Raw genomic sequence first — 53,524 nt, 5'->3', positions numbered from 1 at the left:
CATAGCAAGAAAAGAAAAGAAAAAACACTAGAACTAAGGCAGTTGTAGCACCTGTTTTTTTTACAAAAAATAAAAATAAAAATTGTAGCAATTGAGATGACAATTCTAATTAATCATGATCATCTAGGATAGGAAGCTACTCCTACAGTACGTTTCCTGGATTAGACAACCACTGGCCAGGTAGAGAAACGTTTACTATCGAGTACATGTGGCAATTCACAAGTTGGCAGTCAGAGCAGGCATTGGCTAGCTTCTTAGCTGAAGTTCATCCCTTTGGGGATTTGTAATATTTTGTATTATATTTATTTTAATATATTTATCATAGAACAATTGTTCTACGGTGTTGGGTCAAAAAAAAAACAAGTTGGCAGTCTTGCAGATTTTTCACTTGACATCGAGACTGCGTTTTCATGTGGCTATCAGCAAGCAGCCAGCAGTGGCCATAGGCGAGTCATGTTGGCGTTAGCAACGATCATCACATCTGTTTTTATGTGGCTATCAGCAAGCAGCAAGCAGCAAGCAGTGGCCCTGGAATTCCTAGCTACATTTACTGTTTTGATGGACACTATAGACGACTCGTACCTGGGGTCGCCTTTATACAGTCTACAAATTGCGCCAAGCCAAACACCTAACCCCAACACCAACACTAAACACCAGACAGACCAGCCTACTGGCGCACCGCAACGATGAGCAAGGTACTCATCGCCATGTCTTTTGTGCTGATGTTCTCGGCAGCTCCGCCGCAAGCATCGGCTGCGGTCCATGGAGCCGCCGGAGGGATCCTGAAGATCCCTTCCAATGACTCCTTGGCTCACTGCATCACGGGGTGCGGGGACATCGACTTCACCTATCCCTTTGGTATAGGGCCCCGCTGCTTCCGTCAAGGCTTTGATCTCACCTGCAACCACTCCACCAAGCATCCCAAGCTCTTCTTAGGTAGCAGCACTGTCCAGATCACTCGCATGTACTCCAGCTACGGCATAGTTATCACCCCTATATTCTTCAACCGTACAACGAGTCCAGGTACAAATACCTACGACATGTCATGGGAGGCCCCTGGAAAAGGTATTACTATCGCTAGTTATAATACTCTGTTCGTAATTGGTTGTGATTTTGACGTCACCATGTTCGAGTATGGTACGGGAGACATGGTTGGTTCTTGTATGAGTAGATGCGCCGGCGAAAAGGTACCAACTGGAGGGCCTTGTAATGGAAGAGGCTGCTGCCTCATCCCGTTAACAAGGGACCTGCCCGGTTTTCGGGCAAAACTTGTCAGCACTAATACTACTGCAACGCAATCAGATTGGTTGCACCCTGGCATCATGGCTTTCGTGTCACCTGATTATCATTACAGAGATGATGATAGTGACAACACTAATACAACCACTCTATTCTCAAGTTGGACAAATGCAAGCAATATTTATGGCGCAGCTCTTAGTGTTAACATCATGGACCAACCAAGCTGTCAAAGTGCACAAATGAAGAATGCAAGCTATGCCTGTAGCAACGGTAGCAGTTGCCAGAATTCCTCATCTGGTGGTTACGGGTGTTACTGCTCTTCTTATGAAGAAGGCAACCCTTACATTTTAGATGGATGCATGGAAGGTGCTTCCATCCCTACTTTTTCTCCATAATGATTTAAAACTCCCTTCTATTTAGCCTTCATCCTCTTGGTCTTACTATTTGTGTCTATCTACTGTGAAGCAGATTATAACCCCAAGCCCAAAGAACACTGCCCCACATCATGTGGACGCATTACTGTTCCCTTCCCATTTGGGCTCGAAGAAGGGTGCTTTGCCAACAAAAAATTTCATCTGAATTGTACATCTGGTAATCTCACAGTTTCTTTCTCAGAAAATGTACAATATCATGTGACTCATGTATCCGTGGAAGATGGGACTCTGACAGTTAGCAACATGGTGGACGGAAATCATGCGAAAGAGCGGATAGAAATCCAGACTGACAATGGATATGTAGAAGAGACACCTGTGGAAGCTCAATTTGATTTCTCTATGGAGTTCGATCACTTTGTTATAAAGTGGGCGGTTGCCAATTTAACTTGCCAAGCGGCTAAAAAGGAGGATACTATGTATGCATGCCGCAGTTCCCACAGCAAGTGCCTAAACGTCACCCACGGGGAAATATTTATGGGCTATCGTTGCAACTGTTCGTCAGGCTTTCAAGGAAATCCGTACGTCAAGGATGGCTGCGAAGGTCTGACCCTCCTCATCACCCATCATTGTGCACTAATGTTCTTTTTTCGGGGGGCACTAGTGTTCTTCTCATACCTACAAATGTTCAAAAAATCTATCGATATATCTAAAAATTATGTACTAAAAGCACAATATGGAAGAAAATTAGCGAGACTATTAAAAATTCCCGCAAAAAGTAGAACATTAATATGCTGATCACAACAGTTAGATCCACATGTGAGATATAGTGGGTCATGTGACCCTCCCTCCCGGGTCGCTCCTACAGGCGACCGGGAGGAGAAACCTACCGCCACTGCCAGGGAACCCTTCTCCCTCTCCCCACACCCTCGCTAGCGGCTGAGAGTGCGGACTGGACAAGCCCAGTCTGCACAGGCGGTGGCGGGGTCTTCTTTATCCCCTCACACAGGTCAGATCTAATGGGACGGGCGCTGCGCTGGGTGACGGGCGTGGCGACACTTGTCCTGGCGCCGGTGAAACCTGGTGGTGGTGCTCGCTCTGGGATGGTCCGATCTTGAGCGCGGCGGCGGTCTGGTCAGCGTCCTTGGCCTTCGCTTCCATGGCCAGCAGGATGTGCACTTCGTCTGGCAGCCTAGCTTTACGATGGCTGGTGGCGGCAGCCGTGCATCTAGCTGTTGACGTATAATGTGCTGCCTAGTCTCTTCCATCAGATCGGTCTTTTGATTGCATTGGCTAGAGCATGCACTTCTACATGGTATCTGAGCCAAGAGGTCTCGAGTTCAAGACCCGGCTGGTGCAATTAAATTGAGCCCACTTTCGGTCCATGTTTAGGCCTGAGGGAGCCACAAGTGAGGGGGAGTGTTGACGTATAATGTGCTGCCTAGTCTCTTCCATCAGATCGGTCTTTTGGTTGCATTGGCTAGACCATGCACTTCTACACTAGCAACCGTCCAGATCACATCGCGACATGGTTTTTAGCCGTCCTGCGGCGCGTGGAGGGGGCGGTGAGGAATGCTGGATGCCCTCTACCGGCCGTTCTGACTGCTGCGTTCGTTTTCACGGTGTGGTTCGCACGGATCTAGCATGCGCGCAGGGTCAGGATGGCGCGATTGCCCGTTAAAACCAGGTCGACATCGGTCATGGTGGACGATGGCGGTGACTTTGGTTTCGTCACCTTGTCATAGGCCTCGTCGGTTTCAGCCATCGCCACCTCCGAGTGAAACTCTAGATCGGGGATTCCCGAGTAGGACGATGGCGAGGCCTTCGAGGCCGTCCTCCCTCATGGGGGCATCATCTTGGAGCTGGTGCTGGCTAGCGGGACAAGAGGAGGAGTGGTGTTCCTTCTTTCGCGGCTATGACGACGGGTCTCGACGGCCTGGCGCTGCGGAGCTTCTTCAAAGGTCGCGTGTTGACGGACATGGGTAGGTGGTGGCACTCTCCGGCGTTGCGTTGGCGTCAATAGCAGTATGGCCTGGCAAGATGAATGCGTTGGTCCCTCCTGAAGGTGGGATGGTGGAAGGTGGCGGCATCTAATTCTAGAGCGTGTGCATGCGATGCATGTTGAGTGTCTACTAGACCGGTTGATGCTCTTGGATTGCCGGCGGGCGGCTTAGTGAGGCCACCGGATTAGATGGTTTGTGTTGACACGTGATCAGGTCACATCATCAAGCTTGTAGGTGTACTAATTAAGATTGCAAGGATGGTTGCTTTTGGTTGATGAATGTACTTCTTTGTCCGGGTTCTCGTGAATGTATGCATGGATCGAGCCAGAGACCGAGGGTCATCCTCCTTTTCAAAAGAAAAAACTGTTAGATCCACATGAAAAAGATCACACCCGTTATATTTTCATAATCTTATCTAAACATATTGCATCCTATATTAATAATTTACATAAACAGATCGTAACCATTAGATCTATATTCCGTTAAATATGCATAGTACTACACCTAATCAACTCTGTTAGATCTTCATAGTACTACACCTAGTCATACCTACACAAATGACATAAGCTGGATCTTCATGGCTGTATCTAATCATATCTTAATAGTAGATCTCCGTATCTAAAAAAATCATAGCCAATAGATCATCATAACTACACTTATATAGATCCTGCACAATTGGTTTTACACTCACGTGTTATTTATTAATTGAACTATAAATGAAAAGTTCATGTTACGCCTGCTTTAAATCATGGTAGTCCTTACCACATTCACCAATGCTAATCGAACACAATTGATATATATTCGATTGGAGCCCTATAAAAAAATATAGCCAATGGAAATATTCATCTATGTACATAGTTAGTACTATCAAAAGCATACACAATATTTCAAGGGTGTTATGTAAACGAAAATAGTTGGGTGTATCATAGGCACCAATAATATGCATTTACGGGGAGTACATAAATGCCCATTGATTACCAGAACCGACGGCTTGAAGATGTAATTTTTATATATATAAAAGATGAATCTCAACTTTAGTCGATGTCCTTGCGGCTCAACGACTGATTGGATAAATATGTTATTAACAAGAATCAACAACATTAGATTTTTTGTAAATAATTTTCCAGCCCTTGTTTCTTCTATTAGCAACATAATCATATATTTATCTACAAAATAAAGGTCAAAGATATACCTCTAGAATTTTATCAATGTATAAAATGAAATGTATTATGCAATAAAGGATGTAAATATGAGTAAAAAATCTACATGAGAAAAAAATAAATAATTAACAGGTTCGGCAAACTAACGATGAGGCCCTTGCGAGTTTATGAAAACATCACGCAAACCTAAAGCAGTATCAATCGATGCATACTTCGAGATCATACCAGACGAATCTAGCATTTTTAGCAAGTAGTAATACATTCTCTACCGGTCTAACCAATGAAAGTTTTCTACAGACATCGATGAATGTGCACAATCAAACTACTGCAATGGGACATGTCAAAATTTTCCTGGAAGCTACAACTGCACGGGTTGCCCTCATGGAAAAGAGTTTAATCTCATAAAAAGGCAGTGTGTTACATCAACAAAGGAACACAATCTTCGTTTGGGTAAATCCTACTCCCTCCGTTTACAGATGTATATAGATGTGTTTTCGTGTGTCAGTTCACTCATTTTTGTTCGTATATAGCCCACACTGAAGAATCAAAACTGTTAGAAGGGAGAGAGGGATTGGTGGAATCGTTCGTTGTATTGCTTGAGCCTCATGGGCATATATATAGGAGTACAATGACCAACTTGGAGTACAAGACAAGACAGGACAAATCCTAGTCTATCTTATGTTTTCTAACGAATCAATATACACAACATCCCCCCGCAGTCACAACGGTAGCGACGCAGACGGTGAGACTGTAGAAGAATCCGAAGGTAAGCCGGCGGACACCCCCATCAAGCAAGGCGGTAGCCCTTTGTACCGTTTGTCAAAGTAGCCGAGAGCGTAGGGTGGTGTAGTCGTGGTTGAGGTAGCCGTGCGAAGAATGCCATGGTCGATGTTGAGTCGGGGTAGCCGGTGTCGAGGAAGTCGCCACAGGCGCAAAGAGGCGCCGAGTTAGCATGGGCGCAGTGGTGTCGAAGTAGGGGTGCGCCGGAAAGAAGACGTTGACGACGCGTCGCGGCAGGGTTTGCCAAGCCCGGGGACACGTCGTAAACGAAGGCACGCACCGGTGTTGCCAGCACCGGGCATGCGTAGACGGACGAAGACGAAGTTGATGAAGCGCCGCACCAGGTTTGCCAGACTCGGGGACACGTCGTGGATGAAGACACTCATCGGTGTTGCTAGGACCGCGCATGCGTAGACAAGGGACCTGCACGAGCTGTACGCCATGTCGAGGAGTCGGAGGACCAGCAGAGAAGAAGACTCAATGACGGTTGCGGCGCCAATCGATGCGGGGACGATGTCGCAATCAGTGGTCGGAGTAGACGAAGTGGTCGGGATAGATGACGGCGACGCTGACGTCGTGCTGGTGCTGGACGAAGACGAAGGGGGTAGACGGGTGGCGGCGGTGGCTACGGGGGTGGACGGGCGGCGGCGGTGGCTACGGGTCAGGGTGGACACGGTCCGGAACGGCGGCTCGGTCAGGGACCGGACCGGCCCGGACCGGACTGAGCAGCACAGCGGTCCTCTTTTCCTGGACCGGACCGGCAGAGGTAAAGCTCGGGCCGGACCGACAGGACCGGCCGCGGCGGCGAGGTGGTGACTACGGCGGCGGCAAGAGACGACTCCGGCGAGCTTCTGGACACGATGGAGACAACTGCATGATCGAGTACGGCGACGGTTCACACATGGGAACAGCAGGACGCGGTGGCGCCGGCCGGGGCGCGCATGTTTATTCTTTCGCAGTTTTTCCGTTACATGCAAGCAATTTAGTGCATGCATGAGCACACGATTTTGCGCGTATGGGACCGCCGTAATTAGAGGATCAATTTTTACGTGGAGTCAGTCGTGGGATGACGCCGTAATTAACGGATCGAACCTCGTTTGTCTAGTTATTTCTATTTTCTGTTCGATGGAAAGAAAGGAAAGGAAAACGGCCCACGATTTTCTGTGTGCGGGCGGGGCAGCCACGATCACCCCCGCGTGCAACCAGTGTTGTCCTGGGCTTGTGCCGCTGCTAAAAATACTGAAGATTCTGAAAATACTGACGAAACTGAAAATACTGCAGATTCTGAAAACACTGACGAAACTGAAAATACCGAAGATTCTGACGAAACTGAACCACGACGAGTTTAACACTCACTGCCGTGCTCCTGTACTGCTTCGTAGCGCGCGTGCGTTTGCAACTCGATCGTCTGCTGGTTCCCTTATTACTCCTGTGCTGAATATGCATGTGCAGCGTGTGTCCTTCTACAGCTCGCCATGGCCACCGTGCTCCGACGCAACCGAACATCACGGGGAGAGGCACAAGGAGACCATAGCGTGCGCACGCAGGAGGAAGGCCGCACCCTCTTTACGGTTGCATGTGGCCAGGGACACGAGAACGGCGACGAATTTGATGCGTGCGTTGTCTTTGTTGCGATCTTGACTAATTCATTGCGCGGGGAGGACGATGCTGATGCCGTGGTTCTCGGAGACATGGTGGTTCACCTGAGGGTCGCCGGTGGCTGCGACGACGACTAACGCAGCGGCGGCGACTGTGTTTTCTTCTCGGCCTGCTCGGCTGGCTCGGTCAAAATCCGGACCGGACCGGAAGTTTTTTGGGCCGTTATTCAGGGACCGGACTGCCCCTTTTCTTCAGCGGGCCAGGACCGATCGGTCCGGTCCTTAGCGGGTAACGAGCGGCCGAAAAGCTCGCTCGCTACGTCCACCCTGAGCTATGAGGGTAGCAGCGGCCGTGACCGAAGAAGAGCGACGGCGGCGGCGGCTAAGTTAGGAGTGCGGCGGCGGTGCTCGAAGTAGGCGAGGAGAACCCAACAACGCGACAAAGACCGGCGCGGACGGTGGCGTTCCCACGCCAAGGGAGGCGGCGTGGCGCATACCATGGGAAGTCGACGCACGGGGACGGTGGTGGACCGCGGGCCGCAGCACCACGGCCTGAAGGGGCGGCGCGACGGCAGCAGGCGAGTCGAGGCGACGACGGGAAGACCGCGGGGCGGCGGCAGGGACCTCGTATCGCAGCGCTACGGCCCAAAGGGGCGACGCAGCGACCATGCGCGGGTCGGTGCAACCGCGGGGACCACCTTGGGGCGGCGGCGGGGACCGCATATCGCGGCACTACGGCCCAAAGGGGCGACGCAGCGGCGACGCACGAGTCGATGTAGTAGCAACGAGAATGACGGGGCGGCGGCGCTGCGGCCCGACGGGGCCGACGCAGCGGCAGCCCATTGCTCGATCGGTGGAGGAGCACACTGAACTCGGAGATGATCTTCACGGGACCTGCGGAGGCGCGAGCAACCGACGGGCCAGGTCGGTCGCGAGGCGTAGATGAGGCGGATCACGGCAGCGAGAAGGTGATCAAGCCAATCGCGCGCGAGGTCGGGGACGCCGCTCGGTGAAGGCGGGGTGGCGGCGGAGTCCGAGATGAAGCCGGCGATGCCTAACGGCGTGGGACATCGTGCGACCAGCACACGGGCTACCAAAGCAGCGCCGGCGCTCGGGCAGCAAGGCCTGAGCGACCAACGTAGCCGCGGCGCCCGAGCTAAGACAGTCGACGGGCCTGACGCCGCCGGGGACGAGGCCGACGAGGTAGACCGCAGGGCCGCCATGTAGACACGGCGGTGGCGGGTGGCGTGGATTGATGGGCGGGCCGGCGCGTGTACGGTGGCTATGATGGGCGGCCGCATGGCACGAGGCCGTCGGGTTCGGGAGATGCAGGTGTCCTGGTCGGAGAGGGCGGTGATGGCTGGTGTAGATCGACGAGCGGGTCGGCGCGCGGACGACGGCCATGAGGGACCGCGTGTCACGCGAGGCTGCCGTGTCGATGAAGAAGCCTGTCGGTTGCGCCGGTGTCGGAATAGAGGCGCACGGGGGTCAACGGCGGCGGCGGGCGACTCAAACCGATCAAGCATAGATCGGAAGACCAAAAAGAATACGCCGATCAAAGCGACCGACGAGAGAGAAAAAATCCGAAGCAAGGGCTCAGGAAAAAGACTCCCTAGAGCAGCCGGTCAACACCACCGGCGGATGAACCCTAGGTACGGGCAGCGCAGCCCCCGCGGCAGTCATGGAGGCCGATCTCCCGGGGGTGGCGCGCGGGTGGAAGCGTCGGGCGGCGGCTAGGGTTTGGATCTGTTAGGCTGATAAAATGTTAGAAGGGAGAGAGGGATTGAGCCTCATGGGAATATATTTAGGAGTATAATGACGAGCTTGGAGTACAAGAAAAGGCAGGACAAATCTTAGTCTATCTTATATTTCCTAACGAATCAATATACTCAACAAAAACCATCTTATAATAGTGAATGGAGGGAGTAGCTAGAAAAATATCCTCATTACAATTAAAATTAACCAATTATAGAGTGACTCACAGAGCGATGACTAAATGTAGGTATCGCAATTGGAACTGGATGTGGCCTAGGCTCCATACTTATTGCACTTTGTGTATCCATATTCATCAACAAGTGGAAGAACGGCATCCAGAAGAGAATCCGGCGAGCACACTTCAAGAAAAATCAAGGCCTACTCTTGGAGCAGCTGATCTCAGATGAAAGCGCCACAAACAAAACAAAGATATTCTCCTTGGAGGAACTAGAGAAGGCCACCAACAACTTTGATGCCACTCGTGTTCTTGGTCGTGGAGGACATGGTACAGTTTATAAAGGGATTCTATCTGACCAACAGGTGGTGGCTATTAAAAAATCCAAAATTGTGGAGCAGACTGAGATAGACCAATTTATCAATGAGGTCGCTATTTTATCTCAAATCATTCATCGCAATGTGGTAAAGCTATTTGGTTGTTGCCTCGAATCTGAGGTGCCTTTGCTGGTGTACGAGTTCATAGCCAATGGTACATTGCATGACCTTCTTCACATTGATGTTACTGCCAAATGCTTGCTGTCATGGGATGATCGCATCAGGATTGCAGTAGAAGCAGCAGGGGCACTTGCCTATCTGCACTCGGCTGCTGCAATACCAATTTTCCATAGAGACGTGAAATCTTCTAACATACTATTGGATAGCAGCTTCGCTTCAAAGGTTTCTGACTTTGGTGCTTCAAGGTCTCTTTCCCTGGATGAGACTCATGTGGTGACTATTGTCCAAGGAACATTTGGTTACCTAGATCCAGAGTATTACCATACCGGGCAGCTAACTGAAAAGAGTGATGTGTACAGTTTTGGAGTAATACTTGTGGAACTTTTGACAAGAAAAAAGCCAATTTTTATCAATGATCTAGGTGCAAAACAAAACTTGTCCCATTATTTCGTGGAAGGATTGCAAGAGGGAGCTATCATGGAAATAATGGATCCTCAGGTTGTCAAAGAGGCAAACCCAGAAGAGGTTCATGATATTTGCTCACTTGCGGAAGCATGCTTGAGACTCAAAGGAAGAGACAGACCTACCATGAAAGAAGCAGATATGAGGTTGCAATTCATGAGAACTAAGAGGCTAAGAAAATGCAAAATTCTCCCAGCTAGTGATGAAGAGATTGAGCCTTTGTTATGCATAAAGGTTGGTAATTCAGATGTTGTCAATGATGGTAATTCAACATCAAAAGGCATCTCTTGTTGCTACAGTCTAGAACAAGAACTTTCATCATCGGTCACTTTACCACGCTAAGTATATATGTGCCATACTACAATCGCGTCCATCCTTGTATTCATTTGAACTACCATTTATTTTCTGTGGAGTCATATTATGTTGCATAGTTCACTTTAGACGAGAGGATATCATGTAGTCTCGCTTCTGTATATTTGCAATATTTATTTGTGGCTCATGTCAATGGTGTACAATTACATTACACTTATTTGTGACGATTATGCTTGTAATGAATAACTTAAGGTACATCATTGTACTTGAGTTGCGGTGGTGGAGAAAATTTTATATTTGTAGTGTTTTCAATAAATTTCATCTTCCATTGCCGTTGGCTTGCTTGGTTGAGGCTCCAATAAGATCCGACTGTTGCCCAATTTAGAAGTAGTTCGTTGTGTTTCTTATATTAACATTTCAAATGACTTAGAAGTCGGAACATGGGGTGGCCTTGGATGTCTCTTATCATTTACAAGTGTCCGCTTAGACGACACAGTTCTCGGTCTTTGTTGTCACATCGCAAGATCTGGGCTCCACTGCCTAGAGCGAGAGGGCAATGCGTGGTTTCTTGTCGTTAGGTATGGCGTCTTCTGTAATCTTGTTGGGGTTTGAGTTGGTAGCTTTTGATGCTCTCTCAAATGTCGGTTCAGTCGTTTCAAGGAATAAAAAAGTATTACTTCCATATGTTGAAGCTACACAAATTCAGTGCAGCTGCTGAACAAATGGCCATATATACCAGGATGCAAACAGCCTTTGCTAATGAAGATATGGTGGCATTCTCCATGGAAAATTCTACATGATTTCAATGGTTATTGTCAATTTTCTGTGTTGTTGCTGATCGACATTCTCCTATTCACCAGCCAGTGCCAACGAATTAATGTTCATGCCTCTGGAAAAGTCTGCATCTAGGTTTGGGATCTAATCATTTATTTTCATGTCGTCAAGAAGGGGGCAAAGTTTCTGGGAGATGAGAGTGAAGGGGCATAAATACCAATTGTTGGAAACAAGTGGCAAAGATGCGTACAAACCTGTCGCGTGCTGCGAAGATGATCCAGACTGAATGTCCGACTGAAACGATGACGGACGACGACATTTGAAGTTCATCCCTCTGAATCCACGTCCAGAACCACAGATATAGCATCTCTCGTCCCTTCGACATATATTATAGCAACAAATCAGTCGACCTCCAAATAATTCAGTGAGGCAATAGAAAAAGAATGATGAACCATGTAAATATCCTGTGATTTTGCGCCAATGTTTGACCGAGTCACTGCCGCATTTTCCACACCAGGATGCAACAACGGGGAGGATAGTCATCAATATTGTTGGGATCAACCCTAGACTAACTCTCTCGCTAGAACGGAGGAAGAAGAAGCAACAAATGCCACGGCTGCTTGTACAGCCCTGTTTTTACCTCAGCTCAAACTGCCGCACAACTCCAACAAACAGACTACAGGACTTATACCAGGGGCTGGCGCAGCTCACCCCGGCCCCCTGCATGCACACGATCTGCATGCCCGGCCACGCGCGCCCACAACGCGATCAACACGCACGCTGCGTCCCGCTCGCAACAGATCGCTAACAGCCTACCTAGCTAGCTCACGTGGCTGTACCACCACGCCACACACACATGCGCACAAACACGTAACACACACACTGTTAACGTGTGATGTATGTATGTATGTATTTGTACTCCTTGTATTTAGGATCTGAGCCACGCCCTGGCCTGCGTGCCACTTCTGTCGGGCCGGCTCCTCCTTGTATATCTTGTAACCAGTATGGATGGAATCAATATAGAGAGCATTCTATCATTCTGCATGGTATCACACTCTAGGCGCCCAAGGCCGACCACTGCACCTCCACCACCACCTCCCCGGCCACCAGCTCGGCCACCTCGCCGGGGTCCTCTCCTCGTCCGCCACCAGCGCCGGCACCACTGCCGCCGCCAGCACCTCGCCCCCCCCCCCTTCATCTTTGGGACCTCTTCCACGTCCCACAGCGGCTCCTCTCCATCCACCGGTTCCCAAATCGCCCCCTTGTTCTCCTCTCCGGCACCGCCGCTCCCCTTCGCTGCCGCCCCTTCCCAACACCCGATCTTCCGCGACAGCATCCAGAACCACATCAAGTTCCTTCGCAACCGCGACGACCACAACTACCACAAGTGGAAATCATTCTTCCTGCTCATCCTGATCTGCTACGGCGTCGCCCAGTTCGTCGAACATCCCCTCCCTGCCCATCCAACTGCACTCCAGCGCAAGCTCGACGCCCACCTTGTGCCTTGGATCTACTCCACCCTCGCCGACAACCTTGTCGACCACGTCGTCGGGGCCACCACCACCTTCGATCTCTGGAACCGCATCCACGACTATTTCCTGGCGAATCGTGCGGCTCGGTATATGATGCTGAATCGACAATACCGCAACCTCAAACAAGGGGATCTCTCTGTTGCCGAATATGCTCGCCGCATGAAACTTCTCACCGATGGCTTGGCCGGCATCGACCACGCCGTCAATGAGGTGGAACTCACCACCCAGTTCCTTCACGGCATTGACAAACGGCTCGACACCATCTGCGTCGTCTTGGGGGACACCGTGCCTCTGCCGCCATTCAAAACGGTCTTCTCGTGCCTGAAGCTTGCTGAGGAGAACCTCGATCAGCGTGTGGACGAGCCCGTTCCAGTTCTCGCCGTCACCAGAAGCAGCGGCCCCTCCGGCTCTTCCGCCTGCCCCGGCGGCTCCTCCAGCGCTCGTCAGGGTGACCGCGTCGACCGCGGCACCGATCGCGGCAATGGCTCCACGCAGGGTTGCGGATCTGGCCACCGCCAGGACGGTGATAGCGGCGGCCGCGGGCGCGGCCGTGGTCGAGGATCTGACTTTGCAGTCAGGGCGGATGTGACAACCATCGTCCGATGTCGTACAACCCCTACATGGGGATGGCATGGCTTTGCCCAACGCGCAGCCCGGCTTGGTACCCCCGAACTCCGCCGGTGTGCTCAGCCCTCGGCCCGGCTCGCACGCCCAGGCGTACCCGATGCAGCTCTCTGGCTTCACCGCGCCCCCTCGTCCACAACAGCCGTCGTCGGACCACCTCGCCATGCTCCAGGCCGCCTACAGTGCTTCCGGCTTCGCCCAACAGTGGCTCCGCTCCCTTCGAGTGGTATCTCTGTAGGAGATATGCCCTAGAGGCAATAATAAATGATATTATTTATCTCCGAGTTCATAATTATGTTTATGTTCCATGCTATAACTGCTATGGTTCTCGAGTCTGCAATAACCACGAGGCTCGGAGGAAGACTCATATGCACGTGTGGAATAATAAACGGTAAAATGTATTCCTAGTCTGGCCTCTAAGACTAGCTCAAGTGTTGCATGATGGTTATGTTTTCCTGATCATGGGCATGTCTACGTCAGCAACCTTGAGGGCACAATGTTAAGAGAACATTTGTGTTGAATCGACCCGGATTGATGTTATGCTATGAGATTCATTCGTCACAAGTTTATTGGTACATAACACAGAGATGGTTAACGTTTGCATGATTCCTTAGACCATGAGAGTATCGAGTTTCTTCATGCTTGCTTCATGAACTTTGGGGTTTGTTAAACGTCATCCGTAAATGGGTGGCTATTACGGCGGCTTACGGGTTCATGGAAAAGTGTGTCAAGTAACTTGATAGCTCAAGATTGGGATTTGCTCCTCCGACGATGGAGAGATATCTCTGGGCCCTCTCGGTGTTACGGTATCCATCATCGTCTGGCCAGACACTTTGTGATTTGATCACGGGGATGCCGGAACACGATAACGAGAAAAGAGAACAATACCGGTAACGAGGTAACTAGCATAGTGGACAAGTTGTTGATCCACGGGAATGCCAACATGTCTCACCTCGGGTATTTGTAACATATCGCGAAGCAACAGGAATAGCACACGGCAACTGGAGGTTCACTCGAATATTTATTCGTGTGGGTATAGGGGTCAATATGGGTGTCCACGGCTCCGATGTTGATCATTGATCGGAAGGGGTTCCGGGTCATGTCTATACTTCACCGAACCTATAGGGTCACACGCTTAAGGGTCATCTATCTGCTGAATACTAGACAGGGAGTCTGAGAGAAAATCACCGAAAAAGTTTCGGACACCGAAAAGTTTCGGACAGCGGAATCGTACCGCAGAGAGAGGTCATCGGATAAGTTTCGATGATACCGAAAAGTTGTTTCGGGATACACCATTAAGTCAAATTGGTTTCGGCACATGCCTGATAATTCTTGGAGGATGCCAGAATCATTCTGGAAGCTTTTTGGAATTTTCTGAGATAAAAACCGGAAATGTTCCGGAGCTGCCGCAGCCACTTCAGATGCGTTTCGCAGATGAAAATCACTAAAACCGGAATTGTTTCGGAACGTGTTGAAAATCATTTTAGTGGGTACTGGAAATGTTCTTAGCCCACATAAATATTTTCAGTTCGATCAGACGCTGAAAAATGTCGTCGTGAATAGTGAAAATCAGCTTTATGGTTACTTTATGGAAAGCCACCTTTTGGGGCTTTGCTCCAAAAGATCTTGGGGATGACATGGATGGATAGGAGCCATTTTTTGGGCCCCTCATGGGGGTGTGGCCGGCCACATGGGGTATCCCCCCTTGGGGACCCTCTTGTTCCTTGGTTTCACTCCTAGGTCCTTGTGGAAGGACTTCATTCATGTACATTTTGGGTTTTTTTGTGAAACTACCCTACCCCCTTGGGATTTCCTATAAATAGAGGTGGAGGGGCAGCCCTCCACACTCATCCCTTGCTCTCATACACATGCCATGCATTATCTGGCTTCTTCTCTCCCTCCCACGAAAAGAGTTTCGTAGAGCCGTAAGGTTGTCTGGGTTCCGGCAGGAACTAGTTCCGGACGGCGAAGCCCTGCCGGATAGATGACACCGTATGTGTGCAACTCTGTAGAGAGATCGTAGTTTCGGTCTTAGTTCGTGAGTGCCTCCCGAAGGGCTGTCCGTGTGACCGTCCGAGTTTCGAAGGTCCTCCCGAAGGGCTGTCCGAGTGACCGTTCGAGTTTCGAAGGTCCTCCCGAAGGGCTGTCCGCGACACCGTCCGGGGGGCTGTTCGACCGCCTCCTGGAGGGCTGTCTGAGGAGCAGATGAGGGTATACATCCTCGCGGTTGGGAGGTTGCAAATCCTAGCTGCGGGGATCTGCACCGCCGATCGTCATCGACTCTACTTCCCGCTGCGCTACGAGTCGGTTACGAAAAAGATCAAACCATGTATGCAGTTTCCATAGTGGTCCTGGGCTGGTGCGTAGGTCGGAAAATTTTTGTTTTCTGCTGCGTTCCCCTACAGTGGCATCAAGAGCCGTGCTATGCGTAGATGCAGGTTTCGATCTAGAATACATGGAGATGTATGGGTATTGCATAATATAATTAGGTAGTAGATGAGATCTAGTGCTGAAAATTATTTATGCGGGTGACAGATGACATCTGTTACCCGACGTTCTTGTTGCTTCCCTAGAATTTGCGTTTGCTCAATCTCGAGACAGCATGGTGGAATTTGACAAAGTTCTGGCAATCCGGGATCCTGATTGATCATGGAAGTGCTATCAGTTCTTTGGGTTCTGCCGTAGTCAAAAGAAAGATGAAATTCGCAGATGAAAGGGCATTGCAGATATGATCTGCACGGGGGTCATGCGTATGACGAAGTTTAGTATGGGGCTCGAGATTTAATTATCTCAGGTTTCATACACCCCGAGATGTTAATCTAGCAACTTGAATAATCATACTTGATGATAAAACGTTGGTAGCTGCGGTTTAAGTCAAAACCTTAGAAGCCACGTAAAATAAATTTTTGCATAAACCGATTAGAGGCGTCTAACTTGGTTTTGCAGGATGTGCATGTGATGTGGTATAGCAGTGCTCATACTAATTCGATTATGTATGAGATGACTATATGATGTAATTTGATTAACATGACCTGCGTGTCATGATTCGGCATGATGGCTGGAGCCATATGATTGCATTTTAATGACCTGCGTGTCAACCTTGTTGTAATGCATTATTTTGTTAGCTATAGAGATAGCGATATTATCTGGTGCATCGACAAGGTGGTGGCAATCTTCGTGAAGGTGACCACCGACGCGAATGCCGAAGACGAAGAAATGAAATACTTCTCCGTCAGAAAGGGCTATACCATATCATGCTATTATGAATTGCCTAAGATGTTTATCCCTTATGATGCACCCTTCTTGATTGCGCGGTAGTCGCTTTTATTAGGGTGATCTCTCACTTAAAATATCAAGTAGTTAGTGTTCTCCCAAGTGTAGCACCGTCACGGCACCTATCTTTTCGGGGTGCGCCATGGATGCATGGGTACGAACGATTAGAGAAGTGTGAGGCGGGTGAGGTCAGACCTCACAGCAAGATCACTTGGTTGTCTTGACGTTCATGGCAGGATCGTCCTGAGCTCGGAACACACGCATCGAAAGATGAGCAAGAGTCACATAGAGATATGATCGGCAAGTTGGCCTACCGATTAAAATTCCCGTTATGAGATGATGATTCTATGGCGATGAATTGAAGTCTGGATCTTGTATCACTCAAAATTAATTGTGAGAGATATTGATTTGAGTGGGAGCGCACTGTTGAATTAACATGTTTAATTCTCAGTGCAATTAATTATGAACACTGTCTAAGTGTTTCTTGCATAATAGTTGTAGAATAATGGCTCGCATTTCCACCTTCTCTATTAAAATTGAATAGCTGTTAAATATCTGGTTAAAACTTTACGATTGGTAACGTAATATGAGGATTGTCCTCAAAAGTGCCGAGAAGGACTTTGTCCTATCGCATGCTTTCCGTATCCTCCCGCTAATGCTATGGATCATGTGACTCTCGTCCTTCGATCCAAAAGCTAGAATTCTGTTACGGTCAAGTGGAATATGTTTGCTTCCATGAAACCCAAACTTCGAAAGTTGGGATAGTTATATGATATTCATGGAACTGAAAATTATTTTCAGATACAAACAAAGCAATGTTTGTTTGCAAGTATTAGTAAAAGTGTTTACTATGCATTTGACTGTTGGGAAAGGGATCCAGAAGAACGCCTGTCATATAATGAAAGGTGAATAAAACAACAACTTAAAGAGAAAGGAAGTGTCCAAAGGGTGTTAGTACGACTTACACGCTTAGGATGTCCGGGGCTAATGCCACTCTTAAGTTGGGTGCTTCTTCTGAGAGTAGGAGAAATACTAAAAGTTAAACTGTTAGAAGTATAAAGGCAAAAGGAAAGAAGACTGGAATATCCAGCTCATGTATGAATGTCATATAAGTTTGATGTATAGAAGGCTGGTCAAAGATATAGTTCTTGCGAATTATGGTTAAACATGTTAATCACTAATTCTTGGGTATTGTGAGTTCATCACAAAATTGCCTGCTCGATTGCATTCTGTTGCAACTCGATGTAAGAACTACTATGGCCTGAAAGACTAGCTAGAAATGAGGTTAAGGTATACACAGGGAACATAGTAAATGTTACTATACCTTCCATCGGTGTATTGCCGTCTGTATTTATTTTCATAATTCATTTAGGGTTTTACAAACTCTATCCCATTGCATAAGGTATCTTGCAAGAAGGTTGTTCATAAGAGAACTTTTTATGTTCGATGTTATGAATAACACAAGGGCCATACTTTCATTATGAATGAGATGTATGTTATGAATATTGATAATAATACAATACCTCTGGGTTTACTTTCATAATTTATTTTAGAGTTTCATACACTCTAGCCCATTGCACAATGTTTGTTGCAAAAGAGTTGTTCATAAAAACAACAATTGTTGTTAAGTATTATGAATAACATAAGGGCCATACTTCCATCATCGATGGGACATATGTTATGAATATTGAGGGTAATATGATACATCCATAACACTGATGCTAAATGTCGCAAGACTAAAAGAATACCACACAAGTGTGGCACTACATTTGGTCACATTGGAGAAATCCGCATGGAAAATTCCATTATGATGGATTTTGAAGTCTTTTTGATTTTGAATCATCTGACACTTGCAACTTTCCTCCGAAAAGTGAAGTGACTAAAATACCGTTCACAGGCCATAAGGAATGAACAACAAACTTATTAGTGATCATACATTTGATGTGTGTAGTCCGATAAGTGTTGTTAGTGGTGGATTTTATTTATCTTCAGAAATGACTCAAGTAGATATATGGATATTTACTTGATGAGACGTAAGTCTGGATCTTTTGAAATCATTCGAAAGGTTCTCAAAAATGAAGTAGAAGTTATTGTAACAAGAAAATTATGTTTCTGCAATTTGATTGCACAAAGGAATATTTGAGTTACATGTTTAGCGAATGTCTGATGAGTTGTGAAAGGGGTTTCATAAACTTGCACCTCCCGGAACACCACTGCAAGTGGAAATTCTATGGAGATGTAATCAAACCATTTATGACATGGTAAGGTCAAAGATGACATAAATAAATTTGCCTTTATCCTTTTAAAGTGATGCTTTAGAGACTGCGGCTTTTACACTGAAAAGAGGTACATCGGGTCTGTTGAAATGAAGCCATGGCATGGTACGCCCAACCATGTTATATCTTTTCTTAAACATTTGGAATATGGGGTTTGTGTAAAAGGTTACAAACCTATTCCAAATCAGACAAGTGCTACTTTGTAGGTTATACCAAAATGTTGGGTATTCCTCCCTCACTATACCGAGGCAAATAGTTTTGCCGCGAAACGGTGTGCTTTTAAAGAGAATGGTTCTTTCAAAAAGGTGAGTGGGAGAATAGTGCAACTCGACGAGATAAACAGTATCTACGTCATCGGAAAGGAACGAGACCTTGGAAGTAATTCCAGAGTTTCCTATCGCGACTGATACAGAAGTCTCTACAATAAAATGTATGAACTTCGGTCGAACTTGCAGCTGAACCACGTAGGCAAGGCTCATGCAAACCTCTCAGGTGCGCAAACGAGATATTGTTGTTAGACAACATTATACCTACGATACACAAGGAAGCGTTGATGGGCCCTGACTCCGGAATTGGCTAAATGCCAATACAACCCGAGTTAGTTTCCATATAAGTGATTCAAGATTAAAACCTTGATACACCTTTCGGAAGACTTAGAGTCTAAAGAATATTTATGGAACTTAAAACTGATACGGACAAAATGTTTTATCCATAAAGCTCGACTTGTTGAAATAACAAGTTCAAGAGTTGACTACGATGAGGTTGTTTTCATCGTAGCGATGCTTAAAGTCGGTTCGGGTTGAACTAGCAATTAATACATATTTCAATCATGAGATATGAAACATGGATGATAAAAGGATTTCCATCTGATGGAAATGAAAGCTAGGACTTGTATATGATACAGTCCAAAGTAATTTGTCGATCCAGAGGATGCTAGTAGGTATGCAAACTTCAGAGTTCCAGCAATGGACAGAAGAGAGCAAAATGGAGTTGGAATCTTCGTGTTTTGATGCAATGGTCAAAGGGATTTTGACTTCATCAATGGGTAACGAAGATGCTTGTAATTCAAGAAAGTAAGTGGGAGCGTAATAATATTTCTAAAAACCTTATGTGCTTGGCACATTGGTAATTGGAAATAAATTTCTTGACACGAATTAGGACTTCATTTGAAAATAGTTTTTCGATGAAGTGCTTAGGCTAAATAGCCTCAATATTAGGCATGATGATCTTTGGAGATAGATTTACCTTATGGGGCTAAGCAATGAATACATATTGACAAGATGCTAAAACCTTTTAGCATTTAAAACGCCAAGGAGTGATTCTTGCCAAAGTCACATGGAAAGAGTTTTTGCAAGACTCGGTGTCCCAAAACACTGATGGGTAAAATACATGATGTAGATTCCACACACTTTTGTGTTTGGATTAATCATGTATTCCATGGTATGTAAAACAACCAGATATGTCCGATACTCCCAAGGTGTTGCGAGTATGGATTCCAAAGTGATCAAATTACTGATCATGGGACAACAGTGAAAGATGTCACAGATTACTAGAGTAAGTACTGATGACATGGTTTTCTCGCAAGCAGAGATCATGAAGAGTTCGTTGTAAAATGTTACATCGATACAGTCTTCATCTTTTCTCCATGCGATTTTCGATTTAAATTAAGGGTTTTGTGTAACACACAATGTGTGGCACAGTTAGTTGGAATTTGTTCAAACTAGTTACTGTGGAGAATTCTATAACAAGGGCTAAGTATGTTGACGCTTTAGAAGCGACAAAGAAGATGTTGAATCATATAGTTCATTCATGAACTTAGTATAGTTCCAAGATGGCTTTTGACAATGGGACACTACTGCAGGTAGTTGCTCCATAACTCAGTCTGAGGAATCCAGGTTCGACCTGTGATTCACATACATACAAAGCCAAGTCCACACAAAATATGAATTTTGTGAAAACGTGAAAACGCGAGGACATGCAAAGATACACATGGAACTGAAGTCATCAGATCCGTTGGACATCAGGCTATACCACAAGCGAAGCACAGTTACACCGGTGTGCCACAGGTGTGAAGTGCATTAGCATAAGCTAGATTATTGACTCTAGTGCAAGTGGGAGTCTGTAGGAGATATGCCCTAGAGGCAATAATAAATGATATTATTTATCTCCGAGTTCATAATTATGTTCATGTTCCATGCTATAACTGCTATGGTTCTCGAGTCTGCAATAACCACGAGGCTCGGAGGAAGACTCATATGCACGTGATAGCGGCGGCCGCGGGCGCGGCCGTGGTCGAGGATCTGACTTTGCAGTCAGGGCGGATGTGACAACCATCGTCCGATGTCGTACAACCCCTACATGGGGATGGCATGGCTTTGCCCAACGCGCAGCCCGGCTTGGTACCCCCGAACTCCGCCGGTGTGCTCAGCCCTCGGCCCGGCTCGCACGCCCAGGCGTACCCGATGCAGCTCTCTGGCTTCACCGCGCCCCCTCCTCCACAGCAGCCGTCGTCGGACCACCTCGTCATGCTCCAGGCCGCCTACAGTGCTTCCGGCTTCGCCCAACAGTGGCTCCGCTCCCTTCGAGTGGTATCTCTGTAGGAGATATGCCCTAGAGGCAATAATAAATGATATTATTTATCTCCGAGTTCATAATTATGTTTATGTTCCATGCTATAACTGCTATGGTTCTCGAGTCTGCAATAACCACGAGGCTCGGAGGAAGACTCATATGCACGTGTGGAATAATAAACGGTAAAATGTATTCCTAGTCTGGCCTCTAAGACTAGCTCAAGTGTTGCATGATGGTTATGTTTTCCTGATCATGGGCATGTCTATGTCAGCAACCTTGAGGGCACAATGTTAAGAGAACATTTGTGTTGAATCGACCCGGATTGATGTTATGCTATGAGATTCATTCGTCACAAGTTTATTGGTACATAACACAGAGATGGTTAACGTTTGCATGATTCCTTAGACCATGAGAGTATCGAGTTTCTTCATGCTTGCTTCATGAACTTTGGGGTTTGTTAAACGTCATCCGTAAATGGGTGGCTATTACGGCGGCTTACGGGTTCATGGAAAAGTGTGTCAAGTAACTTGATAGCTCAAGATTGGGATTTGCTCCTCCGACGATGGAGAGATATCTCTGGGCCCTCTCGGTGTTACGGTATCCATCATCGTCTGGCCAGACACTTTGTGATTTGATCACGGGGATGCCGGAACACGATAACGAGAAAAAAGAACAATACCGGTAACGAGGTAACTAGCATAGTGGACAAGTTGTTGATCCACGGGAATGCCAACATGTCTCACCTCGGGTATTTGTAACATATCGCGAAGCAACAGGAATAGCACACGGCAACTGGAGGTTCACTCGAATATTTATTCGTGTGGGTATAGGGGTCAATATGGGTGTCCACGGCTCCGATGTTGATCATTGATCGGAAGGGGTTCCGGGTCATGTCTATACTTCACCGAACCTATAGGGTCACACGCTTAAGGGTCATCTATCTGCTGAATACTAGACAGGGAGTCTGAGAGAAAATCACCGAAAAAGTTTCGGACACCGAAAAGTTTCGGACAGCGGAATCGTACCGCAGAGAGAGGTCATCGGATAAGTTTCGATGATACCGAAAAGTTGTTTCGGGATACACCATTAAGTCAAATTGGTTTCGGCACATGCCTGATAATTCTTGGAGGATGCCAGAATCATTCTGGAAGCTTTTTGGAATTTTCTGAGATAAAAACCGGAAATGTTCCGGAGCTGCCGGAGCCACTTCAGATGCGTTTCGCAGATGAAAATCACTAAAACCGGAATTGTTTCGGAACGCGTTGAAAATCATTTTAGTGGGTACTGGAAATGTTCTTAGCCCACATAAATATTTTCAGTTCGATCAGACGCTGAAAAATGTCGTCGTGAATAGTGAAAATCAGCTTTATGGTTACTTTATGGAAAGCCACCTTTTGGGGCTTTGCTCCAAAAGATCTTGGGGATGACATGGATGGATAGGAGCCATTTTTTGGGCCCCTCATGGGGGTGTGGCCGGCCACATGGGGTATCCCCCCTTGGGGACCCTCTTGTTCCTTGGTTTCACTCCTAGGTCCTTGTGGAAGGACTTCATTCATGTGCATTTTGGGTTTTTTGTGACACTACCCTACCCCCTTGGGATTTCCTATAAATAGAGGTGGAGGGGAAGCCCTCCACACTCATCCCTTGCTCTCATACACATGCCATGCATTATCTGGCTTCTTCTCTCCCTCCCACGAAAAGAGTTTCGTAGAGCCGTAAGGCTGTCTGGGTTCCGGCAGGAACTAGTTCCGGACGGCGAAGCCCTGCCGGATAGATGACACCGTATGTGTGCAACTCTGTAGAGAGATCGTAGTTTCGGTCTTAGTTCGTGAGTGCCTCCCGAAGGGCTGTCCGTGTGACCGTCCGAGTTTCGAAGGTCCTCCCGAAGGGCTGTCCGAGTGACCGTTCGAGTTTCGAAGGTCCTCCCGAAGGGCTGTCCGCGACACCGTCCGGGGGGCTGTTCGACCGCCTCCCGGAGGGCTGTCTGAGGAGCAGATGAGGGTATACATCCTCGCGGTTGGGAGGTTGCAAATCCTAGCTGCGGGGATCTGCACCGCCGATCGTCATCGACTCTACTTCCCGCTGCGCTACGAGTCGGTAACGAAAAAGATCAAACCATGTATGCAGTCTCCATAGTGGTCCTGGGCTGGTGCGTAGGTCGAAATTTTTTTGTTTTCTGCTGCGTTCCCCTACAATCTCGACAGCGGCGCTGCCTCCCACGTCACCGACAACCCTGGTAACTCACCCTCTCGAATTTTCTTTAAAGCATCCGTTCTCTAGCATTGTTGTTGGCAATGGCACCCACCTACCTATTCATGCCACTGGTTCCACCACTCTCCCTCCCCACAACAATCATCGTCGCGATGTTCCCTTTTCCCATAATGTCATCACGAGTCTTATCTCTGTACGCCAATTCACCAAAGATAACTCATGCTCTATTAAATTTTATCCCTTTGGCTTTCTTTTGAAGAATCGTCGATCGCACCAGGAGGGTAATCATGATCGCCGCTAGCTCCGGCTAACGTCTCCACCGCCGACGTGTGGCACTGTCAGCTCGTCTACCCAAGTCCTCCAATTATGTCTTCGTTAGCTGCCCATGACTTTCTTCCTTCATGTAATAAACTTGCGCATACCCCATGTACTGCCTGCCAATTAGGACGTCAGCCGTGTCTTCCTTCTCCTTCTTCTAGTAGCTGTACCTATGCTCCTTTTGAGCTCATTGATTGTGATTTATGGACAAGCCCCGTTGTAAGCTTCTCTGGCTATCAATATTATTTGGTTATACTTGATGACTACACCCACTTTTCTTGGTCATTTCCCCTCCGCAACAAGTCGGTCACCTCCACCACTCTTCTTCGCTTTTTGTCTTTTGTTCGTACCCAATACAATGTAATCATCAAGGTTGTGCAATGCGACAACAGCGGCGAGTTCATCAACTCTACCTCGTGGTCCTTTTTCTCCACAAACGGCATTACCTACCGGTTTTCATGTCCTCACACATCGCCCCAAAATTGCAAGGCTGAACGCTTAATCCGCACCACTAATGATATTGTCCGCACTCTTCTCCTACAAGCCAACTTAACCCCACCCTTTTTGGTCGAAACCCTTCACACAGCCTCCGACCTCCTTAACTGCCGTCCCTCCCATGCCATCCATTGTCAAACTCCATACTACATGCTTCATGGTATTCACCCCACTTATGACCACCTCCTTGTGTTTGGGTGACTTTGCTTTCCCAATCTATATGCCACTTCCCCCCACAAGCTCTCCCCACGATCCACGTGTTGCGTTTTTCTAGGTTACCCATTTCAGCACAAAGGCTACAGATGCTACGACCTCACCACACATCGGGTCATAGTCTCCCGTCACGTTCTTTTTGACGAGAGCATTTTTCCTTACGCACCCACCACACCATGGGTCCCATCTCCTCTACCCGCAGAAAATCCTGCCCGCATCCTCCTGCCTGACACACTAGATTATGTGCCCAGGTCGCTACCTACCTCGTACCGAGACCCACCAAATCCACCTGATGTGACGCCCCCATGCACGCCAGTCCCACCTCGCCAGCTGCCCGACAGCCCCGCCCACCCCTCCACATGCCGCACGGCTACTACTTCGACACCACTGCGCTCATGACTAACTCAGTGCCTCCTTGCGGCCGCGGCTCCATGGCGTCTTCCTCGACACCGGCCACCCCGAATCGACACCGACCACGGCCTTCTTCGCATGGCTCTCTCGACCACGGGCACACCACCCTACGGTCTCGTCTACATCGACATCGGCACAAATGGCTACCGCCTTGATTGACAAACCTCGTCGGTTTCCACTCCAGCCACAACTTCCGTGATGCATCGACTGTTACAACTTTGTGTGTGTGTGTGTGTGCCGGGGGGGGGGTGGCGGGGGGATGTTGATTATCATGATTAGATTGGAAACATACGATAGACTAGGAAGTATTGTGGTTTGCCTTGTACTTTAAAAAGATCATGTACTCTTATATATATGCCCACAAAGATCAAGAAATAAACATCGATTCCACCAACTCCTCTCTATCCCTTCTAACAAACTAGCTAGGGATGAATGAAACAATGCCAAAGAACTGCAGCATTATATATGACCACTGGCCAACTTGATTGCAGTCAAAACAGACAAGCTTTGCAAATTCAATGGACGTAATGTTAATTAACTTGCGTGGGGAGCAGAAGGATAGCAAGCGCAACGGCAAGAAAGGAAACGACGAGGAAAACGCGCAAAGACCGTCACAAGGTCTCCATGTCGGCAAAAAATTAATCATTTTGTAAAAGCCATCAACATGTTGCTTAATGAAGATACCCTCGACGAGGCCAGGTCAAGTCAAAGTTCATTAGTATCTTCGAGGAAGACGACAGGTGCATGAATGGTATCTCGAGGACACTCCAATCCACTGCGTACGCTGCAGCACAAGTTGAAGTGGTGTTGCTGCATGTGCCAAGACCGACGACCCAAGTCTACACATCAAGCTCCTGCACTTTAGTAGAAGATGATGCATGCATATAATCTCAATCATACAAAGACAGCATCTCTTGATTAGACAAGTCGTGACCAAGTCCACTGGGCGTATAATATCTACAGAACAACATCGCAGTTTGGCACATATGGTTACAAGTTTTTAAAGAAGATGTGTGTGCAAAGTTTGGATCTGTTTATTGCACTCTCTTTTGAAATAAAATGTTGTTTGCAGCCAATAGTTTTGCACGGTTACATATTTGCTAAAAATTTAGTGCTTTGACACATATGGTTACAAAACCTTAGAATCACAATTACAAATGCAGCGTCCGAGCATTCGACCACCATAGAAGCGCAGCTACAATTTTTTCACGGAACCAAAGGAGGGCTTTGTCAAATGTAGCTTAGTGACAAACATCTTACACCTTACGAGATCGACTCAGTTTGTGTAGCTGCGCAGCTACCTCCATCATCGTGGATCTTTGATCTACATCAAGGCTAAGGAATTGCACGGCCATACCTGCTAGACTATGAAGAAGCTCTAAATCTTCTGCAATTGCAATTTACTTGTCAAAAAACTCCGTCGCTTTCATATGTTCCTTATGGGCTTCAAGGAAACACTTCACCAAGCTATTATTATCAGAATGTATGGCCTTCCTCCTGCTAATAAGCTCCACGATCACAACTCCGAAACTGTAGACATCACTTTTCTCGGTGAGTAGGCCTTCTTGTAAATATACTGGATCCATATAATTCAGGTCGCCGATGATTGATGCAGTGTGTTGTTTGTCTATTGCAAGCAACCTAGATATGCCAAAGTCTGAAATGTTGGGTGCAAAGTTCTCATCCAAGAGTATATTTGCTGGTTTGACATCACCGTGTAGAATTCTAGTGTTTGCTTGTGAGTGCATATAAGCTAGACCATCCGCTGAATGTGCAGCAATTCTTAAACGTGCATCCAAGTTGAGAGCACCTTGTTATTGTTGCTGTGAAGAATGTCATGGAGGCTACCTTGGGAGATAAACTCATAGACCAGAAGGGGGGCTTCAACTTCAGGGCAACAACCAATGAGCCTAACAATGTTCTTGTGGATGACTTGAGATTGGATGATGACTTCATTTGCAAATTGTTCATTCTCTCGCACGCTACCATTAATCGGCTTCTTTATTGCAACTAGTTTATTTTCAAGAAGGCCCTTGTAAACTTTACCAAAGGAACCACTTCCAATTAACTTGTTTTTCTTTAGAAATGACTTGAGGTCCTCCGTTTTGAAAATTTTAATGCTTGTTGCCTTCTCTAATGTAGGGCCGCCGTTCTTTTTGAAGAATTCTGCCATCTTCTTTTTCTCTTTGTGAAGAATAACAAGAAACGTTATAATCACCATGATAAGAATGCCAACAATTGTACCTAGATGGAGATAAAACAAACTTACTTTATATCATTAAAATCGTAGTTACTATTCTAGCAGAAATATTTCGTATAAAAAGTTAATAGTTTCTTTTGCTCATGTACTCGGAATCTAAAACAAATTACCACTAGAATTACAAGAAGAAAAAGGAATCTAAATCCTTAGAACAACTTCAAGGAAATTGAGCTTTTAAAAGACAAGGAAATCATGTAGGTCATAGATTACAGCCAGGCCATTTATAGAAATTAAGCAGTATATACAACTGAATGATTGAAATCCTTTGAAGCAATCATATGTCTTGCATCCATGAAGAGATGTACAAGCAGTCGGTTTGTCATACATGTGTTTATAGATTTTACTCGAACAGATCTCACCCAGCGTGCTGTGTACTAATGTTCATTGCACTATGAGCTATCAACAAAAACACCCACAATGGGCTGTAGTAGAGTACTTACCGACTACAACCTTTGCTGCTAGAGGGAAATGATCTATGCAAGTTCCCGCTTTGGCGTCGCCTTTCCATCTAAATTTGCATGGACAGTCATAGCCTCCCAGCCTGTTTCTGCAGACCCCGCCATTTGTGCAGTGATACAGTTGGGGGAGCTTGCATTCATCAATGTCTGAAGAATTAACAGTTGGGGATTTTAACGAATGGGTAATGACAGTTTCTCCAACATGTTTTCAACTACCATTTCATCTAGTTTAAAGCAAGCGTTGGAACACAGAATAAAAGCAAAGCATTTGAATACCTTGAAAGGATGGATGAGCGCACATCTATGACTCTAACAGTTTGAGAACTAGATCCACTAGATAATCACATGTTCCCAAGAAAAGGAGAATTGGTTGAGCCCAACTTTCACTTTATTTCTTTGCTGTTTCTTTTCTCGTTGTAAATAGTGTATGTTGTTGACTGATTAATTGGAAAATAGTGTAGAACAATTGTTCTACGATTTGCAGTTGAAAGAAAAAAAATTAAAGGAAGTGCATCATATTTTTGCGAGATGACAATTATATTTTACCAAATTTAAGGTCCTTCCACTAAGTTAATCTTGCTTGCTAATGAAATTAATCTTTTTTGGTATACTACCTCTGTAACGAAACACTTGTAGTTAGGGGAACTTGTACTAGTTTCCCCAACCACAAGTATTTCGGAGGGAGTAGATTGCAGGCTCTGGATTAATGATGGAACATGCATGCATGCATGCATATGGATAAGGATTGCAGGCTCTGGTTTACGTACCTTTGCATCCGTGCTCGGGATCTCGCAGGTAAGGATTACCATCGAAGCCTTTGGAGCAGTTGCAGATGTAGCCTGGTCCATTGAGCGAGTTGAAGCAGTCGCTGTTGTCGCTGACACACGCGTAGGACCCAGGTTTCTTACGGGCTACGTCGCACGTCTCATTCCCGATAGACCAATCCATGACGAACGGCGCCTGGCCGCCGTAGTTGTTAGTGAACGCCGGCGAGGTCACATAGGTGGTCGAGAAGGTGAAGTTGGACGAGTCCATGAGCACCGCGTAGCTGCAGCTGCTGACGTTGTGGATCTCCGTCGTGTTAAAGGCAGAGTCGAACTCCACGTGGTAGTACTGCAGCCCCCCGGGGATGGCGGTCTGGCAGCACCCTATCCCGGAGCAGGAGCCGTTGCTCAGGGTCGACCTCACATCGTCTCCCCGGCACATGGCCACGCACCCGCTCATGTACTTGCCGCCGTAATCGCCATCATCGCCGTTGCGGCCGTCATGGCCGTTGATGTATGCCAGCGTTTCGCAACCAATGACCGTGAACTTGTTGGTGATGTCAGAGAACCTGAAGGGTGTGCCCGCGAAGTCCAGCCACCTGAAGGATGAACCTGAAGAGTCCATCTCCCGAGTGGTGGTGTTGTAGCAATAATAGAAGATATCATTCAGCATCCGGGCCTGACCTTGCTGCAGCGAGACGCCGACAACCTCCACGTCGTCATAAAATGGCCTGTGGCGACCACCATCATCAATGCCGGTGTCGTTGCAGGTCAGGCCGAAGCCGTTCATGGCGCAGTGGCCGTCGTCGTCGTCGGGTGAATGGACGATGCCGAATGGGTAAGGGATGTCTACGCTGCCGCATTTTCTTTGGCACTGGCTGCTAGGTTGTGGCGATGCTGCTCCCAACAGTGGGAACCTTGCGGCAAGCACTGCGCCGAGCCATAATAGTACTACAGGTACTGCGCCGAGCCATAAGAGATCACTACCTTAGTTATGTAAACTAGTGATCTAAACACTATTATATTTCTTTACAGAGGGAGTAGTTCGGTATCCCCTTTAGTTTAATATCTTTTTAAAAAGAGGAGAGAACACCCTCTTTTCCTGTGCATCCACAACCATATATTATAGTGTTAGTTATAGATAATGCCAAATAAATTGCCTTACATACAGGGGCAAAAAACTTGAGGTCATACACACAGGACAAGCCTCGTGACAGTATCTCCAAATCAAACCACCAAACTACAATGACATATTAGCAGACAAAGGACGCAAGGCTCCAAGGTAACGCGTTCAAGAAGGAACCACCACTCATACACCGATGTTGGCAAGTCCAACCAGATTTTAGACAAGTATAATATATTATTATGAGTTCATAAATACACTCTTTTTTGTGAAAAATAAAATAAAATTTTTTGAGTGTGTCAATGAACAGTTTCAGAAAATGATGCACTAATTAGTTCAATCAATTAGACTGCCATTAATCATATTAATTAGACTGCCAAATCGAAGAAACTTTTTTGAATATGGTGATTGATCCGGAAAGCGTTTAGGAGGAGTCCTACATGGCCGCCGCCAAAAGAATTGCTCCCTCTGAGCCATATTAATTGACGCACACTTAGTATAATTTTAATACACAGTTATACTAAGCGTCCATCAATTAATATGGATCGGAAGGAGTACAGAGTTATTTTGGGCAAACAAAGGCGCAGAAAGAGGGCTAAATATTATCCATTAGCAACCAAGGCAGTGTAGAGACAGCAGATTCCCCATGGGGAAGAAATGGCCTCCAAAGCCATTTTAGAATTACATTTGGATGCTCTCTTGCATAAGAAATGGCATTTAGAAGAGGATCTACTACAGGAAGCCCCTTTTGCAAGTGTATGAGCTATAAGATTCTTGAGTCTGGGAATGTGTTGTATCCAGCATTTAGAGAGATCAGTAGTAAGATTGAAGAATTCTGCTAGCACCGGTCTGATCTTCCAATGACCTGGATGTTGTCCTAAATCTTGGTTTCAGTTGCTTCCAGCAAGGTCCTGCAATCAGAGAGAAAGGATACGTTGTTCCAATCTAAAGCCCTAGCGATTGTTGCTGCAAGAAGTAATCCCAGTGCTTCTGTCTGCAAAACATAGTGGACATTCGCAGATGTTGCTTGTATGGAAATTGGTGTACACTTTGTTCATTTCTCAGAAACTCTCCAACAGATGCTTCATCAGTTGCCACCACAGGGTTGTATTTGGCATCAACATAGACTAAGAGACCTGCAAGTTGATATCCAAGATTGTAATTGCAGAAGAATTGGAGTAGTTATCACCAGGGGGATTATTTCCTTCATCTTTCTCCTCCACTGAACCTTCATTAAGCATTGCTTTTGCGGCATGGATAACCTCCATCTCTATTTTTTTATTGATGAGATTATCATTTCTGCTTTCGATATATTCGCTAGAATTGTGAAAATAGTGTCTACCTTTAGTTCTCAGTGCTATGTGGTCAAGATAGATATAGATTGGAATTTAACTATGAAATTTGGATCCAAAGGTGAACCAAATTGGTCTAGAAAAACTACATTCAAAGAACAGGTGCAAATCTGATTCTGTTTGACCACAACTGTTTGGAGTACCTGCAAGCTCTTAATCATGTAGCTTTTAATTATGTTCCAAGCAAAAAAATTGACCCTAGGGGTCATGGTTTTGCTTTTCCAAACCTGTTTCGGGATAAGAGTGAGCCAGCCTGCAGTTGAGTTTAGCCTTAAACTTGTCAATGATGAAGTTGTAGGCTGCGGCTCTATTCATGCCTCGTAGGACGGGAGTGTGACCATGGTGAGCAGTATCAAGATCCATACTTGGGGCAGGAAAAATATTCTTAGAGAATAATGAGTGTATTTGCTAAATAAGATATTGTATTTATTTCAGTTAGGAGTTTGACTAGAGGCTACACATAAATAAACGCTCAAATTGTTAGGCCGGCAAAGAGCTAGTAGTGTGGTTGCCTTTCGTTTTACTTTCTTATTTCATCTCAAGTGCTGTAGGGGGGGGGGGGGGGGGGGTCCACAAGTTTAGGTGCACTACGGCGGTTTCTACCAACAGTTTTGCTAAGTCTCAGTCGACTGAGACTTCGTTATGTCTCAGTTGATACTATATTTCTTTGATCTTGCATGGAGATTCGTACAAAAAAATAATTTTCAGTTTTTTTCTTCTTACATACTATATCACTTGACTGAGACTTGATGACTGAGACCTAGACACACCCTTCTAACGATGGTGGCTGCAAAAGTAAACGCCAGCGCAGCAAGGGGTGGGTGGAGAAGTGGTGCTTCATGGGATGTGAATATATTATACAACGATAGTACTTCGAACGATGTACTGGATATACTTATGTCGTGTCTCCTAGAAATGCAGGTTGATGCAGTACAACATGACAAATGAATGAGAACGCATGATTGAGGTGGATTATTCTTTTAGTGATAAAGAACGTACCAGTGGACAACAAGGCATGACTCCGATGTTACGCATGCGGGTGATGGCATGCTTACGTGTATTCAGTAAATAACATTTTCATTCAACCAATATGTCGAGGCCATACAACCCTAGTGAGCAAATATTCGGCCTCTGCTTAATGCGATGCACACAGCCAACAAAACCAAGAAGAAAACATTGTTTTACATCAAAATTAAGGAAGTCCGGCTTAAGATGCAATGGTCCCAATCCAAGTTTTATCTGGCCATCAATGATGGGACAAAAACTTATTGGTTGATCCTCTAGGTGGGTAGATGCCATTTAAAAATGTCTCTTTCCTTGGCCTCTGCAGGATCGACCAATTACAGAGTGATCATGTAATGCATGAATAATACTAATAGAATATGAAACACATTTGTTTTCATAAAAACCACATAATTCTTGGTAAGCTATAGAGCATACCATAATGTTGTCGTCCCCACAAGAATATATGCAAAGAGTTATTTGTCGATAGCTCGCAACCAATTACCGAACATATTACATGCACTATGTGGGGTAATGCTTTGAAGCTACTTGAACCATGGTCTACTCCCAAGGAGAAAGCTTACACTCAAAACACGTGTTCAATAGGTTTGTCATTTTGGCGCACCGGGTTATCTCTAGTAAAGATCACACATCGGTTTATAGTAACCAAAGGAATACGTCAATCGAAGAGGTAGTTTAAACTTCCAATTGTTTTTATTGTCAACAGGAACATCACTATGGGAAAGCTCCTCATATCAAGACTTGACAGAAAATCTGCCATTCAGATGCAAGTTCCATCGAAACTCATTCGGTTTGTTTGACAGTTGAATAGGCTCTAGACGTGTGAGCAATTCATTGCACGAGACAGGTGATGCCATAATAAGTCTCTATGAAAAGAAATATCAAGGTTTGCTTACGTATACGCATCTCTAATAAATGCAAATAGGAGAAACTCGCATACCAATTGCCACAAAAACTGAACGAAGACAAGTCGGCATATGCACTATGACACCATACAGGATACCAAGACTTGGTATGGTATTCTGCAGTTTTTCTTGTGTGGAAATATGCTATTCTACAGAGTCTAACTCAAATAAACAACTTGGATTGGCAAAAGAATCTAGTATAACTTGTCGAACAAAAAAATAACAACTTGCTTCTGTTGCATAAAAAATAACGCAAGATGAGTCAGCATCTACTTGCTAGAAGCTGTATTGACTGGTTTATCTTATATAAATCAGCTGTCACCGCGTATTATTGGCTCCATTGTTGGCATCTAGGAAGGACTGACGGCATGTGGCACATATATATATATACCTAGTATTGCCTAGTTAATGATACATGTTTTACGCGTGATGCTCATGTATATTGTCTGTGATAGGCTCCCTGCTCTTGACATGATGTTTATAAGGAGCACGAGGAGACATCTATCTGTGTCCACCAATGGAGATGGAAAGGGCATCCAAGACTTCTCGACATACAATTAGTGCACAACTTCTATATTTCCAAGGTTACACATGAACATCCATAACCATAACCCAACTTGGAATCACCATCGGAATCGTTTGTCTGGCTACACATCCATACCCCAACTTTGTAGAATCGTGAAGGCAGTACACATTTCAGCACCCTATATACACGTACGTGAAGTTAAATATATGCACACGACTGTTGTGAAGCTACTCCGTTTAGCTGGAATGATAATAGCCATGATGAAATATTAAAAAAAGATACAAATTCAACAAAGTTTCTTTTTCCTGAGGGTGTATGCAAATGTTAAACTGCATGAAGAAAAATGCGAACACAACTTACATTATCGGATCGAGAAGAAAAGAAATTTTGTTGAGACAAGAGAAGAAAAGAACTATTTTTAGGGGTAAGGACATCTCCAATACCAACCCGCAAAACAGACACCGCATTTGTCCGTGGATTGGTGGGGACCAGTCCACAGACATGGACACGGGAGCAGGCCATCCAAAGATATCCGTATACATTTCAAATCTCATCTCAACGCACCAGACGAAATTCATACAAACCGGCTGATTTTCATATAAACCAAAAGAAAACATTTTCATTTTGGACATATTTCGTCCAAACCGAATGATTTTCATATAAACAAGAGCATATTAATTATATACGGATGTTATTTTAACTAAACCATACTCTAACCTACTCTAAATGACCGCCGGTGCCCGTTCCCCATGTCTGGCTGGCAATGAGCCCCAGAAACTAAAGCCCCAGCTCCGCCTCTGTAGCTTGCGAGCCCGCCAAGCTTAGCTTCTGTGGGAGGGGAAGAGTGGTGGCCTTCCCCAGACCCGAGTGTCGGTGCCCTCCCATGCTCTACTCTACCACGCTGCCGGTGGCCTCGGAGGACATGTCGACATCGTTGTCATGGCGCCATGCCGCGGCCGTCACACAGCTGCCAACCTCCTCATTCTCGTAGTCGTTGGGCTCGTAAACTTCATTTGCCGCCTCATTGATTTCATTCAAGGCGGCTTCTAATTCTGCCTGGCGGAGGCGGTAGCACCATCGATCGCGGTGGATTTTACGGATGGAGTGGTTGGAGTCAAGCAACACCTCCTCCTCGCCCAACACCATGTCAGTGTAGTGAGAACGTACCTCGCCCACAGTGTTGTCATCATGGGCCGACAAGGACGGTTGGGCAGGCACATCATCGGCCTCCTCTATTATTGGTGCTCCCCCGGCGTCGCCCTCTGGTGAGCTCGCCGGTTTGAAGGGGGCTTATTTCCATCCTATTTCTCCCCATTGAACCTTCATTAAGGATTGCTTTTGTGGCATGGATAACCTCCGTTGCACTCTAATTTTTTTATTGAAGAGAAGATCATTTCTGCTTTACATATATTCGATAGAAGTGTGAAAATATTGTCTACCTTTAGTTCTAAGTGATATGTGGTCAAGATCATTTGAATGACATTGGCAAGATATAGATTAGAATGTAGCATATCAAATTTGGAACCAAAGGTGAACCAAATTGGTCTAGAAAAACTACATTCAAAGAAAATGTGCAAATCTGAATCTACTTGACCACACCTACAACAATCTTTCTTGATATGTTTGGATTACCTGGAAACTCTTAATCATGTAGCTGCAACCTGCCTAATTAGCTTCCAAGCAAAAAAAAATGACCCTAGGGATCATGGTTTTGCTTTTTCAAACCTGGTTCGGGATAGCAACTCCTTGATCCAAAAAAGAGATTCTCTTGTCAAAGAGCAATCTTGAATTTCCTCAAGAAGAGTTTTGTATGCACTTTTTGTTGTACAATCTGCATTACGAGTGTGAGTGCTACACATGGTATAATCTAGATTGGCATTGACAACAGGTTTATTCAATATATTATTCTTAATGGAATCATCAAAGTATGCACTAATTTTCTCTTCATCCCAAACTTTGTTATAGGGCTTCCAAAGGTGACTATTAATATTGGGCCCCTCCAAATTATTTGGAGATGATCATGATGTTGGGGAACGTTACATGAAATTTCAAAAAAATTCTACGCACACGCAAGATCTATCCATGGAGATGTATAGCTACGAAAGGGGAGAGCATCTTCATACCCTTGAATATCACTAAGCGGAAGCATTTTATCAACGCGGTTGATGTAGTCGTACACCTTCACGTTCCGTCCTGATCAAGTATCAAACGTATTGCACCTTCGCGTTCAGCACACGTTCAGCTCGTTGACGTCCTTGCCTTCTTGATCCAGCAAGAGGGGCGAAGTACTGGATGAGTTCCGGCAGCACGACGACGTGGTGATGGTGTTGGTGAAGAACAATCTCCGCAGGGCTTCGCCAAGCACTACGGAAACTACGACGGAGGATAAACTATAGGGACGGGGTTGCCGGCACACGGTTTTGTGTATCTTGATGTGTCTCGTATGCTATCCATGCCCGTCTGTTTATATGTTGAGCCCTGGGGTCGAAACTTGGAGTAAAAGCCTCCTCAAAGTCGATTTTGCCCGAAAGGCAAAAATCCCACTCGGAGTCCAGGACCAAACGCCACAATCCTTGGCGTTAGGCCCAGACGCTATGGTCCTCGGCGCCTGGCCCAGGGCCAGACGCCAGAGTCTCCGGCTTTTGGCTTCTGACCTCCGCAAAACTTCCTTTTGCACCGACCTAAAGCCCCGTTGGCCTTACCCCTTAGCCTAACCATATCATCCAATATATGAATCTTTACCTCCAGATCATTCTGGAGCTCCTAGTCATGTCCGTGATCTTATCCGGGACTCCGAAGAACATTAGGTCACCAACATACATAACTCATATAATAATATATCGTCAACGATGATTAAGTGTGCAGTATTCGAGAATGATGTAGGCATGACCGAGACGCTTCTCCGGTAAATAACCAATTGCGAGACCTGGATGCCCATATTGGTTCCTACATATTCCACGAAGATCTTTATCGGTCGAACCTTTATGACAACATACGTAGTTCCCTTTGTCGGTCGGTATGTTACTTGCCCGAGATTCGATCGTCGGTATCTTCATACCTAGTTCAATCTCGTTACCGGCAAGTCTCTTTACTCGTTCCGTAATACATCATCCTATAACTAACTCCTTAGTCACTTTTCTTGCAAACTTCTTATGATGTTGTATAACCGAGAAGGCCCAGCGATACCTCTCCATCATACGGAGTGACAAATCCCAATCTTGATTCATGCCAACTCAACAAACACCTTCGGAGATACATGTAGAGCATCTTCATAATCACCCAGTTACGTTGTTACCTTCGATAGCACACAAAGTATTCTTCCGGTATCTGGGAGTTGCATGATCTCATGGTCTAAGGAACATATATTTGACATTAAGAAAGCAGTAGCAATGAACTGAACGATCATTATGCTAAGCTAACGAATGGGTCTTGTCCATCACACCATTCTCCTAATGATGTGATCCCGTTATCAAGTGACAACTCATATCCGTGGCTAGGAAATCTTATCCATCATTGATCAACGAGCTAGTCTAGTAGAGGCTCACTAGGGACACATTATTTGTCTATGTATCCACACATGTATCAAGTTTCCGGTTAATACTATTCTAGCATCAATAATAAAAATTTATCATGAATAAGGAAATGTAATAATAACAACTTTATTATTGCCTCTAGGGCATATTTCCATCACATGAATGTTCTCCAAATCCTTGCACCAAGGACTGGTCGAAATGCAAGAGTTGCCACTAAAATTTGAAGTTTACTAGCCTTCAGCATGAAAGGAAGAATCTTAATAACAGAAGCCCAAAAGGTGGATTTCGAAGCATAATAGTTGGGTCTTCAAATAGATGAGTTACGAAAATGTTTATCATTAAGATTTTTTATTATCAATGAATTAGGATTCTTGATAATTGTCCACTCTATCATAGCCATCATAGATTTGTTCATGTGAGCCAAATCCGTGATGCTCAACCCACCTTTATGCATATATTAAAGATATCATCCCATGCTTTAAAACAAATAGGATTATAAGGATTATCTTTATCAATACCAGTCCATCAGAATTTTCAAATGATGGAAGTAAGCTTACAAGTGGTGGTTTTACTCAAGAGAATATTGGACATGTAGTGATAGGAGTCTACCTGCAGCCAATGCCTATTGGCCTTGTAGAAGTTGAGTTTAGCCTTAATCTTGTCAATGATCATGTTGTAAGCTGCAACTCTATTCATGCCTCGTAGGATGAGATCATGGCCAAGTTTGTCTGGGTGGCTTTATAATCCTTCCAACGAAGAATTGACGTCATAATGTTCAAGGTTATGCTCATGATAACTACTCCCTCAGTAAAGAAATTATGAGTGTTTAGATCACTACCTTAGTGATCTAAACTAGTAATCTAAACACTCTTATATTTCTTTACAAAGGGAGTAGTTTTGTATCCCCTTGATTCTTCATTATTAGTTTAATTTCTGTTTTAAAAGGAGGAGAGAACACCCTCTAAGCTTATGCATCGAGTGATGCACAACCATATATTAGTGTTAGTTATTGATAATGTCAAATAAATTGCCTTACATAGAGGGGGAAAAACTTGAGGTCATACACATAGGACAAGCATCGCGGCAGTATCCCCAAATCGAACCACCAAACCACAGTGATATAATAGCATACAAAGGATGCAAAGCTACAAGGCAACGCCTTCAAGAAAGAATCACCACTCATGCAACGATGTTGGAAAGCCCAACCAGACAAGTCTAATATACTATTACGAGTTAATAAATACACTCTTTTTGAGAAAAAAATAAAGTTGTGGAGAGTGAAAATGAACAATTTAAGAAAATGATGCACCAATTAATTCATCAATTATACTGTCATTAATCATATTAATTAGACTGCCAAATCGAAGAATTTTTTTCAGTGCGGTGATGGATCCGGAAAGCTCTTAGGAGGAGTCCTACATGGCCGCCACAAAAAGAATTGCTCCCTCCAATCCATATTAATTGACGCATAGTTAGTACAATTTTAGTACACATTTATACTAAGTGTCTGTCAATTAGTATGGACTGGAAGGAGTACAGAGTTTTTTAGGGCGAACAAAGACCCTGAAAGAGGGCTAAATACTATCTAGCAACCAAGGCAGTGTAGAGAGAGTGGCTTCCCCATGGGGAAGAGATGTCCCCCGAAGCCATTTTAGAATTACATTTGGAAGCCCTCTTGAATAAGAAATGGCATTTAGAAGAGGATCTACCACCGGAATTCCCTTTTGCAAGTGTATGAGCTATAAGATTCTTCAGTCTGGGTATGTGTTGCATCCCGCATTGATTGACAGAGATCACAAGTAAGATTGAAGTATTCTACAAGCACTGGTCTGATCTTCCAAGACCTGGATGTTGTCTTTAATCTTTGGTTTCTGTTGCTTCCAATAAAGTCCTGCAATCAGAGGGACATGATGCATTATTCCAATTTAAATCCCCGGTGATTGTTGCTGCAAGAAGTAATCCCAGTGCTTCTGTCTGCTATAATGGATATTCGTAGATGTTGCTTCTTTGAAAATTGAATGTACACTTTGCTCATTTCTTAGGAACTCGCCAAGAGATGCTTCATCAGTTGCCACCACCGGCTTGTATTCGGCATCAACATTGGTTAAGGGACCTGCAAGCCGAGTATACAAGATGGTAATTGGAGAAGAATTGTAGTAGTTATCATATGCGGGCTTATTTCCTTCATCTTTCTCCTCCACTGAACATTCATTAAGCATTGCTTTTGTGGCATGGATAACCTCCATATTACTCTATTTCTTATTGACGAGAAGATCATTTCTGCTTCCCATATATTCGATAGAATTGTGAAAAAGGTGTCTACCTTTAGTTCTGAGTGCTATGTGGTGAAGATCTTTTCAGTGGAATTGGCAAGACATAGATTGGAATTTAGCATATCAAATATGGAACCAAAGGTGAACAAAACTGATCTAGAAAAACTACATTCAAAGATCATCTCCAAATCTGATTCTATTTGACCACACCTACAACAATCCTTCTTGGTATGTTTGGAGTACCTGGAAGCTCTTAATCATGTAGCTACAACCCTCCTAATTAGGTTCCAAGCAAAAAAATTGACCCTAGGGGTCATGGTTTTGCTTTTCCAAACCTGGTTCGGGATAGGAACTCCTTGATCCCAAAAAAGAGTTTCACTTCTCGAAGCGAATCTTGAATTTCTTGCACATGAGTTTTGTATGCACATTTTGTTGTACAATCTGCATTAGGAGTGCGAGTGCTACACATGGTTTCTTCAAGATTGGCATTGATAACATGATTATTAAATATATTTTGCTTAAAGGAATCATTAATGTAGGAGCTAATTTTATCTCCATCCCGAACTTGGTCGTAGGGCTTCCAAAGGTGACTATTAATATTGAGCCCCTCCAAATTAGTTTGGAGATGATCATGAATGTTGTCCCACTCCTTGCACCAAGGACTAGTCCAAGTGCAAGAGTTCCCATTAAAATTTGAAGTTGACTAGCCTTAAGCATGAAAGGAAGAATCTTAATAACAGAAGCCCAAAAGGTGGATTTCGGAGCATAATAGTTGGGCCTCCAATTTGAGGAGTTATGAAAATATTTAGCATTAAGATTTTTTATTGTAAATGAATTAGTATTCTTTATAATTCTCTAGCCCATCATAGCCATCATAGATTTGTTTATGTGAGCCAACAATAATAAGGCATTTAGTCTACTTGATGCCGATGAACATGGCATAGCTATGATCATGCAAATCACAGGTGCTTTTCATAACAGTCGGTAACAATGCATCGGAACATATCACTATGAATAGTATGAAATAATTACAAGAATGACATACGAGAATAATAACACTCGAAAGTGATCATATAACTAACAGGATGCATGTGAACATAGCATGATGATGAACATGGATCGACACGCATAACGGAAATAATAGCAGTATTAAATGAGCAAACAATCATTAAATATTCAAGTGGAAACAACGACTATACCGTCATGCAAGTGGTTGGGTGGCTTGTCTGGGGTTGACGGATTCACTGGGGAGAAGTGTGATGAACTCGCGGAAAGATTCACCGGAAAAGTTTCTCTCCCGGTAGGGCTGATTAGAGGGCAAGGAAAAAATGGTCATTTTAAGTATGTGACAACATAATGGAAATGGTACCAACAAAACGGGCGTGACGAATAGAGAACGTGGGCTTTTCAATCACCTGAATCAGAGTCACGGTCAAAAAGATACGGCCGTTCGTTAGTTAGTAGAAAAAAAATAAAAACCTTCCATTTCTGTTGCTAACTGATGAACGCCCGCAAACTAATACTTTCAGCTCCGGGGCTGGAAAGGGAAAGCGCCTTTCGGGAAAATACGTCCTCAGAACTGAGAAAATGCATTCTGGCCCAAAGCAGCAGAAGATTACACCTCCAGAAAAGGAAACCGTATTCTTATGGTATACGTTTCCACTTAAAAACAGTCAACAGGACGACGGGTTAGGGCCCAACGGCTTACAGGTGGGGCCCGCCGTGGCATCTCTCCCCTCCCCAGCGCTGGCGGGACCGGGGCGGAGCGTCGCGCCTGACTGGGCCCAGCAGCCTCGTCGGGAAGGGGCAGAGCGACGACGGCTAGAAGTACCCGCGAATGAGGGTGACGGCCGGTCTACAGCACGCGGCCACAGGGGAAGATGGTGGAGAGGGCTCCAAAGCTCGGGGAAGATGGTGGAGAGGGCGATGGGCTGCGGAAGAACTCACCCACGCATAATATAGCCTCTGGGACGGCTCGGGAAGGCTCGAGTCGGACGCGGTCGGCCGTCAATTGTGGAGAAGGACGCGGTTTGCTCTGGGCGCGGTCCATGTAGCTCGTAGGATGTGACCGGAGAGGGAGAAAGGGTCCCAGGGCGAGGGCGACGACATGGGGAAGCTCCTGGACACAGCGAGGTGGCGAGGGATTGAAGAAACGGACGAACCCGAGGGCCCCAATTGCTAGAGCGCGCGCACAGGCATGCCAGCCTCATGTTCACCATGTGAACCTGACGATGACACGCGCTCTGGTCGGCAAAACCGTGTCTGCACGATTGGTCATTGAACATATAGAGGGAAGAAGCAAAGGAACAAGAGGAGGGACCCATGAAATGACCAGAGGTAGCTCAAAGACAAAAGGACAACAAGGTGTTTGAAGTGAACTGGGGAAGGCACAGCTGGGGAGAGATGTTGAGATTAGGCTGAGGTTAATCATACACTAAGATGATCATCTTGGCCAACTTTCAGCTCAAATTGAGAAGCATGCGGCACTTGCTATGCAAAGTACCCCACCGGACAGAAATGAAGAAGTGAAAGTACCATTTATATGGGTGATTGGATTGAGCTGAATTTTGGTGTAGGCTACATATTTAGGCACATGAATACACTGTAGCACGTCCCTCCTCGTATGTACTCCGCATTGCTCCAGTTGGTCGACGTCCATCACATGACCTCACCGCCATGAGTCACTCCCATCGCCACTTTGCTTTCTTTTCTAGGATAAAAGGCCTCCGCCACCTCAGACAGCATACCTCACGTTGAAAACAACGGGTTTTCCCAGACTCAAAAAATGTAAGTAGGCAGGTGGCTGCATTATTGCCTACTAATAGTTTGAGCACAACTTGTCGCGTAAAAACATGGAAAAAAATTCGCGTCAAATTAGACATCCAACAACTTGTCCAACTCCGACTGACCGATGGGTGAAGAGGCTGCTACCGCTACTGCTAGTGGTCGTATCCTGCCAACTAATAAACTCAATCTCTAAGTGCCACTAGTTGATCGACCACTTGTGCAACTAGTGTCTGCTACTCTTCTTCTTCTCCAATTATCTTAGATCAGATAACTACTACCAATGGCGATCCGTGTTTGGTATTGTGCGACTCAATCTCCATATTAACAAATCCAGTTTGAATGAAATCAACAGTTCAGTGGACAATATCTCTTTCACAGTCACCGTACCATGCCAGACAAAGTCACTAGTTTGCATCAATAATAATGCAACAGCTATAAAAAATTTAATAAAAACGAACACGTTCGTGACAAGTTGTGCATATACCCCCCTCTCGATACCATGCCAGACAAAGTCACTATTTTTTTATTTTTTATTTTTTTTTCTTTCGAGCCCCCCCCCCCCCCCCCCCCCCTCTCGCCCCCGCGTCGCTCCAACAGGGGCGACACGGGCGGCGAACCCTAGCCGCCGGCGGCGGCCTCCCTCCCCTTCCTCTCCTCCTCGTCGCCACCATAGGAGCCGCCGGTGCGCCGCGCGGCTGCTGGGGAAGGTGGCGGCGAGGATCTAGCAGCCTGGGCCTCCCCCGAGGTGCTTTGCTTCCATGGCAGCAGCCATGGTGGGTGGGCCGGCTTCTGCTTCAGCGCGGTGGCCGGCGATGCTGGCCGTCCTCCTTGGCCGCGGGGGCGGCGAGGTGGCGGCAGGTGGTGGTGGTGGTGGTGCGGGGCCCCCTGGTGGTGCCCTTTTCCGATCTGAAGGTTCCATCCTCAGACTTCCACGGCGCCACCTGCTGGATTTGGCCTGTGGTAGTCTCCGGCTACCGGGGTTGTTCCTGCTTGGTGGCTGGAGGTGGGTAGGGACACCGGAGAAATCCGACGCCGGCTGGTCCGGCCACGACGGCGGCGACCTCCTTGGACGTCGTTCCCTTTTTGTTGGCGTCGTCAAGGTTGTCCCTTTTCCCCTCCTCTCCCCCTACTCGTGTACCGGGCGAAAGCCTTGATCCCTTCCGGATCGGGCGGCAACGGCGCCGCTCGCGTCGTCACCTTCTTGGGGGTGCCGTCTTTGGTGAGCTTGGGGTGGTTGTGCCGTCTGGTTCTCTGCTGGTGGATGGTGGCGTGGTCGGAGTTTGCTGGACAGTGTCTCTGCGGTTACTCCTATCTGCTCTTTTGGTAGCTCCATGGCCATTTGGTTTGCAGGAGCTCGGCGCTTGTCCCTGCAGACTAGGTGTATGAATGAGCTCTGTTTCGGCACCCTCCTTCCACTGCTGCTTGACCCTCAGCCATCCTGCCTTGCCATTGCATCTCCTCTTTTGCAAGTCTCTCGACAGGGCCGAAGCTAATTTTCATTGCGCTTGTCTTGCTATTGCTGGTGATCTGTTTTGGCTTCCGGCGGCTACGGCGCCGGTTCACTCCTTAGCTCTCGGGTGAGCGTCTTCATCTCTTGACGGATCAGCGCCCTTCATGCCAGGGCGAGGGGGCAGGATGCTCTCTTCGAAGATGGAGGAGGTTGTCTCCGTGTCAGCTAGAGCCCTTGGAGCAGACAAGATTGCCTTTGCACCTGCTGAGTGTTTCATGTCGACATGGTCCTGTTGTTGCTGGCTTGCTTAGGTTGGAGGACTTCTTCGTCTTCAAGCTGCTTAGTGCCTTAGTCTTATTAGATCTTTTCTTGTAGTATGGATGGAGCCTATTAGATGTTGGCACAGCTCTTTGTATCTTTCGCTGTTTATTCTGTAAGGTGTCGATTGTAATCTCCTGGCCGGGTTAGGTTCGAGCCCTTCTTAGGCTCGGCCGAGCCTTTTCTCTAAAACAGTTGTGCATATACCTACGGCCTACCTGTTGCTTCGAAGATGATGCAAACGCAAGATCAAACTAGTAGCTACTGGATGCAGGTGCATGCATGTATATGAGAACAAGAATCGATCAATCGAACGGCTCTCACAATGTGCCTTAATTATTAGACAAGGCACGTGGATAGGCTTCAAACGGGAGGCGCTTCATCTTAACCACAGAAAGGTTTTGAGTTTTGGAAGAGGGGCAGTGTATATGAATCTGCATTGAACTGTAATTCAAGATAAAGCGGCAATCAATGTGAGCATGACTTGATATTTCTGTCCACGGAAGGAACACAGCAATTGATTCCTCAAATTACCTCGCACTTAATAACTGTAGTAAAAGGACTGGTTTCCTTTGTCTCCCGCCGGCTTCGTTGCCGGTCCGCCTCATCTCCGGTGGCCTTACGGCCATGGCGGTGCGGTGGATCCCGGCCCTTGCCGTCGGAAGGATTCCATCGTTAGACGTTCCTTCAAGTTTTGTAAGAATTTGTGTTCTGCTCAGGAAGATTAGAGGGCAGCAGCTTCCTAATGATGGTCTTCTCTCCGCCTAACTCCCTATTACGGTGATGCGTCTAGTATCATTAGTGGGTGCGTCAAAAAAAGAAATAAAGGATCAGAAATGACACGCCCCTGTTTCTATAATCGAGCGTGTCTGGTGCCTTGTGCGACTTCGCATGTATACGCGTGTGTTTCGGCCGGACAGAGTCGATCCATTGGCTTGGTATAGCTTGGCACGTGCGCGTGCCCACGGAAAGTACTCGTAGGCTGGTGACAAAAGGAACCAGGTAAAGTGGAAGTTATATTCGAATCCACCTCTGACCACTGAATCATATGGTTCGCTAGAAGAATTCCGTCAAACTTTAAGTTATGAAAATATATTATAACACAACAAATGTCCCTACCAGCTGTTGCCAGTGAAGCTGAAACCATCCCACCACGGCATCCAACTCTTCTCTTCCGTAAGCAACGGCCTACTTGATTTATTTATGAGGTATTCAGATGGCAGTGCACCGGAGAGGGAAAGGAAAGCTGGCATAGCTCGAACCATTTTTCATGCTTACAATAGTAGGGAAAACCTTATACACATAATCTTACCAGCAGCGCGGGTTAAAATAAGGCGATGCTGCTACTTAGCAGTAGTGCGCCAACGTAGACCGCACTACTTATACCAATGTAGTAGTAGCGCGTTAGGAAGAAACAACGCTACTACTAATATTGCCACGACGTAGCCACAAGACTAGAAATAGTAGTAGCGCATGTTCTGTAGACGCGCTACTGCCATTGAACTTATCAGCAGCGCTTTTTGCCAACACTCGCTGCTGCTAACTTTCGTCCACTCATTGCAACTAAGTTTAGTTCCACCTCGCTCCACGAGCAGGGTGTTTACCATCTTAAATACGTTACTTCTCAAACCATTAGAACCATTTGGTCTTCAATAAACTTTGTGTGTAGGATCTGTGGCTGCAATAGGAATCTTCGCCGGTTCTTAAATCAGGGAAGATTCCTATTGGCAATTTAGATTCTACACAAAAAGATCATTGATGACCAATGTATTTTTGATTTTTTTACATGCTTAGCCTTAGCTTAGCAGTAGCGCGTTTTGTAGAATGCGCTACTGCTAGAGGAATAGCAGCAGCGCTTTCCCACGTAAAAGCGCTACTGCTATGTAGTTTAGCAGTAGTGCTTTATCCTAACACGCGCTACTACTAAACTCCACCTATCTTCCCAAACCGGCCGCCCCCACTCTCACTCTCCCCCGCACCCCCTGTCGTCCGCCGCAGCCGCCGTTCCTCGAGCACTGTCGTCGCCCGCCGCCACCGTCGCTCCTGCTCCTCCTCCACTGAGGTAGTCCCTCCATCCCTCCTCCCTCCTCCTCCTCTCTCCTCCCTCCTCCTCCTCCATCCTCCCTACCGCGCCCCTCCCTCCTCCTCCGGCCAAGCCCTCCGCCGGCAGCCCTCCTCCGCCTCCTCTCTCGTCCCTCCTCCCACCCCTCCTCACTCCTCCTCCTCCCTCCTCCCACCGCCCTCCTCCCCCCCTCTATGTTTTTACTGTCTTTTTACTGTTTTTTAGTAAGTGTTTAGTTGAATTAGTTTAATAGAACTAGTTGAATTACTTTTATAGAACTAGTTGAATTAGTTTGATAGAAATACTTTATTTAGAAAGTGCTTAATAGAACTAGTTGAATTAGTATGAAAATTAATTATTTTTATTTATAGTAAGTGCTTAGTTGAATTAATAGAACTTGTTTATTTTAGTAAGAAAATTTAGGTATATGAGATTTGATGATCTAATTAAAATTTTACTATAGAACTACTTTATTTCTAGTAAGAAAGTTAATAAAGCTAGTTTATTTTTAGTAAGTGCTTAGTTGAACTAGTTGAATTAATAGGACTAGTTGAATTTATGTCATTATCACTTTGTCATCAAAGAATGCTATATGAGATTTGATGATCTAATTAAAATGTTACTCAGTGGAATATGCAGGCTTTGTAGAGTCGTGTCTCCTTGGAGTGATCGTCATCCGAGCTACCTCTACTTCCTCTATACCCGAGTCGGTGAGCTAAAAGTCCACCTCCTCCTTCTTCACTCCTCGGTGTTGAATAGAGTAGAACTAGCGCATTTAGTTATGCCTCTTAACCAAATGAAATGTTCGGGTTATAAGATATATTGAAATGTTTTTGTCAATATTGAACCATTGAAATGCAATGAGCACAAGTTTATGCTCATGTGCGAAGTGTTGATTCATTTCCGAGCGGCCTATGTTTTGCCGGAGTGTTGATTCATTTCCGTTCCGACAAATTTCAGGCGCTCAGTATGTCCTATTTGAGCAAAGGTCATGCCGGATTTTTCCGTGAATTTAACCATGACTTTTGCTAGGATATGTAGGAAATATCGAGTGCCCGGGATTTGCTAGAAAGAGAATTAAATGACATTTCGAGTTGACTTTAAGTCTTTCGGGGCTCTATACATGACAGTCAAAAAATCAGTGAGAGAAGAAGAATGCCGACTTTTATCATGGGGGTCGTTTCTCCTTCTTCTCTTTGTGCTAGACCTTTGTTATGCACTAGGGGAAGAACGAGTAGCGACCATCATCGACGGTCGAAAAAACGGTGAGGGAGTGTCCACCATATATGAGAGAAGAAGAATGTCGACTATTGTCGTGGGGGTCGCTTCTCCTTCTTTTCCTTGTGCTAGATATTTGTAATGCATTAGGGAAAGGAGGAGTAGCGACCATCACCGACGGTCGCAATATCAGAGAGGGAGTGCCCATCATATACGTGAGATGAGAGTTTAGGAAGGAAGTCTCGACAGACCTAAAAGTCAACCCGTTGCATATTGAGTAATAGTGATTTGTTTGTTGAGTTTCCTGGTAGTTGCCCTCGACTGATTTTCAATGTTTCAAATATGAACATATATAGGAAATGTCTGAGAACGAAAGGGAATTTGGTATGTGCGAAAACTGTGAAGACGAGTGCGGCACGTGCGACATGCCTCACCTAGTTGGTGGTAGGCGCTTCAGCATCGTGCTGGGTGAGAACTTGGAAGTGGATACACTAAGTCACAATGACAAGTCTTTTTTCATAATTAAGCATGACTTCTGCTTTTTTTTGCATCAACTTATAGTTTTAATATTTTACAATTCTACTAGCGTATTCCCTGTCATGCAAGAATCTATGTCTTGGATAAGATTGGTTTCAGTACTATGGAAAGTATGGAGGTAAAGAGAGTTCACTTGAGGACCGAGCATGGTTATACTTTTGCCGCAAAATTATACAATGCAGACACCTACTCCTATTTTGAATGCAAAAATTGGAGAGAACTATGCAAGGCTTATGCATTTGAGCCTAATATGGTTATCACCTTTGATATTCGTCCAGAAGATGAAATTGAAGGTAATATCGACATATGGGTCGATGTGCAGACGCCTCCAGTTCTATCATTATGTGAGTTCCTCAACCATATTTATTAAGTAATTTATATTGTTTATTTAAAAATAGTTGACAACTAATTTCTATTAACAGCTTATTTCCACCCAAGCAAACATGTCCAGCTGAAAGGATCGAGATGACGTGTCTAGACGGGGGGGGGGGGGGGGGGGGGGGGGTGATTAGACCCTCAACAAGTAAAGGTAGCAGTTTTTAAGTTTTTTAAGTTGAGTTTGGAAATTAGCACAATTTCAAACATCCACAATATAATTCAAGCAAGCAAGGCAAGAGTATATGAGCAGCGCAAAGTAAAGCATGCAACTTGCAAGAAAGTAAAGGGATGGGATTGGAGTGTGCAAACGCAATTGGAGACACGGAGATTTTTGGCGTGGTTCCCATAGGTGGTGCTATCGTACATCTACGTTGGTGGAGACTTCAACCCAAGTAGGGTAATGGTTGCGCGAGTCCACGAATGGCTCCACCCATGAAGGGTCCACGAAGAAGCAACCTTGTCTATCCCACCATGGCCATCGCCCACGAAGGACTTTCCTCACTTGGGTAGATCTTCACGAAGTAGGAGATCTCCTTGCCCTTACAAAATCCTTGGTTCAACTCCACAATCTTGATGGAGGCTCTCAAGTGACACCTAACCAATCTAGGAGACACCACTCTCCAAAAGATAATAGATGGTGAGTGATACGTCTCCAACGTATCTATAATTTTTGATTGCTCCATGCTATATTATCTACTGTTTTGGACTATATTGGGCTTTATTATCCACTTTATATTATTTTTGGGACTAACCTATTAACCGGAAGCCCAGCCCAGAATTGCTGTTTTTTGCCTATTTCGGTGTTTCGAAGAAAAGGAATATCAAATGGAGTCGAAACGAATGAAATCAACTGGATAAGTTATTTTTTGAAGGAACGCTACCGGAAAAGCTTGGAGTGCACGCCAGGGGGGTCCCGAGCTACCCACGAGGGTGGGGGGCGCGCCCAGCCCCCTAGGGCATGCCCCCTGCCTCGTGGACAGCCTGGAGGTCCACCGACGTACTTCTTTCACCCATATATACCCACATATCCTGAAACTTCCAAAACAGAGAATAGATCTGGAGTTCCGCCGCCGAAAGCCTCTGTAGCCAACAAAAACCTCTCGGGAGCCCGTTCCGGCACCCTGTCGGAGGGGGGGAACCCTCACCTGTGGCCATCTTCATCATCCCGGCGCTCTCCATGACGAGGAGGGAGTAGTTCACCCTCGGGGCTGAGGGTATGTACCAGTAGCTATGTGTTTGATCTGTCTCTCTCGTGTTCTTGATTTGGCACGATCTTGATGTATCGCGAGCTTTGCTATTATAGTTGGATCTTATGTTTCTTCTCCCCCTCTACTCTCTTGTAATGGATTGAGTTTTCCCCTTGAAGTAATCTTATCGGATTGAGTCTTTAAAGATTTAAGAACACTTGATGTATGTCTTGTCGTGCGTATCTGTGGTGACAATGGGATATCACGTGCCACTTGATGTATGTTTTGGTGACCAACTTGCGGGTTCCGCCCACGAACCTATGCATATGGGTTGGCACACGTTTTCTTCGTGATTCTCCGGTAGAAACTTTGGGGTACTCTTTGAAGTACTTTGTGTTGGATTGAATAGATGAATCTGAGATTGTGTGATGCATATCGTATAATCATACCCACGGATACTTGAGGTGACATTGGAGTATCTAGGTGACATTTGTAGGAGATATGCCCTAGAGGCAATAATAAATGATATTATTTATCTCCGAGTTCATAATTATGTTTATGTTCCATGCTATAACTGCTATGGTTCTCGAGTCTGCAATAACCACGAGGCTCGGAGGAAGGCTCATATGCACGTGTGGAATAATAAATGGTAAAATGTATTCCTAGTCTGGCCTCTAAGACTAGCTCAAGTGTTGCATGATGGTTATGTTTTCCTGATCATGGGCATGTCTATGTTACCAACCTTGAGGGCATAATGTTAAGAGAACATTTGTGTTGAATCGACCCGGCATGATGTTATGCTATGAGATTCATTCGTCACAAGTTTATTGGTACATAACACAGAGATGGTTAACGTTTGCATGATACCTTAGACCATGAGAGTATCGACTTTCTTGATGCTTGCTTCATGAACTTTGGGGTTTGTTAACGTCATCCGTAAATGGGTGGCTATTACGGCGGCTTACGGGTTCATGGAAAAGTGTGTCAAGTAACTTGATAGCTCAAGATTGGGATTTGCTCCTCCGACGATGGAGAGATATCTCTGGGCCCTCTCGGTGTTACGGTATCCATCATCGTCTGGCCAGACACTTTGTGATTTGATCACGGGGATGCCGGAACACGATAACGAGAAAAGAGAACAATACCGGTAACGAGGTAACTAGCATAGTGGACAAGTTGTTGATCCACGGGAATGCCAACATGTCTCACCTCGGGTATTTGTAACATATCGCGAAGCAACAGGAATAGCACACGGCAACTGGAGGTTCACTCGAATATTTATTCATGTGGGTATAGGGGTCAATATGGGTGTCCACGGCTCCGATGTTGATCATTGATCGGAAGGGGTTCCGGGTCATGTCTATACTTCACCGAACCTATAGGGTCACATGCTTAAGGGTCATCTATCTGCTGAATACTAGACAGGGAGTCTGAGAGAAAATCACCGAAAAAGTTTCGGACAGCGGAATCGTACCGCAGAGAGAGGTCATCGGATAAGTTTCGATGATACCGAAAAGTTGTTTCGGGATACACCATTAAGTCAAATTGGTTTCGGCACATGCCTGATAATTCTTGGAGGATGCCAGAATCATTCTGGAAGCTTTTTGGAATTTTCTGAGATAAAAACCGGAAATGTTCCGGAGCTGCCGGAGCCACTTCAGATGCGTTTCGCAGATGAAAATCACTAAAACCGGAATTGTTTCGGAACGCGTTGAAAATCATTTTAGTGGGTACTGGAAATGTTCTTAGCCCACATAAATATTTTCAGTTCGATCAGACGCTGAAAAATGTCGTCGTGAATAGTGAAAATCAGCTTTATGGTTACTTTATGGAAAGCCACCTTTTGGGGCTTTGCTCCAAAAGATCTTGGGGATGACATGGATGGATAGGAGCCATTTTTTGGGCCCCTCATGGGGGTGTGGACGGCCACATGGGGTATCCCCCCTTGGGGACCCTCTTGTTCCTTGGTTTCACTCCTAGGTCCTTGTGGAAGGACTTCATTCATGTGCATTTTGGGTTTTTTGTGAAACTACCCTACCCCCTTGGGATTTCCTATAAATAGAGGTGGAGGGGCAGCCCTCCACACTCATCCCTTGCTCTCATACACATGCCATGCATTATCTGGCTTCTTCTCTCCCTCCCACGAAAAAGTTTCGTAGAGCCGTAAGGCTGTCTGGGTTCCGGCAGGAACTAGTTCTGGACGGCGAAGCCCTGCCGCATAGATGACACCGTATGTGTGCAACTCTGTAGAGAGATCGTAGTTTCGGTCTTAGTTCGTGAGTGCCTCCCGAAGGGCTGTCCGTGTGACCGTCCGAGTTTCGAAGGTCCTCCCGAAGGGCTGTCCGAGTGACCGTTCGAGTTTCGAAGGTCCTCCCGAAGGGCTGTCCGCGACACCGTCCGGGGGGCTGTTCGACCGCCTCTTGGAGGGCTGTCTGAGGAGCAGATGAGGGTATACATCCTCGCGGTTGGGAGGTTGTAAATCCTAGCTGCGGGGATCTGCACCGCCGATCGTCATCGACTCTACTTCCCGCTGCGCTACGAGTCGGTAACGAAAAAGATCAAACCATGTATGCAGTCTCCATAGTGGTCCTGGGCTAGTGCGTAGGTCGGAAAATTTTTGTTTTCTGCTGCGTTCCCCTATAGTGGCATCAAGAGCCGTGCTATGCGTAGATGCAAGTTTCGATCTAGAATACATAGAGATGTATGGGTATTGCATAATATAATTAGGTAGTAGATGAGATCTATTCCTGAAAATTATTTATGCGGGTGACAGATGAAATCTGTTACCCGACGTTCTTGTTGCTTCCCTAGAATTTGCGTTTGCTCAATCTCGAGACAGCATGGTGGAATTTGACAAAGTTCTGGCAATCCGTGATCCTGATTGATCATGGAAGTGCTATCAGTTCTTTGGGTTCTGCCGTAGTCAAAAGAAAGATGAAATTCGCAGATGAAAGGGCATTGCAGATATGATCTGCACGGGGGTCATGCGTATGACGAAGTTTAGTATGGGGCTCGAGATTTAATTATCTCAGGTTTCATACACCCCGAGATGTTAATCTAGCAACTTGAATAATCATACTTGATGATAAAACGTTGGTAGCTGCGGTTTAAGTCAAAACCATAGAAGCCACGTAAAATAAATTTTTGCATAAACCGATTAGAGGCGTCTAACTTGGTTTTGCAGGATGTGCATGTGATGTGGTATAGCAGTGCTCATACTAATTCAATTATGTATGAGATGACTATATGATGTAATTTGATTAACATGACCTGCGTGTCATGATTCGGCATGATGGCTGGAGCCATATGATTGCATTTTAATGACCTGCGTGTCAACCTTGTTATAATGCATTATTTTGTTAGCTATAGAGATAGCGATATTATCTGGTGCATCGACAAGGTGGTGGCAATCTTCGTGAAGGTGACCACCGACGCGAATGCCGAAGACGAAGAAATGAAATACTTCTCCGTCAGAAAGGGCTATACCATATCATGCTATTATGAATTGCCTGAGATGTTTATCCCTTATGATGCACCCTTCTTGATTGCGCAGTAGGCGCTTTTATTAGGGTGATCTCTCACTTAAAATATCAAGTAGTTAGTGTTCTCCCAAGTGTAGCACCGTCACGGCACCTATCTTTTCGGGGTGCGCCATGGATGCATGGGTACGAACGATTAGAGAAGTGTGAGGCGGGTGAGGTCAGACCTCGCAGCAAATCACTTGGTTGTCATGACGTTCATGGCAGGATCGTCCTGAGCTCGGAACACACGCATCGAAAGATGAGCAAGAGTCACATAGAGATGTGATCGGCAAGTTGGCCTACCGATTAAAATTCCCGTTATGAGATGATGATTCTATGACGATGAATTGAAGTCTGGATCTTGTATCACTCAAAATTAATTGTGAGAGATATTGATTTGAGTGGGAGCGCACTGTTGAATTAACATGTTTAATTCTCAGTGCAATTAATTATGAACACTGTCTAAGTGTTTCTTGCATAATAGTTGTAGAATAATAGCTCGCACTTCCACCTTCCCTATTAAAATTGAATAGCTGTTAAATATCTGGTTAAAACTTTACGATTGGTAACTTAATATGAGGATTGTCCTCAAAAGTGCCGAGAAGGACTTTGTCCTATCGCATGCTTTCCGTATCCTCCCGCTAATGCTATGGATCATGTGACTCTCGTCCTTCGATCCAAAAGCTAGAATTCTGTTACGGTCAAGTGGAATATGTTTGCTTCCATGAAACCCAAACTTCGAAAGTTGGGATAGTTATATGATATTCATGGAACTGAAAATTATTTTCAGATACAAACA

General features: G+C 45.7%; 2 protein-coding genes across 2 annotated transcripts; one reads left to right on the top strand and one right to left on the bottom strand.

The window, feature by feature from the left end:
• The first annotated feature begins 626 nt into the window (after window positions 1-626).
• LOC109778932 (wall-associated receptor kinase 1) lies at window positions 627-10,668 on the top strand. The gene is made up of 4 exons (XM_040391523.3): window positions 627-1,605; window positions 1,708-2,214; window positions 5,071-5,223; window positions 9,154-10,668. Exons 1-4 carry the CDS (start codon window positions 687-689, stop codon window positions 10,380-10,382), a joined length of 2,808 nt encoding a protein of 935 aa, XP_040247457.1. The 5' UTR covers window positions 627-686; the 3' UTR covers window positions 10,383-10,668.
• A 15,695-nt stretch (window positions 10,669-26,363) lies between these two features.
• Window positions 26,364-30,923, bottom strand: LOC109778929 (wall-associated receptor kinase 2-like). Its single transcript, XM_073500563.1, has 6 exons — window positions 30,845-30,923; window positions 30,705-30,791; window positions 28,536-29,492; window positions 27,751-27,915; window positions 26,899-27,294; window positions 26,364-26,707 (listed from the first exon to the last, which is right to left on the bottom strand). The coding sequence occupies exons 1-6, from the start codon at window positions 30,921-30,923 to the stop codon at window positions 26,451-26,453; spliced, it is 1,941 nt and encodes a 646-aa protein (XP_073356664.1). The 3' UTR covers window positions 26,364-26,450.
• Between the last annotated feature and the right edge of the window lie 22,601 nt (window positions 30,924-53,524).

This window comes from Aegilops tauschii, chromosome 6 (genome assembly GCF_002575655.3).
Source record: "Aegilops tauschii subsp. strangulata cultivar AL8/78 chromosome 6, Aet v6.0, whole genome shotgun sequence".
Taxonomy (NCBI): domain Eukaryota; kingdom Viridiplantae; phylum Streptophyta; class Magnoliopsida; order Poales; family Poaceae; genus Aegilops; species Aegilops tauschii.
This window is presented reverse-complemented; position numbering and strand designations above follow the sequence as displayed.

Coding starts and splice junctions, on each gene's coding strand:
- LOC109778932 (XM_040391523.3), top strand. CDS start 687: ATGAGCAAGGTACTCATCGCCATGTCTTTTGTGCTGATGTTCTCGGCA. Junction 2,215..5,070: donor CGTCAAGGATGGCTGCGAAG/GTCTGACCCTCC, acceptor AGTTTTCTACAG/ACATCGATGAATGTGCACAA. Junction 5,224..9,153: donor GGAACACAATCTTCGTTTGG/GTAAATCCTACT, acceptor GACTAAATGTAG/GTATCGCAATTGGAACTGGA.
- LOC109778929 (XM_073500563.1), bottom strand. CDS start 30,923: ATGGAGGTTATCCATGCCGCAAAAGCAATGCTTAATGAAGGTTCAGTG. Junction 27,916..28,535: donor TCCCGAGCACGGATGCAAAG/GTACGTAAACCA, acceptor TTAATTCTTCAG/ACATTGATGAATGCAAGCTC. Junction 26,708..26,898: donor CTATGAGTTTATCTCCCAAG/GTAGCCTCCATG, acceptor CCAACATTTCAG/ACTTTGGCATATCTAGGTTG.